At 42.8% G+C, this 72089-nt stretch overlaps 1 protein-coding gene across 1 annotated transcript; it reads right to left on the bottom strand.

Moving 5' to 3' along the window:
- Window positions 1-30325: 30325 nt before the first annotated feature.
- Window positions 30326-70591, bottom strand: GPAT3 (glycerol-3-phosphate acyltransferase 3). Its single transcript, XM_060686983.2, has 12 exons — window positions 69915-70591; window positions 56501-56567; window positions 52347-52617; window positions 47167-47241; window positions 45982-46071; window positions 44755-44848; window positions 39043-39158; window positions 36830-36885; window positions 36111-36196; window positions 34289-34417; window positions 33752-33831; window positions 30326-31664 (listed from the first exon to the last, which is right to left on the bottom strand). The coding sequence occupies exons 1-12, from the start codon at window positions 70056-70058 to the stop codon at window positions 31544-31546; spliced, it is 1329 nt and encodes a 442-aa protein (XP_060542966.1). The 5' UTR covers window positions 70059-70591; the 3' UTR covers window positions 30326-31543.
- Window positions 70592-72089: the final 1498 nt, after the last annotated feature.

Below are 72089 nucleotides of genomic sequence, written 5' to 3'. Positions count from 1 at the left end.
TTTAATGACTGTTCGGAGTTACAACAGCACTGGAAAAAAAAGTGACTTTCACACTTACGACTGTCGCAGCATCCCCACAATCAAAATTCAGACATTTGGCAACAGGCATATATTTATGACGGTTGCAGTGTCCCAGGGGGGTCATGTGAAATCAACTTTTGCAGCCTTCTAACAAGCAAAGTCAATGGGGAAGCTGGATTCACTCAACAACTGTGTTGCTAACTTAACGACCTCAGTGATTCACTTAGCAACAATGCAAGAAATGCCATAAAATGGGGCTTAAAAGAACAGAACAGAATAACAGAGTTGGAAGGGACCTTGAAGATCATCTAGCCCAAGCCGCCCGCCCCGCCCCCACCGAAGCAGGAGATCCTATACCATTTCTGACAGATGGCAGCCTAGTCTCTTCTTGAAACCCTCCAGTGATGAAGCTCCCACAAGCTCCGAAGGCAACCTCTGTTCCATTGGTTGATTGCTCACTCTGTCAGAAAATTTCTCCTTATTTCTAGGTTTCTATGCCAGAAAATGGGACAAAACTGACTTAACAACTGTCTTGCTCTTAGGCTCTTCCCGGCCACCCCTGCCTAAGTCCACCTCCATTTTGGCACTATTTTGTCTCAAATGTGATTGTAAGAGCCTTGGTAGTACAGGGGTTTAAGGCACCCTGTTATTAAGCTGGTTATTAAGACCAGCTGCCTGCAATTACTGCAGGGTTCGAATCTTGCCAGGCTCAAGGTTGACTCAGCCTTCCATCCTTTCTAAGGTAGGTAAATTGAGGACCCAGTTGTGGGGGCAATAAGCTGACTTTGTATAAATATACAAAAGGATGAAGGCTATTGCTGAGCACATTGTAAGCCGCCCTGAGTCTTCGGAGAAGGGCGGCATATAAATCAAATTAAAAAAAAAAAAAGTTGAGGACGACCTTATCTGAAGATTTGGGTATGGTTCTTGCAATGCCATCATGCTAATGTTGCTCAGGAATAGCCCTACATATGGAATAAGTGGCACAGCGGAGTAAGAGCCGAGGTGGCATAGTGGTTAGAATGCAGTACTGCAGGCTAATTCTGCTGCCTGCCGGCTGACTGCAATTTGGCAGGTCGAATCTCCCCAGGCTCAAGGTTGACTCAGCCTTCCATCCTTCCGAGGTGGATAAAATGAGGCCTCAAATTGTTGGGGGCAATAGACTGACTCTGTAAACAGCTTAGAGAGGGCTGTAAAAGCACTATGAAACGGTATATAATTCTAAGTGCTATTACTATAAGTAAAAGGAATAGCAGTGCATATAAAGCTTCCCCCAAACAGAAAATTTGCAGAGATAAAATGTTCTCTTGCAACTGGACTCAGAAGTCTCAGGGTGATTATGTGTGAGTCCATCCCTGAAGCATTCACTTATCACGGAGAATATTTCCACATTTAAAGCTAGATTACCGTTCTGCACGAAGGAAACCAGCACCAGAAAGAAGGATTCTAAGCTAATCTTCTCTGAGATACTCAATTTATAAATATTATGTCATTTTTATATTGGCAAAGCTTTTCATATTTCAACCTTTTTCACAACTGCACATGTGCAGGCATTTGCAGAAATGTTTCTAGTTATAAATTGTAGATAGTGTGGGGCAGGGGGGAAATCCAGCAGGTTCTGACAGGTTCTGGAGAAACGGTAGCGGAAATTATGAGTAGTTTGGAGAACCGGCAAATACCACCTCTGGCTGGCCCCAGAGTGCGGTGGGAATGGAGATTTTGCAGTATCCTTCCCCTATCACGCCCACCAAGCCACGCCCACTAAGCCACACCTACAGACTACAGGTAGTAAAAAAAATTTGATTTCACCACTGGTGTGGAGGGGAAACAGCCCTGTACAAATGCAGATTTGCTATCTCATCTGCTTGTCTTGAACTAAAAGAACACACTAATAAGGAGGTGGGACAAAAGAATACAGGACCAGGGGTGAAATTCAGCAGGTTCTGACAAGTTCTGGAAAACCGGTAGCAGAAATTTTGAGTAGTTCAGAGAACCGGCAAATCCACCTCTGGCTGGTCCCAGAGTGGGGTGACAAGCCGGATTTCATCGCTGGTTTTAGTGCTTCCCTTCCCTTCCCATTTACTGGTCCATTCTAAAGTACAAGAAATAAATAAACAAATCCTAAACTCAGGAAGGAAAAGTATTTTGGAAAGGCTAAGTGACTAGGTAGGCTAATAATAATAATAATAATAATAATAATAATAATAATAATAATAATAATAATAATAATAATAATAATAATAATAATAATAATAATAATAATTTTATTTCTATACTGCTCAGGGCAATGTACAGCCTATTAAAAACACAAAACAACATCAGTTAAAATAGTTTAAAATTATTAAATAAATTCGGCTAAATTTTAAAACCCCAGAAATTTAAAACCCAATTTAAAATTGTTATGTTGATAGCCCAGCCTGGCGGAACAACAGGGTCTTGAGTGCGCAACGAAATACCCGGAGGTCGGAGATCTTACGTATTTCCGGGGGCAGTTCATTCCACAGGGCTGGGGCACCCACAGAGAAGGCCCTCCCCCTGGGTGTCGCCAGCCGACATAACTTGGCCGATGGCACCCTGAGGAGGCCCTCTCTGTGGGAGCGAACTGGCCGGTGAGAGGCTATTGGTGGCAGAAGTCGGTCTCGAAGGTACCTGGGTCCTATGCCATGGAGCGCTTTAAAGGTGGTGACCAGCACCTTGAATCGCACCCGGAAGACCACTGGGAGCCAGTGCAGCTCGCGCAGGAGGTGTGTCACATGGGCGCAACGAGTTGCGCCCATAACCACCCGCGCGGCCGCATTCTGGACCAGCTGGAGCCTCCGAGTGCTCTTCAAGGGGAGCCCCATGTAGAGAGACTTAGAGTAGTGTTTTTATGGGGTCTTAAGAAGAATGGCTCAAGGCAGTCCAGAAGCTGTTATGAGGATGAGGCATTAAGATATGACAACGCTCCTGGAAGCTATAATAAATGTGTTTTCCAGCTAAATGATCCAGTTATTAGCATATTTTTCTGCTGAACGTCTTCATGTGCTTATAAAATTATTGATTTTTCAGTAAAACATAGACACCTTTCTGCCTTTGAGAGTCCACTTCTTAAAAATTCTCTACAAGTAAGAAGATGGCACAAATTGCAAGGGCGCATTTCTGATCCTCGGGTCGACGGGCATCCTGCTGTTTTTGCTTGCTAAGGACTAAAGCAACTCTAACAGGATAGGTAAAGAACGTGGTTTCGTGCTGAAGGGACTGGCATCTAAATGTAATGCTAGAGAGCAGCTGCCAGTCTCTACAATGATCAGCTGGGTCAGGAGTGTCAAACGCGATTTCGTTGAGGGCCGTATCAGGGTTGTGTTTGACCTCGGTGGGCTGGGTGGGTGTGGCCAGCTCGACGTCATTCGTGTCGGGGGCGCCTGTGGCAGCCCAAGCGCTCTGCCAGAGAAAATGGAGCTCGGTCCTTCGCCGTTTCCAGGGCAACCCTGTGGGCCAGATCCAGTGTTAGGATTCAGCCGGTTCGTACCACTTCGGGAGAACCGGTTGTTAACTTTCTGGGCAGTTTGGCAAACTGGTTGTTGGAAGAAATCATTAGGGCAGAGAACCGGTTGTTAAATTACTTGAATCCCACCACTGGCCAGATCTAAACATCTCGCGGGCTGGATCCAGCCCGCAGGCCTTGAGTTTGACACCCCTGAGGTAGGTGGACAAATGGCTGCTTTCAGACAAGTGCCTATATTTGTGATTGGCACTGGCAGAAAAAGCCAGCAGTTGGCATAGGTAAGCAACTGCTTAAGATCCTAATACTTACCATTGGCATCTACATATTTTTTTTTTTAAACGACAAAAAGCAAAGCAAATCCAGTCCAGAATTCTGCAAATTGAAGCTTCCTGGCAACTAACCAGAATAATTGGCGGTCCTCGACTTACAACTTATGACTTACGACCAGTCGCTTAGTGATTGTTCAAAGTTCCAATGGACTCAAAAAAGGGGACTTAGTGCAACCTGGATATAAAGTTCCGATGGTCACCTCACCTGACCCTACTCCAGGCCCTCAGCAAAACAGCCAGATTTACCGCTATTTGCAGCATCCTGCAGTCACATGACCACTTTTTATAACAATTTTGTCAAAAAAAACCTTCCAGGAGTTGCTTTTGGGTTTGGGCAAAATCATGCCCATAGCAACCTATTGGTTCACTTGACAATCATGTTGTTCATTTTATGACTACCATGTTTGCTTAATGAGAGCACCTCAAAAAACTTCTAAAATTGGGTCAGTCACATGACCAACCTGTTTTACTATCATTGGTCCGCAGGGTCCATTACGGTTATAACATGAGGGCTACCTGTATTCTCTTCTCTCCTCCCTCTTGTTTCCTCTCCTCTCTTCTTTTCTCCTCTCCTCTCCCCTCTTCTCCTCTCCTCTCCTTTCTTCTCCTCTCCTCTCCTCCCTTCTCTCCTCTCCTCTCCTCTCCTCTCCTGTCCCCTCCCCACCCCTCCCCGCCGCTCCCCTCCCCTCTCCTCTCCTCTCCTCTCCTCTCTTCCCTTCCCTTCCCTTCCCTTCCCTTCCCTCCCCTCCCCTCCCCTCCCCTCCCCTTCCCTTCCCTCCCCTCCTCTCCTCTCCTCTCCCCTCTTCTTCTCTTCTCCCTTCCCCTTGCCTCTTATTCAAAATATTTCATGACAATAAATGTCATGGAAATGCAACTCTGCTTGAAAATAGAGTTTTGGGACTGAAAAGCTGCAACGGCTAGGACAGTTTTAATCCAACAGCTCATGTCAACAGGCTAAGTCCTGCTTGTCATTCATACACTTGACTGGCAGGCTTGCTTCATCAAACTATTATAGTGCCGAAGTAATGAGTACTGCCATCTGAGGGGGGAAGGGAGTCTCCCCAGTTTGGCAATGTCAGCCATTTCACTGTTACCTATCCTAATCATAGCAATTGTAACACAGCGACAGGCAGAGAGAGAGAGAGGGAGGGAGAGGAACAAGAAAATGAAGGCTGTATCTCCAGTAACAACACAACTTCATTTAACCTTAACAGACCAGGCCCCACTATCATTTCTTCCTGCCGCTTGGGTGTGATTATGGTGTCAGAACAGCTTCTCATTTGCAGTGTATGACAATTTCCTTGCATCTGGAAAGACACTGCCACAAGTCAATAGACTATAAATTGCCCTTTCAAATGGGATCACCTTCACTAAAGCTCGCCTGTCCTTCTCTGAAGATTTTCCATCTCTCCCTCTCTCTCCTTCTCTCTCTCTCTCCCTCCCTCCATCTCTCTCTCTCTCTCTCTCTTTCTCATATGTGCTCTTCTCCTTCTGCCTTTTCTTTCAATAATTTGTACACTTAGGCATTTTTCATCAATTTACTCTATATCTGTAACAGCTATAGCTGAAACCATCAGTCTGCATTGCTGTCATGCTATGGGAAGAGAAGAGAAGAGAAGAGAAGAGAAGAGAAGAGAAGAGAAGAGAAGAGAAGAGAAGAGAAGAGAAGAGAAGAGAAGAGAAGAGAAGAGAAGAGAAGAGAAGAGCAACAGCAATAGCACTTATATACCGTTTCACAGTGCTTTACAGCCCTCTCTAAGCAGTTTACAGAGTCAGCCTATTGCCCCCAACAATCTTGGTCCTCATTTTACCCACCTTGGAAGGAATGGGAGGCTGAGTCAACCTTGAGCCTAGTGAAATTTGAACTGCCAAATTTCAGGCAGCCGGCAGGCAGCAGAAGTAGCCTGCAGTACTGCATTCTAACCACTGTGCCACCATGGTGAATGGAATGGAATGGAATGGAATAGACTAGAATAGACTGGAAGGGAAGGGAAGGGAAGGGAAGGGAAGGGAAGGGAAGGGAAGGGAAGGGAAGGGAAGGGAAGGGAAGGGAAGGGAAGGGAGTGGAGTGGAGTGGAGTGGAGTGGAGTGGAGTGGAGTGGAGTGGAGTAGAGTAGAGTAGAGTAGAGTAGAGTAGAGTAGAGTAGAGTAGAACAGAACAGAACAGAACAGAACAGAACAGAATAGCTCTTAATAGTTCTTCAGCCGATGGTTTGGAGAAAGGTTGGCATTATTCTGTACCAAGAGATTTCACTTGGAACTGACTTTGCAGACAGAGTGTCTGCGTATATCAGAGTCCCCAAAACTTTCCAGCTCTGCAGACTGTCGGAGAAGCCGACAGGATGATTTCACACGAGCAGTAGGCATGTGCATCCAGTGCTCAGTGAAATGGAACATGCGTGCACCCACTCACCCTCTGCTCATGCAAGTGAGGATGTGGCATGCTTGCCCACCAATTCCGTGGTCCCGTTGCAAACAGTTCAAAGCCCGATATTTTCTTTGAAGATGTTTCACTTCTCATCCAAGAAGGATAAGTTTCTTGGATGAGAAGCGAAACATCTTCAAACTAAAAACGAGAAAGTCCAGTTGCCTCCTGAAAAATCACCTTTGGGACAACCATGACCTGGATGACTGAGAATCTCTACAGACTTTTAGCAATGAACACCCTTTGAATGGGTGGGAGCACTGGTGGGTTCCTCCCAGTTCGGTCCGGTTCGGCCGAGTCGGTAGCGGTGACGATATGACATCACCGAACTGGTTCTCCCCCCGCCTCCCCCTCCACCCACGTTATTCTTACCTTTTATTTGGTCCCACCCCCAATCTATTGCTGCCTCCTTAGTCCCAGCTGATGACTAGAGGGAAAAAAACTTTAAACTCTTGCCGTGGGGCTTCAAAGGGCCGTCCTACAGCTGATCAGTGTTAAAAACAAACAAATTAGTCGGGCCGTAAGTGCGAGGACTGGTCATAAGTGCGAGGACCTTCCAGAAATGACTCTGACCAGCTAGCCACGCCCACCTAGTCACATGACCTCCTAGCCACACCCACAAAATAAGCCACGCCCACAGAACCGGTAGTAAAAAAATTTAGAACCCACCCCTGGGTGGGAGTAGGAGTGGATTTCCAGAGAAAAAAATTGCAGACTACAGGAATCATTTGCACTACTCAGGTGACCCTGAGGACACAGATAAACCTCCAAGTGCTTCAACGACCCTCTAAAAGGATGCAAATGACCAGCTGTCTGCAAGGAACATAAATCCTTCCATTCCCCACCATCCTGTCAGAGCTGAAGAAGCTTCTTGGATGAGAAACGAAAGGTCTTCAAACTAAAAACGAGAAAGTCCAGTTGCCTCCTGAAAAAAACACCTTTGGGACAACCATGACCTGGAGGACTCGTGCTGGAGCCCATCCTCAGGCAACTTATCTCTAGCAAAAAACATTTTGTGTTTTTTGCAAAAAATATTGCACAAAAAAGGTAGCACCAGTGGTGGGATGCTGCCAGTTTAACAACTGGTTCAGTGAGAGTATGCTTCGTGATGAAAATGGAGCATTTAGAAGCTCATCTGCTCACCTTCCAAGTCAGCAACGGTAAGTAGAACAGCGAGAGGGTGGGGATCAGCTGTGCCGCATGATTGAGATGAGCTAGAAAGCAGGAAATAAAGGACAGGATAGGGCGGGTGGGCGGGGCCAACCGATCATCAGAGCTACCGGTTCACCCGAACCGGTCCGAACCAGCTGAATTTCACCTTTGGGTAGCACAGCATGTCAGGATCTGGTTGGAATGCAAAGTTGGGATGAAAGTCTTGTAAGTAAATAGTTTGATAAACAGTATGAGCATAGCAGGTGTTGTGGTCCGCCAGCAGCCTGCGGAGCTGGCAGCGGAATCGGACAGCGATGAGGCTGAGGAAGAACATGGGCCAGTCCTGGAGGCTGGGGAAGGCTCGGATGAGGGCTCTGCGTCAGAGGCACAGATGGGGCCAGGCCCATTGGGGAGTGATGTGCAGACTTCGGAGCCTCCAGAGACTGACAGTAGAGAGGCAGAGGAACAGGAGGAGCCTGTTCCTAGTGCACGTATGAGAAGAGCTGCCAGAAGGCAGGAGCAGCTAAAGCAGAGAGGACAACTCGGGAGTAGGGCCAACAGATGATTGGCCCCTCCCATAAGGCTTAAAAGACCAGCAACGGCTCTTGGGCTCTTTGTCAGAAAACAACCGTTGAGAGAATTGCTTCTCGTTTGGCTGTAGTTATTTCTTCTGTTCCTGAACTTTTGCCAAGAAAAGCCTTTGGCAGTTTGCCTAATTATCCCAAGGTCAGAGATAAACTAAAGATTGGTGTTTTGAGGACTTTGCTTTCATTTCATTTAGAATATGCAGAGAATGAGTTAATTCTCAGCTGTTTTAATAAAATCTGTTTGTTTTTTGGAACTGTTTTGCATTTTTATTTTTTTTTTGCTTTAATTTATATGCCGCCCTTCTCCGGAGACTCAGGGCGGCTTACAATGCGTTAAGCAATAGCCTTCATACTTTTGTATATTTATACAAAGTCAGCTTATTGCCCCCACAAACTGGGTCTTCATTTCACCTACCGTTGAAAGGATGGAAGGCTGAATCAACCTTGAGCCTGGTGAGATTTGAACTTGCAGTAATTGCAAGCAGCAGATGTTAATAACAGTGCTTTAGTCCACTGTACTACAGGCTCTTACAACTGTTTTGCATTTAATATCAACTACGTGGGTTCTGGGTCACAACAGCAGGAAGGAAGAATGACTTACATAGATATGTCAATAAAGTCCCTAGGAATTACACTTCATTCAAACGAGACTTTACTTGCATCAAAGGGTGGAAGATTTTCTCCCTCCCTCCCTCCCTCCCTCTCTCTCCCTCTCCCCCCCCCTCTCTCTCTCAAGTAGAGTGATTAATACATGAACTGGGTTGGCTACTCTTTCCTTCTCCTTTTTTCCTTTTTAATTCAAGAACATCATCATCCAAAGATGTTAAGGCACAGCTAAATGCTCGGGGAATGAATATTTTTTTTTAAAGTGTAATTTTAAGCTTGGCTAGTTTCCGCCTGCTATTTATTAATAGTAAAAGGTCACATTGGTTTTTACTCCAGGAAGCGTTAAAGAGAAGTCTTGAACAGACAAGCTCTTTAAATAAAATGGAGATGACCATCAAACAGGCCCTGCACTCGGCGTTGTGATTTTTCCCACAGTGAAATTTCATTGCGGGGTAAAGTTATTTGTTCGTTCATTCGTGAAATTTGTCGACAGCCGAAAGCAAAGGAGCTTTTAGGAGAGGAAGACTGGAGGACTATAGGAAGTCTTCGCTTCAAGACCTGAATTGGGACAGGAATTTCTGTTTCTAAGTGACAGGGTCCCAAAGGTGCTTTTTCAAGATGCAACTGGACTTTGTTTTTCCTTGAAGACATTTCACTTCTCAGCCAAGAAGCTTCTTCAGTTCTGAGTCAGAGTTGAATTAGCGCTCCATGGCATCGGGCCTAGCTATCTTCGAGACCGCCTGCTGCTACCGACGACCTCCCATCGTCCCGTGCGCTCCCACAGAGAGGGCCTCCTCAGGGTGCCATCAGCCAATCAATGTAGGCTGGTGACCCCCAGGGGGAGGGCCTTCTCTGTGGGGGCACCTACCCTCTGGAATCAGTTGCCCCCGGAGATAAGGAGAATCCATGACCTCAATGCCTTCCGTCGTTCCCTTAAAACCCACTTTTTCCAGCAAGCCGGGCTGGCTTAAGAAGAAATTTTAAATGTTTTAATTGGTTTGTATTTTTAATTTTGGGCCAAATTTATATATATTTTAATTGTTTTTTAATATTTGTATTTTATGTTTTTTAATTCTGGCTGTACACCGCCCTGAGTCCTCAGGGAGAAGGGCGGTATATAAATTTAAAATAAAAAAATAAAAAAATAAAAAAATTAGAACTAAAGAAGCTTCTTGGATGAGAAGTGAAACGCCTTCAAGGAAAGACAAAGTCCAGTTGCCTTTTGAAAAAACACAACACTTTGGGACAACCATGACCTGGATGATTGAGAATCGCCAAAGATATTAAGTGATAGGGTCATTAGGCAAAATATCATGTGACCACATAGCTTAGCAATGGCAGGTGCAGTAGTCCCTGTTGTGATCATTAGGCCAGGACTTCACCCTTCTCCTGCCATGGTCTGCTGGCCTCCACTTCAACGCATCCAAACCTACCTCTTCAATGATTGTTTCCTAGGCAGCATCTCTTCCCTTCTTCCTCAAGGTCATTGCCACATTGCATTACGGGTGGTCTCACTATTGAGCTGCCTCTGTAGTTTTTGACCGTGAGGGATGCAATATCCAGTTTGCTCCCTGTGTGTCTCACAGATCCAACAAAACCACCTCCAGGAATGCAGTTGCCCTGAAAACTTTGTAGTCACCTGAACAGAATCAGGATAGAACGGAACAGAACAGTACAGAACAGAACATATAATAGAGTAGGGTAGGAGTAGGAGAATGAATGGAGTGGAGTGGGGTAGAGTGGGGTAGGGTAGGAGAATGGAATGGGATGGGATGGGATGGGATGGGGTGGGATGGGATGGGATGGGATAGGATATAGGATATAGGATATAGGATATAGGATATAGGATATAGGATATAGGATATAGGATATAGGATATAGGATATAGGATATAGGATATAGGATATAGAATAGGGTAGAGTAGGGTAGGGTAGGGTAGAGTAGGGGAATGGAGTGGAGTGAAGTGAAGTAGAGTAGAGTAGGGTAGGGTAGGGTAGAGTGGGGTAGGGTAGGAGAATAGAATAGAATGGAATGGAATGGAATAGAATAGAATAGAATAGAATAGAATAGAATAGAATAGAATAGAATAGAATAGAATAGAGTAGAGTAGAGTAGAGTAGAGTAGAGTAGAGTAGAGTAGAGTAGAGTAGAGCAGAGCAGAGCAGAGCAGAGCAGAGCAGAATAGAGAATAGGGTAGGGTAGAGTAGAGTACGGTAGGGTAGGGTAGGAAAATGGAATGGAATGGAATGATAGGGCTGGAAGGGACCTTGGAAATCTTCTAGTCCAATCCCTTACCCACAGCAGGAGACCTTATATCATCCGGGACACTGCCAGGGGATACTAGAAAAAGGCCGAGAACCGTCTCTCCCCTCTAAATCAAAGAAATTCTTCTAAATTTCAGCAGGTCAATTCTTCTTTTGTTTCCTCCCCATTTCGTTCCCTACCCGGATGTAGGGCAGAGCAAGAAGGCCGCCCTTTCCTTATTAATGAGGCCGCACTGGGGTTTACTATCATTAGGGCACTGAGAAGGATGTCATTTATGGCAATTCCGGCACTTAATAGAAAAAAGGTCAAGGTGGGTCATTTTCAATTTCCACATGGCAGAGGGAGGAAAACTGGAAGCCATTCATTTGCACAAATTTGAATAATCCTTTCCCTTCCTGGGCTCATGATGCAGCTCTTCTTTCTTTTTTTTAACCTATGCTGATCTCTGCTAGGCTTTTGCAATTCTGAGAGTAGCTCCTTTGGAAAGCTCTGTTGAAGGCCGAGAGGGCCTAAAGATGCCAGGTGTGCCCAGATATTGTCTGTCTGCTCCCTACCTCCACCTCCACCTCCACCACCTTAGCTCTGCTTCTTCCTTCCTTCCTCCACCATTTTTCCTCTGCCCAGGGAACAGCCACTGCCTCTAGCGAGCTCTTAAACTTATCATAAATGTATCAAGATTGCTGTGGGCCATGAAACAGCTGTAGACAATTAATCTTTCCACAATTCTCCGGCATCAGAATTGCTCTCCGCGCAAAGTAACATCTGCCGTGCCGAAGCGATTATTCACGGGCAGCGGGTGACACCATAGTTTTATGCATAGAGGCATCAGTGGCAACGAAGCAAAATTTATAGTTTTCCCTGGTTCAGTAAGAATAACATTTCGGCTATATTAAAACATCATCCATCAGTATTGTCCCAAAGCATAGGGTCTCGTCTTCATCTGGAGAAATTAAAAAAGTATTTCTGGTAATGCTAAATTGTGTAAAGTCTGCGGTGACATTGCTTTTTGAATGTTTGTGTGTGTGAAGAGAAGGTGTCTGTGCACACGCATTCCTCTCTATGTGTGTGTATGTACGTTCAAAAGGATGAAACAAAGGTTATGCAGTGCAGTCAAGCCGAGGATTAAATGTTCTACCCAATAGTAATGATATCGGTCGGCGTCTTATTTATTCATAACCCTTGAATGCTTAATCAAAACTCTTTGAATCAAATATGGCAGCTAAAGAGGAAAAGTTATTTTACCGAGACAAAGCAATTCTTTTGGATTGAAAGAACCCGAGGAAAGGAGGGGGCGGGGGTGGGGAATCAGACGAGAGAAATCGTGAATCACTTTAGAACTCCGAAACGCAGTAAGGAAACACAAGGTCTCTAAAAGATGAAAAACTGGCTTCCCATGGAAGCATTCCAAATTTCTGTTGAAATATTTATTATTCAGGTAAAAGAAGTTTTAGTGAAAAAAGAAAAGAACCAGCCAACCCCTTTTTTAAAAAATAAAATAAAATCAGTGTTTATTTTTATCAAAAGAAAAAGTGGCTTACCGTATTTTTAAGGTATTAAGGGCCAAGGCAAGTTTTTTAATAATAAAATTATTATAAGTGATTAGTGATCCCTCCCCCACTAAACTGTTACATGGTGGGTGGGTATGTATGTACCAGGCTGTACACATTCAAGCAACCACATATAGATTTCTGTGCATGATCAGATTGATAAGTTTTATCTGTATTGACTGAAAATACTAATTATGAATCGTGAGATCTGATTATCAAACATAATTGCTGTACTTTTAAACTGGGAAGCTAAATGGAGCTATAGTTGTTCTGAAGTTGTAGAAGCCACTTTTCACTGTGCTTTGATATGTTAAGTCCGGAATTTAGAATGGCAGGTTTTCAAAGCACAAGTATCAATCGATGTCAAAGCTTCTTATATCTCATTTTTAAATATCCGTGTTTTAGAACTATATATTTAATGCATATCCAAGATATATAAAAGGTAAAGGAGTCCCTACGGATTTTATTCTGCTAGTTGTTGCTGGCTATAGAGCAGGGGTCTCCAACCTTGGCAACTTTAAGACTTGTGGACTTCAACTCCCAGAATTCCTCAGAAGATATTCCTCAGAATATCTTCGAGACCGCCTTCTACCACATAGCTCCCAGCGACCGGTAAGATCCCACAGAGTTGGTCTCCTCCGGGTCCCGTCAGCTAAACAATGCCGGCTGGTGGGCCCGTGTGGGAGCCCTGTGGCACACGGCTCTGTGGCTGCCCCAGCTCTCTGGAACCAGTTACCTCCTGAGGTCCGGACCACCCCCACCCTATTGGCCTTCCGAAAAGGGGTGAAGACCTGGCTTTTCCGGCAGGCCTGGCGCCGTTGATCTCGCTGTTGCGATCTTGTGAGATCTGGCCATGAATGGTGTGAATGAGTTTTAATGTTTTAATGTTTAAATGTTTTATAATGGTTTTCTAAATGCATTGTAAACCGCCCTGAGTCTCTAAAGAAAGGTGGCATATAAATTGAAATTATTATTATTATTATTATTATTATTATTATTATTATTATTATTAGTTAATCTTTAGTGAGATTCACAGCCTATTATTAGCTCAGCAGCTCGAGTCCTAACCAAGGACCTAGGAACTGTTAAGGTATCGTCGGAGGATGCAAACTGTTCCGAGTAAGGTGTTTTTTTGTAGAGTCAAAATGTTCAAGTCCGGCAAATTTAGAATTTCTAAATAGCGGGGTAGCCCTTTGGGTATTGCTCCGAGGGCTCCAATTACAATCGGGACAACACACGATTTCTTTTTCCACAGTCGCTCAACTTCAATTTGCAAGTCCCGGTACTTTGTAATTTTTTCTTGCTGCCAAGATGAAACTCAAATACTTTGGCCACCTAATGAGAAGGAAGGGCTCACTGGAGAAGAGCCTAATGCTGGGAAAGATTGAGGGCAAAAGAAGAAGGGGATGGCAGAGAACGAGGTGGCTGGATGGAGTCACTGAAGCAGTCGGTATGAGCTTAAATGGTGTCCGGGGGATGGTAAAGGACAGGAAGGCCTGGAGGAACGTTGTCCATGGGGTCGCGATGGGTCGGACATGACTTCGCAACTAACAACAACAACCAGCAAATAAGAACTCGTAAAAATGGAGTGATTGCCTAACGTGGTGCAATGAGAAAGTTCAGTATGAGTCAGCAGTCCATATTCTTGTTTTCTCTTTCATCCGGTGTCTGCAGGTCCTGTGTTAGCTAATTTCAGAAAGCCATTCAGAAAAGGGCCATGAGCTAGTGTTCAAGCAATGTTATATTTATTCATAAATGTTCAGGGGCATCAAGCATCGTGCATACATACGTGTATGTAATGGGATTTCACTTTCTCCTCATCCTCCTTCTCTACATGCTACCACCCAAACAAGGATTCCTGCTTGAGCAGAAAACCTCCGAGGTTCCTTCCAACTCTGCTGTCTACCATCTTAAAAACTAGAACTCTTCCTCAAAGGTTTCCTCAACCTTCTAGACTTTTATTTTATTATTTTTTGTATTTATTTGTCAAACATGTACAAGATAGCAGGTATAGGTATAAACATAAACATAAACAAAGGAAGTAAGTACAGATAAATGGAGACAGTAAGACAGGGACAGAAGGCACGCTGGTGTGCTTATGCACGCCCCCTTTTACGGACCTCTTAAGAATGGGGTGAGGTCCACGGTAGACAGTTTGACGTTGAAGCTGTGAGGGTTTGAGGCAGTGATGAAATTCAATTTTTTTTACTACCAGTTCTGTGGGCGTGGCTTGGTGGGCGTGGTAGGGAAGGATACTGCAAAATCTCCACTCCCACCCCACTCTGGGGCCAGCCAGAGGTGGTATTTGCCAGTTCTCCAAACTACTCAAAATTTCCGCTACTGACTCTCCAAACTACTCAAAATTTCTGCTACCGGTTCTCCAAACTACTCAAAATTTCCACTACCGGTTCTTCAAACTACTCAAAATTTCCACTACCAGTTTGCCAAACTACTCAAAATTTCCGCTACTGGTTCTCCAAACTACTCAAAATTTCCACTACCAGTTCTCCAAACTACTCAAAATTTCCGCTACTGGTTTTCCAAACTACTCAAAATTTCTGCTACCGGTTCTCCAAACTACTCAAAATTTCCGCTACTGGTTCTCCAGAACCTGTCAGAACCTGCTGGATTTCACCCCTGGTTTGAGGCTGTAACAACGGAGTCGGATACAGCATTGCAGGCGTTGACCACTCTGTTGCTGAAGTTGTATTTTCTGCAATCGAGTTTGGAGCGGTTTACCTTGAGTTTGTATCTATTGTTTGCCCGTGTATTATTGTGGTTGAAGCTGAAGAAATCATTGACAGGTAAGATGTTGTAGCAGATAATTTTGTGTACTATGCTTAGATCATACCGCAGGCAGCGCAGGTTCAGATTGTCCATGCCCAGAATTTCAAGCCTGGTGGCATAAGGGATTCTATTGTGAGTTACTTGGGCACTTGGGAAGCCCCAATGACCTGGAAAGGGAAGAAAGAGTTTGTCTGGTGATCGATTCTGTTCCATTGATATCCCACCTTGTTAGATACAACCTATTAACTTATTTTTAGGAATATATACAGGTAGTCCTTGACGTATGACCACAACTAAGCTCACAAGTTACGTTATTAAGCAAGACAGTTGTTAAGTCAGTTTTGCTCCATTTTATGACCTTTACTGGCGTAATTGTTAAAAGAATCACTGCAGTTCTTAAGTTAGTAACATGGTTTTTAAGTGAATCCTGCTTCCCCATTGCCTTTGCTCCTCAGAAGGTTGCAAAAAGTGATCACATGACCCCAAATCACTGCAACCGTCATAAATAGATGCCAGTTGCCAAGCATCCAAATTTTGATGACGTGACCATGAAAACACTGCAACGGTCATGTGAAAAAATGCTAACTGTCGCTTTTTCCACCGCTGTTATAACTCTGACCGGTCACTAAATGAATGGTTGCAAGTCAAGGACTACCTGTGTAACTAAGAAATAGATGGGTGAAATTTCAGGTGCAGTGGACTTCGAGATCTGTTTTAGCATTGAAAAAAGCAAAGCGTAAATTACTAAAGACTGAACTCTTCCAGTGTTTTTTCCCCAGGACTTGTGAATTCAAGAGTTACGGTGCTAAAGTTTAATCAATTCTATAAAATGTTACTTAGAAAGTGCCATGTCTGAAGTACATCTCCCACATTAAAAGAACACTTTTCTTTCAGCTTGGCCAATATTATTGAAAGAGAAGCTGGAGGAGTTACTAATAGATAGTGTCTAGAATGAGGATGAGAGGGAAAAAAGGTAGCCAGGAAGAAATAGTGTGAAGAAATAGCGTAGAGAAGGAAAAATACAATTTGGCTTCAATCTGTCACAGTGTTTCTCAACCTTGGACTTCAACTCCCAGAATTCTCCCATTTATGATTATTAGCACAATATTGCTCATCTTGAATAGGTTCTGAGAAAAGAAGAATTAGGGGTGACGTGATAGCAGTATTCCAGTATTTGAGGGGCTGCCACAAAGAAGAGGGGGGTCAAATTATTCTCCAAAGCACCAGAGGGCAGGATAAGAAAGAATGGTTGGAAACTAATCAAAGAGAGAAGCAACCTGGAATTAAGGAGAAACTTCCTAACGGTGAGGACAATTAACCAGTAAAATGGCTTGCCTCCAGAAATCATGGGCGCTCCATCACTGGAGGTTTTTAAGAAGAGACTGGACAGTCACTTGTCTGAGATGGTATAGGTTCTCCTGCTTGAGCATGGGGCTGGACTAGAAGACCTCCAAGGTCCCTTCCAGCTCTATTCTATTCTATTCTATTCCATTCCATTCCATTCCATTCCATTCCATTCTATTCTATTCTATCCAATCCAATCCATTCCATTCCATTCCATTCTCCTACCCTGCCCTACTCTATTCTACTTTACTCCACTCCACTCCATTCCATTCCATTCTCCTACCCCACCCTATCCTAATCTACTCTACTCTACTCTACTCTACTCTAGTCTACTCTACTCTACTCAACTCCACTCCACTCCACTCCATTCCATTCTCCTACCCTACCCTACCCTACCCTACCCTACCCTACCCTACCCTACCCTCTATTCTATTCTATTCTATTCTATTCTATTCTATTCTATTCTATTCTATTCTATTCTATTCTATTCTATTCCATTCCATTCCATTCCATTCCATTCCATTACATTACATTACATTACATTACATTACATTACATTACATTACATTACATTACATTACATTACATTACATTACATTACATTCTCTTTTAGGTTTGCTAAACATGTTCTAAAATGAGTAGTTAGCCCCGAGAGACAGATAGAGTTGCAGGTATCATATTTTTCTTTTTCCAAAACAAATATTTCCAGAGTGAGAACAAAGAGGTAGCATGGTGGCAGGGATGCATATAGTATGGGATTATTAAAAAGAAATGCAAGCGATTCATATTCATTTAAGACAGGCTTGCGAAATAATTGTTATTAGCGGCAGTGTAACCACTAGAGCTTCCTGCAATAATGTTAACGAGGATCCAACTGTATGAATGAACATTTCAAGTTAATTCACAACCATGCAATTAATAAGCCCTGGAGGAGTCAATGGGACAAAGTGATGCTTTCAGCTCCCTCAGCTGAAATCAACAGGCTTCCCTTTGAGAGTTCCTATTCAAGGATTCTTGTGATCAGCGGTGGGTTTCACATTATGTTACTACCAGTGGTGGGTTCCAACCGGCATTACCACCGGTTCTCTTTGTGCACGCCCTTTGCAAGCGCGTTAGGTATCTGCCCAGCTGAAGTGCGGCAATCCACTCTGCCGCACCTATCAGCTGGGCTAAAAAAGAAGAAATAAAGGTAGGAATAATGCGGGAGCAGGTGGGAGGGCCCAGCTCCCAAACAAAGAGAACCGGTTCGGTGACGTCACATCATCACCGCTACCGGCTTGGCTGAACCAGGCCGAACCGGGAGCAACCCACCACTGGTTACTACCGGTTTGCTCACATGCACGCCTTCCATGCATGCACCCAGCTTCAAAAACTTGCCTAAATAGGACAGCATAGAGCCAGGGGTGGGAGGGTGCGATTTCCACTACCAGTTTGGGCGAACCTGCCTGAACCGGCTGAATACCACCTCTTCTTGTGATCCTTATGATCAAAAAACTGTAGGTGGTTTTATCTAGGGACAGAGATCTTTTCTGCTTGGTTGTAACAGATCATTGTTTTATTGCATCCAATGTGGTTGTAATCAAAACTCAAAGAGAGTCTGGACTGCCTTTTACTCTAAGAGATTGCAATTTTCAATTTATGGGGCAATCTGTTCTACATGTAGCATGTATGTGTCCATAACCACCATCTTCTATACTTTTCATCCATCCTCATCTCAATTCAAAGCTTACATCAGTTTAACCACTCCGCAGCTTCTGATTAAGTGAACTGTAGCGTCAGCATTCCAAGTAATGCACCCATAGAAACAAACTCCGAGGCACTCGAGTTCCTCAAAGAACAGTTTATTGGATACATCATTTTGGCACAAATTGGTGAAAGCCGACTCTGAGGTTTCCCATGGCTCTCACCTAATTAAAAGTAAACGTTTTCCCCTTCTCCCCGAGTCACTGGTCACGCTGTCCAATCCAGGTGCTGGCTGGTTGCTGGGTTACCAGCTCCTCCTCTGGCCAGCCAGTTGTGAGAATGTCCTTGGTTCCCATAGGAAAACTTTATTGTTTTGGCTACAAACCCCATCTAACATTTCCCACTGCTGTGTGGCAACCCTGAATCCTCCAAGATGGCTTCGGCCAGGCTCACTTCAGGGTTGACTCATGTAGCTCACCAAGTCTGATGCCTTTCAATAACATTCATTAATCTAGAAAGGTGCTGCCAGATTTCTGATTATTACTTCTGACATGGAAAATTCTAAGCTAGGAGCTACTAAGTTATACTCTAGTTTTAAAAAAATGTCCAAGTAGCTTTTTTGGTTGAAGAACGTCTTTATGTCAAGTTCGGGCTCTTCTGATATTAGAGCCATTGGTGGCACAGTGGTTAGAATGCAGTGCTGCAGACTTACTCACTGCCCACTGCCAGGAGTTTGATCTTGACCAGCTCAAGGTTGACTCAGCCTTCCATCCTTCCGAGGTGAGTAGGACCCAGATTGTTGGGGGGCAATATGATAAACACAGATAAACCTCCAAGTGGCCGCAACGACTCTCTAAGAGAATGCAAATGTCCAGCTGTCTAAAAGGAATTTAAGTCCTTCCATTCCCCATCTTTCAGTCAGAGCTGAAGAAGCTTCTTGGATGAGAAGCAAAATGTCTTCAAAGAAAAACAAAATCCAATTGTCTCTCAAAAAAACACCCTTGGGACAAAAGATGATAGAGAATTTCCACAGACATTCCTAGTTGTGACCCTAAGTTGAAGATTATCTATTTAGCCCTTTGGGAAATTGTTGAATAACCTTCTTCATAAGGTTTTCTTTGTTTTGTGTTTTTTCTTTATTTCCTTAAAAAAGAATTTGAAGTTGTGTATTTTAACTTCTTTTGGATAAAATAAAAATAGACTAAAAGAAAATATTTTTTATGTGCATATGCCATGTCTCAAAGGATAGTTTTATTGATTAGAGGGTTGTTAAGACCACTAACTTATGTCTGCTACCCATCCTTTTTCTTGTTATCACAAAATGGTCATACCTTGAAGTACCATCTTTCAAACAAGGAAAGTAAAGATGAAGAAGATCTTTGAATCTGACGGAAGAAAAACCCAGTCCGGTTCCAAGCTGGGAGAAAAATGCTGGAAATAAAATGGAGGCTGGCTACAAGGAAAGAAGGTCTCCGTTTATTTGGTTTTCCTGAAACTTCAGTGACAGCAGCATGTTTCTGGGGTGGTTGACAAAATGGCTAAGTGAATGGATGGATTTTTATAGGGTTCTGGGGTTTGGTGATTGAGATGCTCCAGGGGAGTTGTGCAATGTAGTGAGCCTTGTGTCTTTTGCTATTCTAATGGTGGTGGGTAAATCCTGTTATGTCCTAAAGATCATGTCCTGTCCTTGGAATTTGAGTGAGGGAATGTAAATTCTTAATCCTATCAGCTTCAGCCTTCTGTGGAAGCTATGGCTGAAAGTGTTTTATTTATGAATAGATTGGCCCAGTCTTTCTTAATAGGTACAAACTGTCCATCTCTAAAGACTTCAGGCTTCTGCCTGAGGTTATGGCAGGAGGAACTGGGGCTGCTTTCTGCCTTTGTTAAGAGTTTTCTCCATTTCTCCTTTGGGGAAATATAATAATCTGCCTCTTTTAATATCCCCCAAAATATTTCATTCTCTAGGAGGAGGAGGGTGGGCTCTCCACAAATCAAAATTTGAGACTTCCTTCCACAAATTGGACTTGTTACCCAATTGGGCTTGTGTGTGTATCAACAGATGCACAATAAATATTATGTACATTGAAACATTGAGTTGTATATGTATTCACCTTTCTTCAGTTCTACTGTAAGACCATTCACATCAACAGTATGTGCTTAGGTTTGCCTTCTATTTGGGGTGCATCTGAAGGTGGATTTCATAGGCACAATCAGCAACAGTAGTTAGGTATCTCGATACCCCCCTTACATTCTACCCATTAAATCTACCCCCAATACTGCATCCAGTTTTGGACACCACAATGTAAGAAAGATGTACAGAGAGTACAGAAAGAGTACAGAGAAGAGCAACAAAGGGGATTGGGGACTGCAGGCTAAAACATATGAAGAACAGTTGAGGAATTGGGTATGTCTAGTTTAATGAAAAGAAGGACTAGGAGTGACATCAGGGGTGGGTTCTAAAAATTTTTACTACCGGTTCTGTGGACGTGGCTTATTTTGTGGGCGTGGCTTGATGGTCATGTGACAATTCTTTAGGATTTAGCAGAGGTACTGGTCTACCAGGCTTTTAACTGCTTGCAAAGCTGTACCGATCTACCCATTTATTTTTTGCAGGCGCTGGTCTACCCATTTATTTTTGCAGGCACTGATCTACTCATGTATTTTTGCAGGCACTGATCTACTCATGTATTTTTGCAGGCACTGGTCTACTCATTTGTTTTCTTTTAACACTGATCAGCTATAGGGCGGCTCTTTGAAGCCCCGCGGCAAGAGTTTAAACAGTTTTTTTCCCTCTAGCTGGGACTCAGGAGGCAGCAATAGATTGGGGGTGGGGCCAAATAAAAGGTAAGAATAATGCGGGAGGTGGGTGGGGGGCGCGGGGGAGGTGGGAGGGCAGAACCGGTTCGGTGATGTCATATCGTCACCGCTACCGGCTCGGGAGAACCGGGCCGAACCGGGAGGAACCCACCACTGAGTGACATGATAGCAGTCTTCTGATATCTCAGGGGCTGCCCCAAAGAAGAGGGAGTCAAGCTATTCTCCAAAGCACCTGAAGGCAGGACAAGAAGCAACAGATGGAAACTAAGCAAGGAGAGAAGCAACTTAGAACTAAGGAGAAATTTCCTGACAGTTGGAACAATTAATCAGTGGAACAACTTGCCTCCAGAAATTGTGAATGCTCCAACACTGGAAGTTTTTAAGAAGAGATTAGACAACCCTTTGTCTGAAATGGTATCGGATTTCCTACCTGAACAGGGGGTTGGACTAAAAGACGTCCAACTCTGTTATTCGGTTACATATAAAAGCTAAGTAAACATAATACCCACTTATAAGTAGTAGAATTTTTCCCACAGTTTTTTTCACTCCGTTTTCAAAATAGATGGAAACTTTTATTACAGACTTTTAATTTTAACTTCCCCTGCACATCTGTTCCTATTAAGACGTTCCTTATTTGTCCTTTGCTGTTGGTTTATGTGGATTACAGAGGCAGCATGCTAATGCATTTTGATAAGATTTGAGTAAACAAAGCATCTCTATCTGACAGAAGACATTAGAGGGGAAAAAAACTTCAGACTGTGTTTAGACCCGGACATGTATTGTTAAATGTGACATGCTCAATTTATCATTAGTTATGAAGTGAAAACGGATGAATACACATTCAATTTAGTTCAGCTGCTTTCTTCATTTATCACACTCTTTCATCATCCATCATTCCTCTCTCACCCTTTTGATTTCAACAAATAACACACTTTCATAAGTTTAATCTAATTAATCATAATTGTAAGGTAATGTTCCCTTAATGAACCAGACATGGGGCTTTATAAAGTTTACTGCAAATTTTAATAAAATCAGCTCGAGATAGAATCTGCAAATGATTGTATTTTCACCCAAACCACCATTCCTCACCGTCCTTTTCTGTTATTGGTTCAAGCTGATAATAGTAATGATGAATCAATCTCTCGAGTGAACAAGGGTTTCAGCATATTGGAAAGTGTTCATCATTTTATGAGACAAGATATATTTTTAAGGACAAGTTAATTGAAGCAGAAGCGGCGAAGATGATCTATCCAATGGATTTTTCACATTAGCACTGTGAAAAAAACAAAACTTTCCTCTATCTGAGGAAGCCATCATAGCTATGGAGGCCTGAGGAAAGGTTGGGGACTGGGTGGGGAAGAATGCAACTATTGAAAAAAGAAGGGTTGTAATACTCGCTTATTAATTTCTCATTCAATGAAATGAAAGGTTTAATCTCCTGATCTCTTAGGACTTTGATCCTGAAAAGCTGAATATTTTAAAGTAGGATAGTGAAAGTCAATGGATGTTTCTTCATTTCCTATGAGATTAAAACATTTTAACAGAATAACAGACATGGAAGGGACCTTGGAGGACTTCTAGTCCAATGTTCTCCTCAAGCAGGAGATCCTATACCCATGATGGCGAACCTATGGCACATGTGACACAGATGGCACACAGAGCCCTCTCTGCAGGCACGTCAGCCATCGCCCCAGGCCCAGCTCCACCACGCATGCACGCACGCTTCCCTCCGGCCAGCTGGTTGTTGGGTCTCTGCCACACAGTGGGGCACATGCATGGGATGCGCACCCACAGGCATGGTGGGGGGGTGGGATGCATGCATGGGGGGTGCAGGTTGGTGCAGGAGGCTTTCCAGGACCAAAAGAGCCTTGGTGGTGCAGCGGACTAAGTGCTGTTATGTAGCACTTAGCTGCCAGCTGCCTGAAATTAGTGCGAGTTCAAATCTCACCAGGCTCAAGGTTGACTCAGCCTTCCATCCTTCCGAGATAGGTAAATTGAGGACCCGGATTGTGGGGGCAATAAGCTGACTTTATAGAAACACCGCTTATGGGGGGGCCAAAAGCCCTACTAAGCAGGTATATACAAAAGAATGAAGGCTATTGCTATAAGTGCATTGTAAACCGCCCTGAGTCTTCGGAGGAGGGCGGCATATAAATTGAACTAATAAATAAATAAAACAGGGAACTTGGGGCCTCACACGGCGCCCCCGCAACCCGTTTTGTTTTCCAGGTTGGTGCAGGAAGCTTTCCAGAGCCAAAACAGGGCGCAGGGGGTGCATGCATGGGGGGCTGGGGCTCATGAGTGGGGGATATGCGTGCATGCGTGGGGGCACTCACATTGCATTTTGGGGGTTCTGGCACGTGCGTGTGCATTCATGCATGTATGCGCTTTGGGTTAACCATCGCTGTCCTATACCATTTCAGACAAGTGACTATCCAGTCTCTTCTTAAAAACCTCCAGTGAGAGATCTAAGAAAAAAATACCAATTTTTGATGAGACAGTTGATTAAAAAAGGAGTGAGTTTTAGATGGTTGATACCAGAAGGAATCTTGGTGAGCTTACAAGAACAAAGGCACAGTAGAAAAGGCGGAGCTATTTTATTGGCAATATATAGAACAACAAGAAGAAGTGAAAGTGAGAGAAGAAGAAGGGGCAAGCTGTTGGGAAATTTCCCCTTAATTCCAGGTAGCTTCTCTCCTTGATTAGTTTCCATCCATTGCTTCTTGTCTTGCTTTGGAAAATAGGTTGACCCCTATGGCAGCATCTCAAATATTGGAACACTGCTATCATGCCTCCCCTTGTCCTTCTTTTCACTAGACTAGACATACCCAATTCCTGCAACTGTTCGTCATATGTTTTAGCTCCTAGTCATCTTTTCTGCACCCTTTCCAGAGTCTCCCCATCTTTTTTATAATCCGGTGATCAAAACTGGATGCAGTATTCTAATGTGGACTAACTAAAGCTTCATCAGGATAACTTCATCAGGATGTGATATAAAACAGTTGACTGGGCAACTTTATGGCCTGGTTAGGGAAATATGGAGAATAAATTTGACCTCATTATCTCGTGTCTCCAAATTCTTACCCCTTTTGTTCAGTTGCTAAGTCATGTCTGACTCTTCGCGACCTCATGGACCATAGCACGCCTCTCCTGTCTGCCACTGTCTCCAGGAATTTACCCAAATTCATGTACATTGCGTTGATGGCCCTATCTAACCATCTGATCCTCTGCCATCTCCTCCTCCTTTTGCCTTCCATCTTTCCCAACATCAGGATCTTTTCCAAAGAGTCCTCTTTTCTCAATTAGAAGAGCCTGTAGTACAGTGGACTAAAGCACTGTTATTAACATCTGCTGCTTGCAATTACTGCAAGTTCAAATCTCACCAGGCTCAAGGTTGACTCAGCCTTCCATCCTTTCAAAGATAGGTGAAATGAGGACCCAGATTGTGGGGGCAATAAGCTGACTTTGTATAAATATACAAGAGTATGAAGGCTATAGCTTAACGCATTGTAAACCGCCCTGAGTCTCCGGAGAAGGGCGGCATATAAATTAAAGCAAAAAAATAAATAAAAAAAAAATTGATGGTCAAAGGATTTGAGCTTCAGCTTCAGGATCTGTCCTTCCAAAGAGCAGACAGGGTTTATCTCCTTTATCTTACCCCAAGTGTCGAACTCGCATTATCACATTGTCGTCACGTGACATATCGCGACTTTACCCCCCTTCACTAAACCAGGGGTGGGCGTGGCCAGCACATGACGCATCCAGCCCGCGAGCTGCGAGTTTGATACCTATGTCTTTGTTTACTTTAATTTTGCTTTTCTGGTTACTTCAGTAATTTGCCCCTGACTTTATGCTGGGGGCAATCTTGTCAGTGACATTGTGCTGCTCAATTTGTCCTAAACTTCTCCTTGTCATCCTTGGGCACAACAGAAGAGATCCTTCAAATTCTCTGAAGCTGTTATTTTCTTTGGGATGTTCATGGTTTTGGCTCTGTAATTATGGAAGTATCATCCCAAAAATGCTCAAATGATAGCTGTTAAGCATTTGTCTAGTCTTGGGAAGAAACTTTTTAGCGGAAAGGCCTGTACTTTTAATTATTGGTTTCGATGAGAGAGTCCTGCACTGGATAGAATGAAATTACAGGTAGTCCTCGACTTACAACAGTTCATTTAGTGACCGTTCAAAGTTACAACAGCATTGAAAAACCTGACTTATGACCGTTTTTCACTTTTACGACCATTGCAGCATTTCCATGGTCATGTGATCAAAATTCAGACGCTTGGCAACTGACTCATATTTATGACGGTTGCAGTGTCCCGGGATCATGTGATCCCTTTTGCGACCTTCTGACAAGCAAAGTCAATGGGGAAGCCAGATTCACTTAACAACCATGTTACTAACTGAACAACTGCAGTGATTCACTTAACCACTGTGACAAGAAAGGTCTCAACATGGCACAAAATTCACTTAACAAATGTTTTACTTAGCAACAGACATTTGGGGCTTAATTGTGGTCCTAAGTTGAGGACTACCTGTCGTCCTAAGGGGCCAGGGAGGAATTGAAAACTATGCTACTGCTTAGGATAGTACATTGCATACTAATTGGAAAATATCAATAAATAAAGGTTTTTATTTACTTATTAAATTTCTATGCCTCCCATTTCACTATCGAGTGATTCTGGGTGGCGTACACATTTAATAAATAAATGAACATCTTTACTTTTTTTCCCCCAATCATTCTGTGTTGTATGATCCTAGCATACTATCCCAAACAGTAGCACAAAGATGATCTATAAACATATTCTTACAAATAGTGTACAAATTGTCCGAGAACTTCCCCTGGTTCAGAAAGTTAGGGAAATTGAATGGAAGTGGATAGTTCAAACATAAGCAGTATATTATGGTAAAGAAAAAAAATACATCAAGATTTTAAATAGAGAAAGGTTTCACTTGCTATTCCATCAACCTTCTCTTAAAGCCAGCAGATGTACACTCTAAAGCTCATCCCATGGGACGGTGGGGTGATGACATCAGCTTGGTTGCTGCTGATTGCTGAATACAAGCATAATTAATTTTTTTTTCCCTCCTCCAACAGAGCCCTGTTGGATCTTACCACAAATCAATTGGCTCTCCTAGCCAAAAACGCACCGACTCTATTTTTTAGCTCAATGAAAACAAAATCAATGCTGGCCAATTATGGCCCATCTCATTAGAGTATGCAAATGCTGTGCAATACAAATCTAATGCTTCCCTCAACCTTCCCTTTCCCGCTTCATCCCAATGTTGTGTTTCAGCAGCAGTAGGAAAGGAAATGAGACGTGGCAAGGCTGCCCTCTGGCTGTGGTGGCTAATAAGAGTGCATGCTACCAAGTTTCCCCCCTGCTGGATTCCAAAGAAATGACAATAAGGTGTTCCAGAAAGAGTTGATTGACAAGCAAAGTTTGCTTTGCATTCTGTCCCTGAGTAATCAGGTACCTTTTGAGCCCAGTTGGGATCGTGTGTTTCCTCCTCTATGCCAGTATCCTTCTACTGCCACGCACAAGTGTATCAAAAGCACATTTCTGCTATTCTATAAGTCCGTGATGGCGAACCTATAGCATGCGTGCCACAGGGGGCACACGGAGCCATATCGGTGGGCATGCGAGCTCAGCTGCGGCGCACATGTGCGTGCTGGCCAGCTGATTTTTGGGCCTTCTAGGCCACCAGGAAGAAGGGAAACAGGCTGTTTCCTGCCTCCGGAGGGCCTGGGGGGGGGAAGGCCCGTTTTTTGCTCTCCCCAGGCTCCAAAACCTTTCTAGAAGCCTGGGGAAGGCGAAAGTGGCCTTCCCTACCCTACTGGAGGCCCTCTGGAGACCGGAAACGGCCTGTTTCCCAACTTCCAGTGGCACTGGAAGTCGGAACTCTAGGAGCCTGGGGAGAGCAAAAAGCGGGCCTACCAGGCCCACCGTGACATCGCGTGCCAAAAGCGGGGGAACGCGGCAGGGTCGTGCACATATGCGCGGGGGGGCAGGCGCAATGGGTGTGGGCACACATGCGACCCACCTGTGCTCCCTCCGCTTTTGGCAAGCGATGGCAAAAATGTTAGCCATCACTGCTACAGGTAGTCCTTGATTTACGACTGTAGTTGACGCCCAATTTTCCATTGCTAATCCAGACAATTGTGTTTTGCTCCATTTTTCGACCTTTCTTGCCACAGTTAAGGGAATCGATGCAATTGTTAGGGGAATCATGCAGTCATTGAACAAATTTGGCTTTCCCCCATTGATCCCATGAGCCGGGATAGTGCAACTGTCATAAACATATGCCAGTTGCCAAGCTTCCTAATTTTCATCCTGTGTTCATGGCTAGCTGCAATGGTTCTAAAGTGTGGAAACTGGTCGTTAAATCCCTTTTTTCCGTGTCATTTTAACTTTGAATGGTCACTAAACAAATCGATGTAAGTTGAGGACTAATTGTATATTACCCAGGATATTTAATTAGAGACTATCTTGCAAATCAACACATTACTGTCTATGTCCTCCAAACAGGAAGTTGTTTTGATCCAGCTCCCCCAACCGTCTGACGTGAACTCAAAATATTCCTTTATTAGGAATACTGGCAGCCCTGGCAAAAAGTTTCTCTCGCAAGCTAACAAGTCCAGCCGGCCGGAAGATGAATAGTTGTCTGCCATACCTATTCATCTCCACCCCCTGCTTTTTATCCCGAGTTAGGGTGGGGCTTTGCTAGCAGTGGTGGCTCTTCCGTCCCAAGGATCAGCCCACGGATTTCCACTGCTCTCCTCTCCTCTGCCTTCTGCGCATCCACCATCAGGCACTGGACCCAGCTGTTCCGCCTCTTCTTCATCAGCCACCTCCAGACCTGGCGGCTGTTGACTCTCCATCTGAGGGCTGACGGATGGCTCAGGCTCCGCCTCTCTCTCTCTCTCTCTGCCAGCTCCTTTCCCTCTTCCCCCTCGGAGATCCCAGGTTGCCCTGATGCTGATGCTGACCCTGACTCCCACACCTCCTCCTCCTCCTCCGATTTGGCTGGTGAAGGGACCGGCGACCGACAGGCCACAACAGAAGTACATACAATTAGTGATATACACTTACTATGCAGGTTTGCATGTATGTGTGTCTTTGAGTCACTGTTGACTCTTGCTAAGTGCCTGGCCAGTTGCCAAGTGCTGAAAATGTGGTTTCATGTCCACAGGCGGGTCAGCCATTAGAACTGGGCTGAAAGTACCTTGTGGGGTGGTTCGTCCTAACTTCAAACATCACAAGTCAAGGACTTACGATTCTCTATTACTGAAATCATAGCTTTCAAACTGCTTGAATGGAAGAGGGGATTGTGACCCAACTATCCAGCTGTGTATTGCTTAGTACCTGAAGAAGCAAATCAGAGAAAGTAGTAGTTGTCCATAAAATGCCATTATTTTGTCATTATGCTGCTCATCTTCATTCAACTTGACAATCACCTTAAGTATGTGCATGGTCATTTTTGGACTGGGCCATGAATAAAATCAGGTTGCAACATCACCATCTAGTGGATTTATTCATTTTCATGTCGTGCTGTGAGATTTCTACTTAATGCATTTGGTCACATGCTTTACGAAGCAACCGACATCTTAAAATGGTCACAGTTCTTTTGCTCAGTAACACAATTTCAATGCCAAATTGGAGCATACATTTGACACACGTATGTGTTCAAAATTTGATCATGTAACTGCAGCAAGATTAGCGTATGCGCAGGAGTGGAAAAATCAATACTTACCAGGGTGGATAAAAATCAATGATTTTTTTTTAAAAAATCAAAAAAATCAGATTGATTTTTATCGAATTTATTTTAATAAAAAACTTTTGAGGTAAAAATCTATCGTAAGATAGTTTTCTATTTAAGATACATAAATAATTTAGTTTATTCAGCATGAAATGGAGCTTAGTTATGTAGCAGGAGGCTGTATATTCTGCAACACTGGGACTATCGGTGAGTCAACAGTGGGTCAAAGGAATAGCAGATATGACAGTTGCTCTTTAAAAATTATGATTTAAATCGAGTTGATTTAAATCAAGCCTTTTTACTAGTGATTTAAATCATGATTTAAATTGTGATTTATATCAACTCGATTTAAATCAAATTCACCCTGATACTTACCGATGGATTTGAAAATAATATATAAAATTAATGAGTGTGCGGAATCAGATAGATTAACTAGATTGATCAATGGTAAAAAAGATTCAGAATTTTATTAACAGTTGGAAATTATGGTACAATTGGGTCCAGAAAAGGTGGGATAGAATAGATATATGATGATGTATATATATGATGGCAAGTATGTATGTATAAAGGAATGACTTTATATTTATGGACAATGTACTCACATTACACTATGGTGGCAGGATTGTATATTTCATTTGTGTATTGGTGCATAGAATATATTAATAAAAATTATTTTTAAAACAATTTGATCATGTGACCATGGGGGAATGCTGCAGCGGTCATAAGTGTGAAAAATGGCCGTAAGTCATTTGTTCAGTGCCATTGTAATTTCAAACTTCACATGAAAGGTTGTTGAGGACTACCTGCATGAAACCATGTAGGTATTAATTCCTATCTTTGCAAATACTGCATACGTTTGTCAAATGTTAAACACATCCTATTGGAGAATTGTGCGCCAAATGTGTAGCAATTTTGAAAGAACTCAAAAGTTTGATGAATGAAGCTTGGTCTTTTCCAACAAGAAGGAACAAAAGATTCATAGATTCTACTGGGTCCAATAATTATGTTTCAACCAGCAAATCAGGTACCAACAATTTTAACTGACGGTAGCATCCATAGAAAGCAGAGATAATTGGTTAAAAGTTAGAAAGATGTCTCAAGCAATAGAGCTGCCTTCCCCACCTTCACAATAACCGTAGCAGAAGGTTGACTTCACGCAGTGCTCATCCCAGTCAGCTGTTCCAGATGCTGACACTGCTGAAGGCTAAAGGAGTTGGCTATATTTAACCTGGAAAAGAGCCAATCTGAGGTTGATGCCCATCTTTAAACATTAGATGAGCTGCTGCACAGGTGCCGCTTTGCCAGTTTGGTTTCTGGACAGAACCCAACCACTGAGTCATACAACTAACTGTTGAAAAGAGTCCTCCAGAGCACTCACTCCATAGTAAGCATAAATGTTTTGGAACTGCAGATCCGTTAGGCGGCTAGGAACTGGAAAATCATTGAATTTCCCAGTTCGGTTTCTATCCAGCAGTCTCCTGATATACAGATAAAGCAGAAGCAAACACATGCCACTCAACTACCCAAAAAGTGGTTTATTTATCAAAAATCAAAACAGTTAATTGGCAAAATGGGGCAAAAGGCAGGGAAAAAGAAGGCAGAAATAACAGATAGAAGATTAAAAAAAGATAGAAGACAATCACAACAATCTACATTATGGTATCTATATAGACCAAAGAGCACAGAACTTTTCAGAGCCGTTAGAAACAACAACATGGACCATACAAAGGGAGTGGCTTTTGATTATTTGAAATGTAAATTGTTTACAGATAGTGCCATTTCATCTGGTTTTTGACACCTACGGATACCACTGGTGGTAAGTCATCAGTCCCCACCACCACACACACTAACTTTTTGTACAAACAAATAAGATCAATCCTAGGGGAAGAAAAAGTTACTGCTAGTTAGAAATATAGAATTTATTTCAATGTACAGTAAGGCAATAAGTCATATTTCTCATACAGTAAGTGACAAATATACATAAAGGCTGCCAACACAGTCCAGGAAAGAAAAGCATTGTATTCAATATTTCTTTTGACAGATATTGCATGTATGTAGGTATATTCTATCCATCTTTTAATATTTTACTATCCAGGGAGCAGACAGATCTGCAGCCTGGAGCTTGTAAGCCCCCTTTTTCTCTTTAGGCAAGATGAAAAGCAAAGAATTGTTCAGTTTTAGAAGCATCTTTTGAAAAACAGCTACGGGGAGGGAATTATAAGGTTCTCACTGCAACTCCTAAGGGGCCCCTTAATTATTCCTACGATTTATTCCTTCCCACCAATATTTCATTAACAATACCAGCAACAAAAACACAACTCAGGAAAACGACTTCAGAAATGTTGGACCATCTATTCAAACAAACACACAACAGCCCAGTGTAGCCAGGGAGGACTATTTGTTCAAACATTCTCTAATCACTTAAAAGATAGAGCCATTATTTGTACAATTAAATAACTTGATTTTTAACATTGTTACATACATTCCCCTCGGGCAAGAATTGCACCCATTTTAGCTACTGGGATTTTTTGATTCTGCTTCAAAAGCTGGGTTTCCAGACACTAAGAGTGGAATTCACTGGTGAGCATCAGAAAAGCAAAAAAAATGCTTGGAGTTTTTTTCTTTCTTTTTTTTTGAATTGCCCACACTTGAAGTTTTCTTATTTATTTACTACATGGGGGTAAAAAATCCACCCTTTCTGACAGCGAACAAGTAAAAGACACATCTGCTGAGAGAGTTCAGCCCGAGTTGTTTGTGCCATTTGACGGTGCTCCGTTTCCTATTATCACCTTGCTGTAATTTTTCTGTTCCTCTTCCTTAAAAGTTTCCTTCACTTTGGCTCTTTTCAATCCTCCGTCCCTTAAAAGAACAAAAGGGAAAAGCAATGAAATACAGTTAACTACTTAATACAATACGCTAATAAGGAGGTTCGGTTGGTGTCACAACTCTATGAAGAAGGGAAGTCTAGCTAAGATGCTGATCATCCATCTCTAGGTTGGTCACCTCTGTACGAGTCTGCTGCTATTTTTTTTTTTTTTTATGCCAGGCTATCCCTGAGAAGTGTTCAGTAATTGCAATTATTGCAAAAAAAAAAAAAAAAAAGGCTTTCTAGTATGTTTTGGCTACTGAAATTAGTGGCATACTGACGATAAATAGATGGATGAAAGACAGTTGGATGATAAATAGATGGACGATAGGCAGATGAATAGATATATGGATGACAGCCAATGTCAACTTGAAAAGCTTTCAAGTTGCCATAAGCAGGAGGGAGGGAGGGAGAACTAATAGAGCTGACTGATTTCCCTAACTGAAGCTACATTCCATACATGCTTTCTTTCCGCAATCAGAAGAAGGGTGTTGGATTTCACAGCCAGCCAAAGTGGTTAATTGGAGAATGTGATTTATGACATGGCCAGGGAAGAAGGGAGAGACAGGGTCATAGGGGAACGTAAATCTACGTGGGATTAGTTCTAACTGCATCCGAATATTGCCGAAATGGTGCTCCTAACAAATGACTGTATTTCTTTTGAAGTTTGGCTCATGGCTCATGAATTAATTAGGGCATCTTTCGGAAACTTCACAGCCAGATGAATAGATGGATGAATGGATGGATGAATGGATGGATGGATGGACGGACGGACGGACAGACAGACAGACAGATTGACTATATAGACAGATGTATGGATGGGAGAGGCAGACAGACATGAATTTGTCCCATTTTACGACCTTTCTTGATACAGTTGTTAAGTTAGTAACATGGTTGTTAAGTGAATCTGGCTTCCCCAATGACTTTGTTTATCGCAAGGTCATAAGAAGGGATCATAGGATCCCAGGGCACGTGGGATCAAGTGACCTAATTTTGCTCAGATGACCATAGGGAAGTTGCAGCGGTCATAAGTATGAAAAAAATGATCATAAGTCAGTTTATTCAGTGCTGTTGTTAACTTTGAATGGTAACTAAGCAAATGGTTGTAAATTGAGGACTACCTGTACAGTAAAGTCCAGCTTTACTAGACCATACAGTCAGAGGAGCTGTCTGGTTTTCCCCAAAATCCAGTAAATATGGAATTACTTCGTTTACATCAATATGACATCATTATTGAAACTTTAGGAGCCGTGGTGGAGCAGGGGTTAGAATGCATTATTGCAGGCTGACTCTGCCCATTGCCAACGGTTCAATCCTGACTGGCTCAAGGTTGACTCAGCCTTGCATCCTTCAGAGGTTGGTAAAATGAGGACCCAGATTGTTGGAGGCACTATGCTGATTCTGTAAACCGCTTAGAGAGGATCTAAGTGCTATTGCAATCATTTGTATAATAATGCAATTGCCTAATATGGTAATTTTCACTTACAAATCTTAAATGCCTTCTTCAGACTGCAAGTCTGTTATTCTGAATAAAAATGCTCTGCTTTATACCTAAAATTCACTAAATGTGAATGTTAAGTCAAGGTTCCTTATAAAGAGAATGACACAGAAAATACAGTGTTTCTTAACTGTTTTTAAATCTCATTCAAATCTCTAGATTAATGTCCTTCCATCTGTAAGCAATCTTGAATTTAAGACCTCTCATTTTACATTCTCCAAAGCATCACTGGATTGTTCCACTGAACTCAAAAATGGTCAATTTATGATACATAAATATTGCTTGCTGGGTTAAAGTAAAGTTGGGTATGTACTGTATATCTTATGCATCTGCGTTTCTAAATTTCTAACGCTCATAATTGTAACCAAACCCACAAATGATTGGAGGGCAGAGGGAGATTTGCATGAAAAGTTTCATCCCATCCTTCTACTGGTGTAATTATCATCACTGTCCCAAGATCAAAAATGTTTTTTTAAACGATAAAATTGATCCACAAAAGGCTGTTCAAACCAGGATAAGGGAGTCGCTCCTTCTCTAAAACTTCTTTGCTTTCCATTAAAACAGCAAAATCTTTTTCCTTACCAAGCTAATTCAGTAAGGCCTCCTTGGAGAGCAATAGCAGATTTCACCCGGTTGGCAAATTCAACAGCATCTTCTCCTTCCTGTATATAAACGAACAGAAGAAGATATAATCCCATCATCGATACGATAGCCAAAAGGTAATTCCGTAGCCAAGAGGAATTAGAGCTCCGAAAGCAGAGAAGTTCCTGGATGGGTCAGTCTCAGAAGTTGTGGTGACTCTCAAACAGAGTCAAATCAGGGAGCTCTGGTGGCTCAGCAGACTAAAGCACTGTTATTAACATCCACTTACATCTGCTGCCTGCAATTACTGCAAGTTCAAATCTCTCCAAGGCTCAAGGTTGACTCAGCCTTCCATCCTTTCAAAGGTAGGTGAAATGAGGACCCAGATTATGGGGGCAATAAACTGACTTTGTATAAGTATACAAAAGTATGAAGGCTATTGCTTAACGCATTGTAAGCCTCCCTGAGTCTCCGGAGAAGGGCGGCATATAAATTAAATTAAATTAAAAAAAAACAAAAAACAGAAATGGGACATACCTTTCTTGTCACGGGTGGCAGGTACCACACCTGGCACACAATGGCCCAGCTAGTCATGATTCGCAGGAGGTAACTCACAATGTTATACTTGCTGCTGTTCCAGAAGGCATCACCAAACCGTGGGTCATACTGCAAGAGAAAGGAGAGCTCGAAGGGTCATCCGTATACTCAACGCCATCATACAAGAAGCTGTTTCAGAACATGTCCACCAACACATGACAACTACCACGGAAACTTCCGAACTCTGTGCTTGAGAAATGAACAAAAAGCTGAGGGGTCTTTGGTGCTCTGTGAGCTTGGTTGATTTCTGGCAAACGTTTCATTACCCAAACTAGTAACATCATCAGTTCTAGCAAAAGAAAGGGGTTTGCTCTCATTTTCTATTCTAGTGGCTTGCTCTGTCAGTGTTGCGTGGGAGTGGTCTTGGAGGTACTAATATTAGCATGTTTGGCAGTTCCTTGAACCTCCAAGACCACTTCTTGTGGCCCGTCAGCGGCCTCTGCAGATTGTAGCTGATTCTGACAGCAAGGAGGCTGGTGTGGTGTTGTTACAGCAGTCTGTGCAGCTGGTACCCGAGCCAGACAATGAGGAGGCTGGAGAAGATGTAGTGCCAGAGGCAGGGATTCAGCCAGGGCCTTCAGAACCTCCAGAAGCTCCTTTAAGTGAGGACGAAGAGGAGGAGCCTCTTCTCGATGAACGGGCGCGCAGAGCAGCCAAAAGGCAGGAGTGGTTCCTCAGGAGGAGGTCTCCCTCGAGAGTAAGGCTTGGGGCTAATTGGCCACTCCCTTAGCCTATTTAAGGAGGAACGCCGACTGAAGCAATTTGTAGGGAACAACTTTAATTCACTCTACTTTGGAAATTGCTTCTGGGCTTTCTGCCAACTTTAGTAAGATTGTGATTACTTTATCTTTGGTTTCTTGTAGGCTGTTAAGAAAGTTTATTAACAGCCTTTGTTTTGAAAAAGACTGAGTTGTTTTAGTAAATTAAGTGTTGTACAAACTTTGTGTGTGCTGTGTTCTTTGGGATCCGTAGCTGGGGCAGAACACCACTCCCATAGAACAGTGATGGTGAACCTTTTCGGCACCCAGTGCTGAAGCGGCACCAGAGCGCCAGAAACATGAAGACCAAGTGGCCGGTGCACATGACTGTTTTTTGGCCATTTTTGGCCATTTTTTGGGCCATTTTCAGGCCGTTTTTCAGCCATTTTTTGGGCAGAAAACTGCCCAAAAAAATGGTCCGGAAAATGGCCTGGTTTTGGCCATTTTTCGGCCCATTTTCAGGTCGTTTTCCAGCGCTCCGGCACCCATGAAGATCAGCTGGCGGGCGTGCATGCCTGTCTTTTGGCCATGCGCGCTGGAAATCAGAAGAGCAACTGGCGACAGCACGCATGCCCAGAGAGAGGGCTCTATGTGGCACTTCTGGCACACACATGCCATAGGTTCACCATCACGGCCATAGAATATAAATGAGATCGATTTGACCCGTAACAAGCCTTGCATTCCTGGTACGATAGGTAGATGTAACAGGAGAGAGGCAGGCTTTTTTTAAAAAAAAAACACAAAAAAAACCATGCAGGCAGGTAGACCAGACGAAGAAATGAACTCCACAGAAAGACTAAATCTATTGAGATTGGATACAATAACAGAACAATAGAATAACAGTCTGATTGTGTGCAGTACCTCTTTCCCCTCCTTACATTTCAATGAATTAGGGAGTTACCGTCTAAGCCACTTCCAAACTTTATCTGGACTTTATGAAAATGTTTTATCCCTCAGCCTGCATATTTCCATCAAGGTACCTTTTCCTTATTCTCTTCACATACCTTGATTGCTACAGGATAGATGGTGGCACCTATTTCAAAGCTCCCCTTTTTGAACATCATAACTGAAGTGTTGTTTATGCAGGTGCCTGGGAAAAAAAGAGAGAGAGAGAAAGAGAGAGATAAACAGGTGCTTCCTTTCAAAATATATGTAAATAATTAATAGCATGATCTGAGACCCAGTTTCTCTCAAGATTCTGCATCATGCAGAAAGGAGTTCAAACAAACACAAAATTCAGTTTTCCTCTAGACCACTACTATGTGGAGGAGAAAGAGGGAGGGAGGGAGGAAGGCAGGCAGGAAGGAAGTTGCATGCATTTGTATCCCACTCCTTTACTTAGTTTGAAATTCTCCATGCCTTTACATGAACTTCTAAACTGAATTCGTGCTAACCTGCCAACATCCAGTCAAGGGACAGCAACCACAAGATCAAATATACTACTACTAGGATGCTGAATTAATTCCTCATAGTTGATATCAGTTTTTGTCCCCTTGTGTGAAAAGCGGACAGATAAACAAATGTTTTAATTTTAATTCATTTGATATCCTTGCCTCTAAAAAGCTGCAAATGTTCCCCCTCCCTCAATCTTTTGTTTCCTCAAAGCACGAGCGATCGGTGTGTGTACGAAGGGGGAGAAAAAACCATTCACCCAGACTTGATTATAAACAACCACCCAGAAACAAGTGGAGGAGAAATGTACATTCTGGTGTTTGGATTTTACCTTCTGGAAAAATAAGAATGGGCAATTTGTCCTTGTTAGAAATGTGTTCCCTTAGTCTAAAAAAAAAATAAGCGAGAAATATGTTAGAGAATACAGAAGAGATTTTCATAATTGACTCAACTTACAATATAAGAGGATTCATTCAGGTTTTAAAGGAGGCGACAATAAAAGTTTTAGTGATAGGAGGAGATGCCCAGCCAAAATGAAGCCACCAAAGGTTCATTTTTTAGGACAAAGCCAAAGTCAGACTGCTGTGAACATGCCACGGTCTTCAATCTAGTACTCGTCTGGTTTTAAACCACATATCCCATCAAGCTGGCTGTGCTGATGGGAACTGTAGTCTAAAACCTCCTGACCATGCTTACAAGCAGAGGTGGGCTTCAAAAATTTTAACAAGGGGTTCTCTGCCTGGTTGCTGGGTGGGCGTGGCCATTGTGGGCGTGGCCTAGTCGGCCTCCTGCACCATGGGCAAAAACGGCCTCCCCAGGCTCCGGAGGCCCTCTGGAGGCTAGAAATGGGCCTGTTCTTCCCAAATTTCTGGTAGGCCTGTTTTTCGCCTTCCCCAAGCCTCCATGCGCGCCCTGCATTTACCTGCATCCAAAACGGGCCGCGTGGGGATTCCTGGGAGGGGTGGGGTGGGCAGGGCCAGCCAGGATGAGAATTGTTAGGATATGGTTTGAGCCTAACAAGTTGTCCAGGCAATATATGTGTACTGTAACTTTAATATGAAAATGTATTATGTGACTTTAAAGTTTTCTTGCTGATTCATTGTAATGCTGAGTCATGCTGTAATTACATAATCACAGGTTGTAAGCAAGGTACTGTAACGTATTCAGTTTGATGATATGCTGAAGATGATGTGATATGCTACCAGAGTATGATATGCTGCCATAGTGAGGAGTTGGTATCATTCTGTTAATCATCGTTGGATGGATCTGCTACCATCGTGGTTTGTGAACCAGAGTGAGTTTGTTATTCTAACCAACTACTGTTTGTGTGGTAAGAAGATTTTGTATCACTGGACTGATTTAACTGGCAAAGACTTGGATTGATTTAAAGACTATGAGATTGTTTTTTTCACTATTAAGTAAGCTTTTGATAAACCAGTTTGCACATCTCTTATTCATTGCTCTCAGCAATGTTTCCCTGTGCTCTTTACTCTGCTGGTTGGTAACACAACACCAATATCCTTAACAAGAATAATGGTAGCAATTACAATATTAGAGGCAAAGAGATGAGGCTGCTATTTGGCCATGAAACAGGATGAGAAATCAGAATAACAAGAATTGAAAGGGACCTTCTGAAGGCAAGTCATTCCACTGATTAATTATTCTCACTTTCAGGAAATTTCTCCTTATTTCAAGATTGGATCTCTCTTTGATTAGTTTCCATCTTGTTGTTCTGCCTTCAGGTGCTTTGGAGAATAGTTTGACTCCCTCTTCTCTGTGGCAGCCCCTTAGATATTGGGAGACTGTATCATGGCACGCCTAGACCTTCTTTTCATTAAACTAGACCCAGTTCCTATACCCAAATAAACCAAGACTTACACCCAATCATTCTTCATATGTTTTAGCCTCCATTCCCCTACCGTGTTTCCCTGAAAATAAGACCTGGTCTTATATTTTTTTTGAATTCTGAAATAAGCGCTTGGCCTTATTGCCATGCGCTCAAAAGCCCGATTGGACTTATTATCAGGGAATGTCTTATTTTGGGGAAAACAGGGTATTCCATTCATTTTGTTAGCATTTCAAAAAGGGCAGTCTCACATGTCCTTCGTAATCTTACATTGGGTTTCCTGAGAACATTTTTTAAGATTGACTAATTGGGAGGGGGAGAGAGAAACAATGTGGTGGCTTAGTGGCTAAGACGCTGAGCTTGTCGATCGAAAGGTCGGCAGTTCAGCAGTTCGAATCCCTAGTGCCCCATAACGGGGTGAGCTCCCATTATTGTCCCAGCTTCTGCCAACCTAGCAGTTTGAAAGCACATAAAAAATGCAAGTAGAAAAATAGGGACCACCTTTGGTGGGAAGGGAATAGCGTTCCGTGTGCCTTTGGCGTTTAGTCATGGCGGTCACATGACCACGGAGACGTCTTCGGACAGCGCTGGCTCTGAAATGGAGATGAGCACCGCCCCCTAGAGTCAGAAACGACTAGCACATATGTGCGAGGGGAACCTTTACCTTTAATTGGGGGGGAAGGAGGGAGGACTCTTACCTTTTTGTCACCAGATGGCGATCTTTCATTTCCGAACGCTCAAACCAGACGTGAGGAGAGGCCTTAACTGTGGCTCTTTGAATGACACCCATCAAACCCCCATGAGCCTGTCCAACCTGGAAATTCATCCATGCCAAACAAAAACAAAAAGGAACAAATACATTTAAAAAGGCAATTAAATAGCACAAGTTTCTTCAACAGCTGCATTACAGGTAGTCTTCAACTTACAAGCATTCATTTAGTCACCGTTCAAAGTTAGAACACTGAAAAAAGTGACTTATGATCATTTTTCATACTTAGAACCATTGCAGCCTCGCCATGGTCACATGATCAAATTTGGACACTTGGCAACTGGCATGTATTCCTGACAGTTGCAATGTCCCGGAATCATGAGATCACTTTTTGTGACCGCCTCAAAAGCAAATTCAATGGGGAAACCAGATTCACTTAACAATTGTATTATTAACTGCAGTGATTCACTTAGGAACCCTTGGCTACAAAGGTCATAAAATGGAGCAAAACTCACTTTAACAACTATCTTGCTTAGCAATAGAAATGTTGACCTCAGTCATTTGTGGTCATAAGTTGAGAACTGCCTGTATATACTTGGAAGGCAGCCAATTTGGAGAAAGTCAAAATATTTGAAGCTGCCTCATCTGGGAACTGGAGACTACGCACAGGATCATTGTTGTGAAAAAAATAGGGGGCAGGAAGATTAAGTTTTCATCACCTTGAGTTGAAGTGTATGTGTTTGTTCATTTAATGACCATTTCAAGTTACAATGGCACTGAAAAAAGTTATTTACGACCTGGTCAGTGGTGAGTTGCCCCTGGTTCGGACTGGTTCTATAGAACCGGTAGTAAAACCGGAGGGAGGCTCCACCCACCGACCCCGACATCATCAGAACGTTTCTGCGCATGCGGCCCCATTGCGAACCGGTAGTAGAGGTAAGTAGAACCCACCCCTGAACCTGGTCCTCGCACATACAACCATTATAACATTCCCCACAGTCACATGATCAAAATTCAAGCACTTGTCAACCGGCATGTTGGGTTTTTTTTGACCGTTGCAAGCATCCTGAGATCACACAATTGTATTTGTGACCGAACCATACCACCTCCTCCAGCCAGTTCCTAACAAGCATAGTCAATGGGGAAAGCTGGATTCGTTGTACAACTGCAGGAATTGATTTAACAACCGTAGCAAAATAAGTCATAACTTCAGGCACAATTCAATAATTGCCTTACGGTAGCAATGGAGATTCTGGTCCCAATTCAATTCAATTCAAACCTTTATTGTCAATGCACAACATGTATACAATGAGATTGGATGAGCCTCCCTTAGTGCACCCAGTGGTGAAATCTGAACTGGTTTGGTACTGGTTCACTGGTTGCGCGCTGCACGCCAAGCGCACACATGTGCAGTGTGCACCAATTGTGTGCTGCGTGCACATGTGCATTAAGTGCCAAAAGGAGGCTTGGGAAGGTAAGTAGAACAGCTGGGGGGGAATCAGCTGTGGTGCGCGAGCTTGGGAACCTTTTTAAAAAAAAAATGTTTAAGCATTTTTAACTACCGGTTCCGGAGGAGGTAAAAAAGGTTCCCAAGCTCGCATGCCACAGCTGTGATTGTTGGAACCTTTTCTTTACCTTTTAAAAGCATTTTTTACTACTGGTTCTCCGGTAGTAAAAGTAAAGTAAAAAAAAAAAGTTCCGAAGATCAGCTGAGCGACATGCGATCGTCGGAACTTTTTTTTTTTTTTTTTTTACTTTTTAAGCATTTTTATAATTTAATTTGCTTTAAAAAAATTTTTAAAAAAGTTCCGACGATCGCATGTCGCTCAGCTGATCTTCGGAACTTTTTCTTTACTTTTTTTTACTACCGGTTCAGCGAACCAGTAGCATTTTTTTACTACTGATTTGGGCAAACTGGCCCAAACCAGTAGCATTTCACCCCTGGTGCAGCCCCCACAAACACAAAATACATCTCAATGACTCCTAAGTGAAAGAAGAAGAAAAACCCTAGCCCAATCGATCATACTAACAAGACACACAATCCTTTATACATATATGTGCATAACATAACATTGTATTATACTAGCTGAATACCTGTGCTCCGCTATGAAACTATGTTATCGGGCTTGATAAATCGACACTTACAGTTTGAAAAGTAATGAGTAGTTACCATAGGCCTCTCCTCTCCCCTTATCTCCCTCAGGCTAGCCCCACAGGATCCTCCCCTCTCCTATCCCCTTCTCTCCCTCAGCCTTGCCCCACAGAAGCCTCCCCTATCCTATCCCCTTCTCTCCCTCAGCCTTGCCCCAAAGAAGCCTCCCCTATCCTATCCCCTTCTCTCCCTCAGCCTTGCCCCACAGAAGCCTCCCCTCTCCTATCCCCTTCTCTCCCTCAGCCTTGCCCCACAGAAGCCTCCCCTATCCTATCCCCTTCTCTCCCTCAGCCTTGCCCCACAGGATCCTCCCCTCTCCTATCCCCTTCTCTCCCTCAGCCTTGCCCCACAGAAGCCTCCCTTCTCCTATCCCCTTCTCTCCCTCAGCCTTGCCCCACAGGATCCTCCCCTCTCCTATCCCCTTCTCTCCCTCAGCCTTGCCCCACAGAAGCCTCCCCTATCCTATCCCCTTCTCTCCCTCAGCCTTGCCCCACAGGATCCTCCCCTCTCCTATCCCCTTCTCTCCCTCAGCCTTGCCCCACAGGATCCTCCCCTCTCCTATCCCCTTCTCTCCCTCAGCCTTGCCCCACAGAAGCCTCCCCTCTCCTATCCCCTTCTCTCCCTCAGCCTTGCCCACAGAAGCCTCCCCTATCCTATCCCGTTCTCTCCCTCAGTCTTGCCCCACAGAAGCCTCCCTTCTCCTATCCCCTTCTCTCCCTCAGCCTTGCCCCACAGAAGCCTCCCCTCTCCTATCCCCTTCTCTCCCTCAGCCTTGCCCCACAGAAGCCTCCCCTCTCCTATCCCCTTCTCTCCCTCAGCCTTGCCCCACAAAAGCCTCCCCTATCCTCTCCCCTTCTCTCCCTCAGCCTTGCCCCACAGAAACCTCCCCATCCTATCCCCTTCTCTCCCTCAGCCTTGCCCCACAGGATCCTCCCCTCTCCTATCCCCTTCTCTCCCTCAGCCTTGCCCCACAGAAGCCTCCCCTAACCTATCCCCTTCTCTCCCTCAGCCTTGCCCTACAGAAGCCTCCCCTCTCCTATCCCCTTCTCTCCCTCAGCCTTGCCCCACAGAAGCCTCCCCTATCCTATCCCCTTCTCTCCCTCAGCCTTGCCCCACAGAAGCCTCCCCTCTCCTATCCCCTTCTCTCCCTCAGCCTTGCCCCACAGAAGCCTCCCCTATCCTATCCCCTTCTCTCCCTCAGTCTTGCCCCACAGAAGCCTCCCTTCTCCTATCCCCTTCTCTCCCTCAGCCTTGCCCCACAGAAGCCTCCCCTCTCCTATCCCCTTCTCTCCCTCAGCCTTGCCCCACAGAAGCCTCCCCTATCCTCTCCCCTTCTCTCCCTCAGCCTTGCCCCACAGAAACCTCCCCATCCTATCCCCTTCTCTCCCTCAGCCTTGCCCCACAGGATCCTCCCCTCTCCTATCCCCTTCTCTCCCTCAGCCTTGCCCCACAGAAGCCTCCCCTATCCTCTCCCCTTCTCTCCCTCAGCCTTGCCCCACAGAAACCTCCCCATCCTATCCCCTTCTCTCCCTAAGCCTTGCCCCACAGAAGCCTCCCCTCTCCTATCCCCTTCTCTCCCTCAGCCTTGCCCCACAGAAGCCTCCCCTATCCTATCCCCTTCTCTCCCTCAGCCTTGCCCCACAGAAGCCTCCCCTATCCTATCCCCTTCTCTCCCTCAGCCTTGCCCCACAGGATCCTCCCCTCTCCTATCCCCTTCTCTCCCTCAGCCTTGCCCCACAGAAGCCTCCCCTATCCTATCCCCTTCTCTCCCTCAGCCTTGCCCCACAGAAGCCTCCCTTCTCCTATCCCCTTCTCTCCCTCAGCCTTGCCCCACAGAAGCCTCCCCTATCCTATCCCCTTCTCTCCCTCAGCCTTGCCCTACAGAAGCCTCCCCTCTCCTATCCCCTTCTCTCCCTCAGCCTTGCCCCACAGGATCCTCCCCTCTCCTCTCCCCTTATCTCCCTCAGGCTAGCCCCACAGAAGCCTCCCCTCTCCTATCCCCTTCTCTCCCTCAGCCTTGCCCCACAGAAGCCTCCCCTCTCCTATCCCCTTCTCTCCCTCAGCCTTGCCCCACAGAAGCCTCCCCTATCCTCTCCCCTTCTCTCCCTCAGCCTTGCCCCACAGAAACCTCCCCATCCTATCCCCTTCTCTCCCTCAGCCTTGCCCCACAGAAGCCTCCCCTCTCCTATCCCCTTCTCTCCCTCAGCCTTGCCCCACAGAAGCCTCCCCTCTCCTATCCCCTTCTCTCCCTCAGCCTTGCCCCACAGAAACCTCCCCATCCTATCCCCTTCTCTCCCTCAGCCTTGCCCCACAGAAGCCTCCCCTATCCTATCCCCTTCTCTCCAGAGTTATTTTCAGGTTGGGAGGGGGAGTAGAAAGTCTAACTAATTAGCATCAGAGCTAAGTGTTAATAATAATATAAGAAATACTAATGCTCTGATGGTCATTTTGAAAAATCCTTTCTTAGTGAGCACCTAGAAGCAAAGAGGAACATATGTGGCAAATTTCAAGTTTGTAGGCTTTACGGTTCTGGAGATTTCGTGATTATGACATGAGTGGTTTTCGCTTTTATATATATAGATTACACCAGTGTAGACGTATTGCACATTGTGCTGGCCCTGCAAGTCTATCATACTAAGTAGTTATGGTGTTACATTGCATTCAGAAGTCTGACAGCCCACGGATAGAAGCTATTTTTCAGCCTGTTCGTTCTACTGGCTAGGTTTCTATATCTCCTGCCTAATGGTAGGAGAGTAAAGAAGTGCTGACCAGGGTGTGAATCGTCCCTAAGGACTTTCCTCACCCTGATAAGACATCGAGTCCTAGTGATTTCATCTAGTGAGGTCAGGGGACAGCCCATGATAATTTTGTGCTGTTCTCATCACCCTTTGTAATGTCTTTCTATCTATTTACAGTAATTGTGGTCATAAATCGAGGATCACCTGTATTACTTTGCTTGGCAACAATCATTTTTTTCTGGCTATGCTGCACATGTGTGGTTTTTCAAAAAGGTGGGGTTGAAATTCAGAAAGGTAATTGGGATTCTCCTCACACGGGTGTCCCAAAATTTCTCAAACTCACTGTATCTACCCAAGACAAGAGCAATTAAAAGGAACACATAGAACTCAATTAATTAATCACTTTCAATGATAGAATCCCTAGAATTTGCCTATAGTGCTTTAAGAGCGAATTAAATTCTACACTCTTACAAACGATGCTACCACTTTGATTTCTTTTGTATAAAATATTAAACTGTAATCTATTAAGGGAAGTTTGAACGATTTGCAAAGCATGCTGGCAGTTGCTAAATAAAATTAAATAAAGAGTCAACTATTTCTACCCAAATTGGCCAGCAAGTAGAAACACAAGAGTGGTATATTTTATATCATTGCTACATTTCCTTTACATAATTTCTCTTTTCCCCTCAATTTTCCCCTCAATTCAGGGTAAGAAATTCTGCACAAATTCTTGGAAACCAGGAAATGATTAAGAGATGTCGATGTCCTATTAAGTTTGCAGTGACAAAATCCTCAAGATATTGTGACATACCATTGCGTAACAGCCATCATTTGTCAAGATTATAACATCTATCGGAGATGTGTGATTGGCTACACATATTCCACCCTTCTGGGGTCGGTTCTCCCTGCAATGACAGGATGTGTGATTCGCAACATTGTCGTAAAACAGCCATCCCATAATTCCTCTACATTTGAGGATTCCACTGCTGATGCTTGTTTAAAAGAAAAAAGCATGCGCGAACCCTCAAAATGCAATGCGAGTGCCCCCCCCCCGATGCATGCACCCCACGCCCACTCCCCGCGCCCCATTTTGGCTTCCAGGTTGGTTCAGGAGGCCTTCCAGGCCCAAAACAGCGGGGCCGTGTGCACAAACCCCCAAAATGCAATGCGAGCACCCCCACGCATGCACCCACGCATGCACAGTGGAGCTGGACTGGGGCGACGGCTGGCGTACCCGCAGAGAGGGCTCTGCCTGCCACCTGTGGCACACGTGCCATAGGTTCACCATCACGGTCATAGGGGAAGGAAAAAGGATTTAATTGTTAAGATTTATTTTATCGCACCTTTATTACTTTATAAGTAACTCAAGGCAGCGACCATATATAGTATTCCTTCCTCTTCCCCACAACAGCCACCCTGTGAGGTGAACTGGACTAAGAAGGCGACAGGCCCACAGTCACCCAGATGGTTTTCACGCCTAGAACTCACAATCTCCTTCCGATTGGTCCGAACTCACCCAGCTGCTGCACTTTCATGCCTAATATGTGGGACTAGAACTCCAAGTCTCCTGGTGATTGCCCACAGTCACCCAGCCAGCTCTCATGCCTAAGGCAGGACTACAACTCCCGGTCTCCTGGTAATTGCCCACAGTCACCCAGCCAACTCTCATGCCTAAGGCAGGACTACAACTCCCGGTCTCCTGGTAATTGCCCACAGTCACCCAGCCAGCTCTCATGCCTAAGGCAGGACTACAACTCCCGGTCTCCTGGTAATTGCCCACAGTCACCCAGCCAGCTCTCATGCCTAAGGCAGGACTACAACTCCCGGTCTCCTGGTAATTGCCCACAGTCACCCAGCCAACTCTCATGCCTAAGGCGGGACTAGAACTCCCGGTCTCGTGATTTCTAGGCCAGCACCTTAACTAGGATCCCTCGGCTATACTAATTCAATCCAATTTGCATAATCTGTTGGTTGGGTTTAATTGAACAACAGAGCAAGAGAGCTTAGTGAATTACAGCGCCCACATGCTTCCACTCACCTGTTGTGATAACGAATGCTTCCTGAGAGTGCCCTGACAAGGATTCGGCAGCAGGTGAGATGGACAAGATCACTCAGCCAGTCTTTGGTTCTGCAAAACAGAACATCGAGCAGAACAAGTTTAGAAATCTCTTCATCAGCAGATTTTCCAAACCACAAATTAAGTTTACCACCTAAATAACAAGGGAGGAACCCAGATGTATCTACTATTGGATTAGAAGGACAGCCCAGGCCTGAAAGAATCCTAAAACAGGGGGGAGGAGTGTCCAACGTAGCAACTTTTAAGACCTGTGAAATTGGATTCTCCAGCCAGCCAACGATGAAAGAAATGAAATCAAATAATACAGATAAGTCCTCCTTAACAAGAGTAATTTGGATCAGAAATTCCATCACTAAACAATACGGTCATAAGGTTGTCATTACAGATAATCTCGACTTACAATAGCAGTAGCACTTAAGACTTATATACTTGCCTTGTGGTGTTTTATAGCCCTCTCTAAGCGGTTTATAGAGTCAGCCTATTGCCCCCAACAATCTGGGTCCTCATTTGACCCACCTCAGAAGGATGGAAGGCTGAGTCAACCTTGAGCCTGGTGAGATTCGACCTGCCAAATTGCAGGCAGCCAGCAGTCAGCAGAAGTAGCCTGCAGTACTGCACTCTAACCACTGCACCATCGCGGCTCATACCACCATTTGTTCAGTGACCATTCAAAGTTACAAGGACTCTAAAAAGGTGACTTACAATCAGTCCGCACATGACTGTTGCAGAATTCCTATGGTCACGTGATCAGAATTTGGGTGCTTGGCAATCGGCGTGCATTTACGATGGTTGCAGTGGCCTGAGGTCATGTGATTTTCATTTGCAACCTTCCCTGCGTGCTTCCAAACAAGGAAAGTCAATGAGGGAGGTAAAAATTTGCTTAACCACCACGAGAATCACCTAATAATTGCAGTAATTTGCTTAAAGTAATTAACCGCCCTGAGTCTCCGGAGAGGGGCAGCATATAAATTTAATAAATAAATAAATAAATAAAAACCTGGCAAAAAAAGGCTGTAAAATCAGGTGCAATTCACTTAACAACCACTTTGCTTAGCATCAGAACATTCCAGTCGTAAGTCGAGGACTACCTGTATTTATATTCCAGGAGTGCTGTTTGTTTCATGAACAAAAAGCAAGCCCACTTACTGTCCATTTGGCAGCTGTCCTACCAAGGTAGTCCCCACAATCATGGACATGATCCCAATGGCTGCCAAGGTAATTCTGGGGGAAAAAAACAGAAGATAATGAAAAGTCCAAATGAGATCAGTGCATTTTATGTTCTGGCGTACCTTCTCTAGTAACCTTTTTTTAAAGCAATTTCCTGATCTCTTGTTTATTATATATAACATAATAATATATAAATATATTACATTAATAGGTTTACTGCATCAGTGAGGTTGGATGGAACTGAGAGGGAACTGAGATAAGTTACATCAGGAATTTTGGAGGTCCCCTATTCAGCTATCCAGGGATAGCTGAACAACTTCATCAAGAAGACTGGTAAAAACATTTAAAATGAAGCTTTGTGAACATAGCTGGTCACCAACCAACATAGATGGTTTGTCTTTCATTTATTTTCTCTTTTTCCTTTTCTTTTGGTACCTTTGAGCCAACCTTGGCAATATTTTTCAGAAATGATTTGCTGTTGTGTTCTTCCCAGGGCTGAGGGAGAGTGACTGGCTCAAGGTCAACCAGCTGGCTTTGTGCATAAGGCAGAACTCGAACCCTCGGTCTCCCGGTTTGTAGCCTGATGCCTTAACCACGACATCAAACTATATCTTGTCTTTCTATGCATGCCAGGTTACAATGCAATTATTCAGAGAGATTAATCCAAAAGCCCAGCAAGCAATTAGCAGCATCCTATGGAAATTAGGGCAATGCCAAATTAGACAACACCTACAAAACATTTTTTACATTCTTTAATTTTAATTAGGCTCATTAGCATCCTATTTTTAATGACTTGTTATTCTGGATACAATTTTGCCTGCTTTGATCTACTTGCAGAGTAGAGGCTGCTTAGCCAGTCAAATGGATACACTGAAAAGGGTGGGGTTTTTTTTCCTAATTCAGAAAGCCCTGAAATTAAGAATAATCATCTAAATCACAGAGTTTCAAAGGGAGGGGGGGCTTTTGGGAGCCCTAGAGGCCATTTTTTTCTTTGGATCTTCAGGGCTGCCATCCTGGGCTTCCCCAGGAGATGTTCAAGCAGTCTGCAAAGTCAAATAAAGTTCTTTAAAATTTCTCAGTTTGAATTTCTAGTACAGAAAGTATCAATGGATATGATCCAGACTGGGGCCCTCAATCATTCTTAAGAATGTAAAGCCTTGGCAACTTAAAAGATTTGTGGAGTTGAACTCCCAAAATTGACTGGGGAATTCTAGGAGTTAAAAATCCATAGGTCTTAAAAGTTGCCAAGGTTGGACACGCACTCAGCGCCCTCCCCCCCATTTAAAGGGTCCTGTGGTCAAAATCTTTGACATTCAGTAATCTAAATCAATGACTGTTTTTGCTTTAAGCTTATTCTGCCCCATTTGGAGACAGCCAGTTTATTATTACAAGCACACTTTTCAATACCTGACAAGCCATTATAAAAAATTAGAAATCGTTAACACAAAGGCTTTCTTTCTCATGATTCTCAATGAGAATTATGCAATCTGAACTTTTATGTTATAACCACAATGTTTGCATTTTGCAAATACAGAGAGAGCCAGGCTCCCCAAATGGCAAGATGCTGACGCAAATACTAACAACTGTGCCGATGCATGCAATGCAATCAGGAGTGGCATATCTATAAAACTGTCAGCCGTGACATAAACACACCAGCAGAAGTTTTAACTATTTCTCTAAAGGCATTCAAGGTGTGTTCTTTGAATGTGTCACCTTGTAGAGGAGATGAGCAGAATAGTAATTTAATAAATAATAATAAAATAATAATGTGTTCAATAGAGATGGAAGCTGGCTAAATTAGGAAAGGATGATCTATAAAGGAAGAATCATGAAATGAGCATGAAATGCTAGAAAATATAGGTAGTCCTTGACTTAAAACAGTTCATTTAGTGATCATTCAAAGTTATGGTACAACGCCACTAAAAATGTGACTTATGACCTTTTTTTTTACACTTATGAACATTGCAGTATCCCCATGGACACTTGATCAAAATTCAAACGCTTGGCAAGTGACTCACATTTATGACGGTTGCAATGTCCCAGGGTCATGTGATTCTTTTGCGACCTTCTGACAAGCAAAGTCAATGGGGAAGCCAGATTCACTTAACAACCATCTTATTAACTTAACAACTGCAGTGATTCACTTAACAACTGTGGCAAGAAAGGTTGTAAAACGGGACAAACCTCACTTAGCAAATGTCTCACTTAGCGACATAAACTTTGGGCTCAATTGTGGTTGTAAATCGAGGACTACCTGTACTCAGTACTAGGTAACAGCATGCTATTATATATACTGTAAATATGCAGCAAACCCAATTTACTCACACTGATGTTGCCAGTGTGATATCTAAGCTGTGAAATATTTGACATGGACATTTTACCTGCGGTTTTATATTGCTTGTAAGCTACCATGAGGCTTTCAGACTTGACAGTATGCCAATTTAAACAACAACAGTAAAAACAGTCTTTCTGATAGTTCACTTCAACAAGATATGATATAGAAACTGCCTTTGGTGGATTTAAAAATTATATTTGATCAGTTCACAGAACTTCAAATATTAGAAAACATGAATGTGTACGAGTTACAAGACACACACCCCAAATACGGCTCACTTCTGACATATATACATGTTGGCCAGTGATGGGTTTCAAAATTTTTTACTACCGGTTCTGTGGGTGTGGCGGTGGGCGTGGCTTGGTGGGCGTGGCAGGGGAAGGTTACTGCAAAATCCCCATTTCCTCCCAATCAGCTGGGACTTGGGAGGCAGAGTATAGATGGGGGCGGGGCCAGTCAGAATTTTTACTACCGGTTCTCCGAACTACTCAAAATTTCCACTACCGGTTCTCCAGAACTGGTCAGAACCTGCTGAAACCCACTTCTGATGTTGGCTAATATCAGCATTCCTTCACCCATTAGAAGTCAAACAAGCTTAGAGAAAAAAGCAAATCACATCCATCTGGATCACATAAAACTATGGATCTATGATAAGAAAAGCACAGTGTCAAGGCTCATGTTGTAGTAAACTAGGAGTCTCCAAGCTTGGCAACTTTAAGATTTGTGGACTTCAAGTCCCATAATTCCTCAGCCAACCGTGCTTAAGTTGCCAAGTTTGGAGACCCAGTAATAAACCATTCCTGGTAGGGATATACAGGTAGTCCTCGATTTACAATCACAATTAAGCCCAACATTGTTGTTGCTAAGCAACATTTTACGACTTTTCTTGCCACAGTTGTTAAGTGAATCACTGCAGTTATTAAATCAATAATCTGGCTTCTCCATTGACTTTTCTTGTCAGAAGGTCGCAAAAGGTGGTTACGACATGATCCCGGGACACTGCAACCGTCATAAATACGAGTCTGTTGCCAAGCGTCTGAATTTTCATCACTTGACCATGGGAATGGCTGCAGTGGTCATTAAGTGTGAAAAATGGTCGGAAATCACCTTTTTTCCAATGCTGTTGTAATTTCGAACGGTCACTGTGACCTGTTGCAAATCAAGGACTACATGTATAAAATGCAACTATTGAGAGGTGTCAAACTCGATTTCATTGAGGGCTGCATCAGGGTTGTATTTGACCTCAGGGGGCTGGGGTGGGCGTGGCCAGGGTGGGCGTGGCCAGCTTGACGTCACTCGTGTCAGGAGCGTCTGTGGTGGCCCGAATATTCTGCCAGTGAAAACGGGCTCCTGAGCTCCGTTTTTGGCTGCGACCCTCTGCAAGTGAAAATGTAGCTTGGGAGGGCCATTTGTGGCCCTCCTCAGCTCCATTTTCCCTGGCAGAAGCACAGCGGGCCAGTCCTTTGCTGTTTCCAGGGTGGCCCTGCGGGCCAGATCTAATCACCTCGCGGATCAGATCTGGGCCCCGGGCCTTGAGTTTGATCTAAGGAATGTGGAATGCCCCTTTTAACATCAGACCAGGATGTTTCAGTCATTTTGTAGGTGGTCCTACATTAAATGTGCCAAATCAGGAAATAATTTGTGGGCTACATCCAGAGCATCAAAACCCTGCAACATTTGGTTTCTGGGGTCATATATTTTGGCAAGTCTTGAAACGGAACGTATGTTTTATGTGCAAAAGATCTCAGGCATATTCTCTATGAAATTATCGATATCTACCTTCAGACCAGGAGGAGAATGTCACTTTAAAAGGAGACCAACATTTAAAAGGAAACCATCCATAAAAAGCCACAAAGATGTCACCTATATCATAACATCATCACGCAAATGAGTATACAGGTAAGTTCTCGACCTGCAACCCCAAATGAGAACAGAATTTTCACTGTAAGTCATAGTGGTTGTACGTCGAGTCATCACATGACCGGATCCAATTTAACAACAGTCCGAAGTCAAGTCATGCAGTTGTTATAAATGCAAACCCAGCTTAACCAATAGTGTTTGGGTTTGTTTGTTTTTTTGCTGGAAACTGGCAAAAAATGTCACAAAATGTGATCTCTGTGGGATGATGCAACTGGTTAATCGCTAAACTAACCAAATTGCGATCAACTGACAGTGGAGGCAGTGCTATGGTCGTTAAGTTCGAATTTGGGTCATAACTTACTTTTTCATAGGCTGTTAATTCGAACTATTGTTAAGTGAATGGTCTTAAACCGAGGACAACCTGTAATGTTGCATTTTGCATCCACTGTATCTCGATTGATGTCATTTGCATGACAGCACAATGAGGCATGAATGCTTGCCCTTCCCCTGACTCCTCCTGCAGACGCTGAAGGACCAACAGTCCAATTTGTCTAAAACTATTCCCTACAATATAGGGGACGCGGTGGCTCAATGGCTAAGATGCTGAGCTTGTCGATCAAGAAAGGTTGGCAGTTCAGCGGTTCGAATCCCTAGCGCCGCAAAACGGAATGAGCTCCCGTTATTTGTCCCAGCTTCTGCCAACCTAGCAGTTCGAAAGAATGTAAAAATGCAAGTAGAAAAATAGGGACCACCTTTGGTGGGAAGGTAACAGTGTTCCGTGTGCCTTTGGCGTTTAGTCATGTCGGCCACATGATCACGGAAACGTCTTCGGACAGCGCTGGCTCTTCGGCTTTGAAACGGAAATGAGCACCGCCCCCTAGAGTCGGAACGACTAGCACCTATGTGCAAGAGGAACCTTTACCTTTACCTTATTCTCTAAAATGGCACCAACAGCTCAACTTACCGAAGAGGAAGCAATAAACAGTAACGCATAAAGACTCCAATAACCCACACAATCGTCAGTCGTAAACTGATGTAATGGAAGTTGACATTGGTCCTAGTGAGGAGGTTCCAGGAAACCAGCTCTTCCGATGTGAATCTTTGGGTGACTTCATCTTCTACAATGGCTTCGAAGCCCTTCTTAGAAAAATAAAAGACATCGGAGAGCTCAAAGTCTCTGCAGCCATTGCCAGCCATCTCCTTCTCCATGGTGGTTTCCTCTCTCTGTATGATAACTTCAGAATAAGAAGGAAAAGAGAAGAACACAGCTGAGTGAGGAAAGACAAAGCCAGAACAATTCATAATGCATGTCCAGGGAACGACTGGTGTCACTTTCAATGATGCAGAAAGTCCTCGACTTAGGACCACAATTGAGCCCCAAATTTATGTGGAGACATTTGTTAAGCGAGTTTTGCCCCCTTTTACGACTTTTCCTGACAGAGTTGCTAAGTGAATCATTGCAGTTATTAAGTTAGTCACACGGTTGTTAAGTGAATCTGGTCTACCCGTTGGCTTTACTTGTCAGACAGTCGCAAAAGGGGATCACGTGATCCCAGGATACTGCAATCACCATAAATATGAGTCAGTTGCCCGATGTCTGAATTTTGATCATGTGACCATGGGGATACTGTCATGGTCATAAAGTGTGAAAAATGGTCATGTGTCACTTTTTTTCAGTGATGTTGTGACTTTGAACGGTCACTAAATGGTGTTGTAAGTCGAGGACTACCTGTACTCTTAACAGAAGACAAATCCCAGTGAATACACAGAAGAGGCTGTTGAGGTGGCCTCAAAGAACAGTTGCTATTGATAGGGGAAGCCTCTGACATCTGGTTTGAGTTGACTCAACATTGTTAAATTATGTAAACCAGGTTCTTGAGATAATATTCTAAAGAAGACGAGTGACACGGCTGGAGGATGAGTCACTACCCCAGAGGTCACACAATTCACAATGAGAAGTGGGACAGGTTGTAGACAAAGATACCAGGAAAGTATCAATTACCTTACTCACTGCCTATGTTTAGACCTGGGAGAGGGAGATAAGAAAGAAAAATACCACCAAAACAAAGTGTAAACTAATAGCTGATCTATGGACAACCTTCTCAACACCTAGATTTGGCTGTCCTGAAAAGCTCCCAGATTCTTAGCAATTTGTGGTTTATTTATTTATTTATTTTTCTTTTTTTTCTTTTTTTATTTTTATATGCCGCCCTTCTCCGGAGACTCAGGGCAGCTTACAATGCATTAAGCAATAGCCTTCATACTTTTGTATATTTTATACAAAGTCAGCTTATTGCCCCCACAAACCGGGTCCTCATTTTACCCACCTTAGAAAGGATGGAAGGCTGAGTCGACCTTGAGCCTGGTGAGAATTGAACTCTCAGTAATTGCAGGAGCTGAATGTTAAATGCTGCCTTAGTAGGAGGCATTAGCCTCCTACGCCACTCAGGATCCTGGTTTACAGGTAGCCTCCGACTTACGACCAGAACTGGGCTCAAAATTTCCACTGCTAAGCGAAACAGTCGTTAAGTTAGTTTTGCCCCATTTTACAATCTTTCTTCCCACAGTTTTTAAGTGAATCACTGCAGTTGTTATGTTAGTAACAACTAATGGCTTCCCTATTGACTTTGCTTGTCAGAAGGTTGCAAAGGAGATCACATGACTCCAGGACACTGCGACCGTCATAAATACGAGTCCGTTGCCAAGTGTCCGTATTTTGAACACAAGACTATGGGGATGCTGCAATGGTTGTAAGCGTGAAAGCTGTTGTAACTTCAAATGGTCGCTAAAGGAACTGTTGTAAGTCAAGGAGTACCTGTACTACTTTTTCATTGCCAGGGGTGTGCTGGCTTTTTGCCTCCTGCATTAAGCTAGCCAAGCTGGAAATAATGTTTCTCGATTTGCATGAATTTCAAGCAACATCTCCAATCCCATAAGTTCCTGTAAGAGCATAATTACTTTCCTAATTTCAACTATGGCCTACTTCTTAGTCACACATGACATATCTAAAATGCTGTGCAGACCGACAAACCCTTATTTCAACATCTAGATAAAAAGAAGCTATGTTAGGCAATTATATATAGGGACAAAGTGATAAATAATAAATATACTGATTATTAACAAAGAAATACTGGAGTAGGATTCACATATTAACACTGAAGATTCTTAAATATAAAGATAAAACCAGAAGCTTTTCTTTTAGCCCTAATGGACAAAAAAAAAAAAAAAACTTGAAAAATGTTGAACTTTGAACATATAGACTGACATCAGGAAGAATGCTTTTATGCACAAAAAGATGCTTTAATTAAAATTTAAAAAATTTATTTTTTATTTAAAAATTTAATTAAAAGATGCTTTAAATTCCACAATAGATGATTGGCTGCAAAAGCTGATGGAATGAGTTGAGATGGGTAAATTAAGGGCTTTAATTAAAGAAAAGAATACAACTAATTTTGTTTCTACTTGGAAATTGCTTCTTGAGGTGGGAAAAAAATGAAACTTTGACTTTGGGTTTTGCTGATTAAATAGGTTTATTGTTCTAGAAATGGCTAATATATATTACTTTATAAAAGTAAAAAAGTTGAGACTGTAATGTTATTTTATCTATTGCTCTAAAAAGAATCCAAACTCAATGCTTTTCTTTCTCCGCTTTTACCCTATACTTTTTCCTTTTCTCTTTTTCATCCCCTATTATCTTCATTTTTCTGTTTTATATTTCGATCAAATTTTGAGGAAGAATATATAATAATCTGTGTTTCTCTTAATTTCTTTAAATTGCTCTCATCATCTCAACAACTTATAACAATGCATTCTGCCTCTTTTATTCCTACAACAATCGTATGAGATAAATTAATCCAAAACCAAGAAAAATGATTTTGCTAAGTAATTAAATCCAAGTTTGGCTAATCCTACTAAAAACGGGGTGAGCTCCCATTACTTCTGCCAAGCTAGCAATTCGAAAGCACGTAAAAAATGCAAGTAGAAAAACAGGGACCACCTTTGGTGGGAAGGTAATAGCGCTCCATGCACCTTTGGCGTTTAGTCATGCCGGCCACATGACCACGGAGACATCTTCGGACAGCACTGGCTCTTCAGCTTTGAAACAGAGATGAGCATCACCCCCTAGAATCAGGAACAACTAGCACATATGTGCGAGGGGAAACTTTTACCTTTTATATTTGGAAAGATGAGCTACCTACTTTGATGGAAAGCCCTAGTAATAGTATCCTTATTCAGATCATAAGGCACATGTCTACATCAGACCAGAATTAATTGTGGTGTGCAGTGTGAATGTTAAGTGCTATAACTGCAAAATTGGAAACTTTTGGATCCAACTGATAGGGAGTTCATTATCAGATTCAGCCAACATTTCTTCCTATAAAAATTTTTTTAACCATCTTTTTACATCTAGGGAATACAGATCCAATTTATCTATACATACAAGAATCTGTTTGATGTCTATACAGCAGAAGAAAAATTCTTCTAGATCACCAGATTTGGTTAATTGGGACTAGGTAAATGTCAGATATTGTTAAAAAATCATGCAGACCAGTGGTGGGTTGCTCCCGGTTCTGTCCGGTTCTTGCAAACCGGTAGTAACAGTGGCGGGAAGCTCCGCCCACCCAGGCAGACCTCATCATAGACTATCTGCGCATGTGCAAGTAAGTAGAACCCACCCCTGATGCAGACCCCAAGCCCCTGTTGGCAATTGTGGCCAAGAGAGCTATTAAATATTTTGCAGATTAAATAGAGATGACATCTTTTGTAGTTTGATAGAACTGAAGGTGGACAATATATAGCACCAAGGTCCCTGTTTACCGAACATTTAGCAGTACAGGATAAATTAGTGTTTCTTAACTTTGGCCATTGGAAAAAGATGTGTGGACTTCAACTCCCAGAATTCCTGGGAGCTAGGTGGCTGAGGAATTCTGGGAGTTGAAGTCCACACATCGTCCAGTAGCCAAGGTTGACAAACACCACTCTAAAGCATTTCTCAGATCTTTATTTCTCTGAGCTACAAAAAAAATACTATGTTAACCAACATTCAGGACAATTCCTTCAGATTATTATTATGATGATACCGTGATCTATAATTTAAAACTGTAATAAGCAACTTACCACTTGAACTATAGGATAATAGTTTCTGTTCTCTTCGGATTCCCTTCTGAATTCGCAGTGTGGCCCACTATTTGGAAAAAGGGGGAAATCAGAGAAGACCAGTTTTTAAAGAAGTCTACATGCACCCCTGCATTTTTTCCCCCTTTCATTTACTCTTTGAACACTTCTATTTTTTTAAAAAACTGATTTAGACAGTTTTTGGGGCCAATTATCTGCCCTGAAGATTGCAGCCATTTTCATTTTTAAAATATTTCTATTTTAAAATATGGGTAGCCCCTCCAATTGCAACCACAATTGAGCCCAAAATTTCCACTACTAAGCAAAACAGTTGTTAAGTGAATTGTGCACCATTTTACAACCTTTCTTGCCACAGTTGTTAAGTGAATCACTTCAGGTGTTAAATTAGTAACATGATTGTTAAGGCTAGAAAAAACAGGAGTCTATTTCATATCAGGGAATCCCAAACTTTTTGCTTGGGGCACATCTGGAACGTGACAATCTGTTCTGGGAGCTCTGGCAAATCAGATACTACAGTCTTCACTCATTCAGAAAGCAGCTGCTGTAGGGAAATTTAACTTGTTACAATTGTACCTGAATGCTATCAGCCACCTGAGCTATTCTTGTTTCTGGCCAGACAGTCCAACAAAGCATTGGACTGCAGCCACTCATGAAGCTGATGGACTTCAAAAGCATTCCAGGATGCTAGAGGCTGTTTTGCAGCATGCCATCTCCCTACTTTTTAAATAGAAACATGTTAATGGAAAAAATATCAGGTAAGGCAAATATTGCCTAGGAAAGTGTCTACAGTACCAGCTAGGCAACCTTAGTACCATCCAGACAACCTCAGCACAGGTAGCATGACAGCATTGCCAAGAATTATGTCTTCTTGCTTTAAAAAAGCACAATGTAAGGAATTTAGAATAGAATAGAATAGAATAGAATAGAATAGAATAGAATAGAATAGAATAGAATAGAATAGAATAGAATAGAATAACAGAGTTGGAAGGGACCTCAGAGGTCTTCTAGTCCAACCCCCTGCCCAGGCAGGAAACCCTACACCACTTCAGACAAATGGTTATCCAACATCTTCTTAAAAATTTCCAGTGTTGGAGCATTTACAACTTCTGCAAGCAAGTTAGTCTCTGATGACACTAGACTCTCATATACATTTAATAAATAAATATCAGCCTGTCGATGTTAACAGTACAGGTAGTTTTGAATTACAACCATTCGAAGTTAACAGTGGCACTGACAAAGTGACTTATGACTGTTTTTCACACTTAGAACAGTTACATCTTCGCGATCATGTGATCAAAAATTTAGATGTCTGCCAACTGGCATGTATTTATAACTATTGCAGTATCCCGGGGTCACATTTTGAGACCTTGTCAGCCAACTTCTGATAAGTAAAGTCAATGGAGAAGCCAGATTCACTCAACAACCCGGTTGTTATTAAATTAACAACCGCAGGGATTCACATAACAACTGTAGCAAGAAAGGTCATAAAATGGAGCAAAACTCACTTAACAACTGTCTCACTTAGCAACATTAATTTTGGGGTCAACTGTGATCATAAATTGAGGACTACCTGTACCAAGAGCTGCAACTCTTAAGCTCCATTGAGTTTAATTAAACACACAGCCCAGCTCACAGCAGCTTATTGAGTGAATTATGACTAAGCAATAAATTGAACCAGATTATTAAACATTTGGCAGGAGAGGCACTGTGCAATTAATACAACTCCTTGTATCAGGGGTGGGCAACTCCTTGTATGGGTGGCTCAGGAATTCTGGGAGTTGAAGTCCACAGGTTGTAAAGTTGCCAGAGTTACCCACCCTGGCCCTGTATTATTCTTCCGAGTTATTATCAGTGTCATGTCTCCAGCATAGAGTTTGTGTAGCTATATACTGTTGTTGTTCTCTGGCATATGTTGAGTTGAGCCCCATATAGTGACCAGGGACAATCTTTCATTGTTTAGAATAGGGGTCTCCAACCTTGGCAACTTTAAGACTTGTCCACAAGTCTTAAAGTTGCCAAGGTTGGAGACCCCTAGTTTAGAACATTGGCTTTGGTAGCATTTTTGAAGCCAGACTCCATTTTGTAACATTCTGAGCTAACAGAAACATCTAGAACAAGGGCGTCAAACTCAAGGCCCGGGGGCTGGATCCAGCCTGCGGGGTGATTAGATCTGGCCCGCAGGGCCGCTCTAGAAACAACTAAGGACCGGCCAGCGGTACCTCTGCCAGCAAAAACAGAGCTGGGGAGGGCCGCGGACGGCCCTCCTGAGCTCAATTTTCACTGGCAGATGGCTGCAGGAAGTCATCGCAGCCAAAAACAGAGTTCGGGAGCCCATTTTCGCTCGCAGAGCGCTCAGGCTACACCACAGGCACCCCTGACACAAGTGACATCGAGCTGGCCATACCCACCCTGGCCGCGCCCAACAGCCCACCCCGGCCTCCTGATGCGGCCCTCAAGGAAATCGAGTTTGACACCCCTGATCTAGAAGAATCCAGCTTAGTCTGTGACACATGTTCTTCTGAAGACAAAATCTATATCCCATACATGGCATCGCTGTTTCACCTCATCCTGTTCTTTAATAAAGTATCAAGATCTACATTTACAGTCTGGCTTTTTGCAGGATATAGGAGGGTTTAGCTGCATGTCGAGCTACACACAGGATAGCATGTAATGAGGGCAGAACAATCAGGTCCATTCTCTTAATTCTTTTTAGCCCAAGTCAAGCCGCACAACAATATCTGCACTGATTAGTTGTCAGTGGATCAACTGGTGAATTATTCATATACCATTTGCTGTCTCGTTAAACAAGACTTGGGGAGCCAGGGAAGGAATCCAGAAGGTCCATTCATTGAATGATAATCTCGCCACTGATTCTCATTTTAAAGCTCTTTCTTTAAAAAAAATAAATGTCATGAGTTTGAAAAATGTCACTTTTTCAGGGCTCTCGAAACTCCGAATGGTCACCAAATGAATGGTTATAAATCAAAGATGACCTGAATAGATAGAAAAACAAACACACCCAAATAACTCCATCTGTCTTACCTAAGGCTTGGAAAACCAATCATATCTTCAAAGGCTTTAGATAGATTAGAACAGCAACACAATGAGAGTAACCAAGATTTAATCATGAATTCAAGCCCATACATATCTCGGTTAAGCCTGGCTACTAGGTATCTGTTCATGCACTGCAATAATGCCAGAAAACATGGCTGGATTTGCATACCTCATCAACTATAGCTTTAACCATAGTTAAACCAAATGCCGCACTACAGCTAATATGACTTAGTGTCATGTACTGTACTGAAAACCAGGGTGGATAAAAATCAATGATTTTTTTTAAAAAATCAAAAAAATCGGATTTTTTTTATTTAAATTGGATTTTTTTTATTTTTAGCAAATTTATTTTAATAAAAAACTTTTGAGGTAAAAATCTATCATAAGATAGTTTTCTATTTAAAATACATAAATAATTTAGTTTATTCAGCATGAAATGGAGCTTAGTTATGTAGCATGAGGCTGTATATTCTGCAACACTGGGACTATCGGTGAGTCAACAGTGGGTCAAAGGAGTAGCAGAGATGACAGTTGCTCTTTAAAAATTATGATTTAAATCGAGTTGGTTTAAATCAAGCCTTTTTACTAGTGATTTAAATCATGATTTAAATTGTGATTTAAATCAACTTGATTTAAATCAAATCCACCCTGCTGAAAACTACAAATCCAAGAATTTCCACATAGCAAAGTAGGGGTAAAAGTTGAAACCCAACATAACCAAAGTCGCATAGGAAAAAACTCTATGCTATGGTGGTTCACACTACACACAAAGCCACAATCAAAAGCAACTCCTTTTTTGGCTTAAAGGAATGTCTTATTCCAGACTTTCTGCCAGATCAGGGGGTCAGCAACCTGCGGCTTCAGAGCCACATGTGGCTCTTTGGGCCCTCTGCTGTGGCTCCCTGTCAGGTGATCCTACCACTAGCTGGCCCTGCCCCTCGCCCTCCTCTCCCCATCACTCCTCTCCTGGCCTGAGAAGGTAAGGGCGATAGTGGGGGATGGAGAAGCAGCCAGGGGAGAGACAGAGAGATACAGAGAGAGGGGGAGAGAGTGGAGGGAGAGAGGAAGGGAGGGGGAGAGAGAGATATATCAAGATGATTTTATGGTTCCTGGTGTTTTTTAACAACTGGTTCTCTGCCCTAATGACCGGCTGGGTAGGCATGGCTAGGGGCGGTCTCATGTGACTGGTGGAAGTGAGTGACATCGAGTTGGCCACGCCCACCCAGGTTTTGTGGCTCCCGGTGTTTTCTTTTCTGTGGGAAACGGGTCCAAATGGCTCTTTGAGTATTTAAGGTTGCAGACCCCTGTTGCTAGATCCACGTTTCTCAACCTGGCTCTGAAATTCTGGGACGTAATGTCTGTAATTTCTAAAGTTGCAAAGTTTGAGAAACATTGTCCTAGAATATTATTCCAACCAACAGCCTTCTGAAACAGAAATGGAATAAAAAAAAAAATCTCCTTTTTGTAATTATAAAATTAAAGCATCTACAATCCGACAAAGAAATTAATATACAAGGAGTTATTGAATGCACAGGGAAATTTAAAATCTAAACAGGAATTGAATTCTCTAGGACTACAAGTGGACTGGTGGACCTACTTACAGATTCAATCTAAATTTAAGAAAGATAGAGATGGGAAAGGCATACATGTGGATCTACAAAAATTAGACAAAATTTTGATGGGACAAGAAAAAGGCATGATTGCAAAAAGTTATAAATTATTAATAAGATTGGAGATAGGTGAGGAGATAATCAAAGATTCAATGATCGCTTGGGGGAAAAATTTCGGTTACTCGATTCACTTAGACAAATGGCAAGGGATTTGGTGTGAGAATATAATGTCAGTAGTATCCACGGCATATAAAGAGAATATCTATAAGATGATATACAGGTGGCACCTTTCCCCCGATAGATTGGCTAAAATGTTCACTGGACAATCGGCGGAATGTTGGAAATGTGGGCAGGAAAGAGGCAGCTATTATCATCAATGGTGGACATGCCCGGAAGCAGTTAAGATCTGGGGAAAAATAAAAAAATGGCTTAATGAGATTGCAAACCAAAAAATTGATTGGGCACCAGAGATGTGCTTGCTCGGCTCCAGACCGGATAATATAAAAAAAGACTTATGGTACCTAGGCCTACACATCATCACAGCGGCGAGATTGATATACGCACAATTTTGGAAAAATAAAAATATCCCATCGGAGGAAGCAATTATAAAAAAGATTTTGGACTGTGCGGAAGCAGATAAATTGACTAAAAAATTAAAAGATAAAGATCTAACTCAAACATGTTTATCCTGGGAAAAATTATATATTTGGTTAGCGAAGAGAAAGATACAACCCAACTGAAAAGAGGAAAAGTATTTATTGAGAAACCTATATTATACTAACAAAGTGAGGTCGGATAGACCTAATTGATGTATAAAGAGATATAAGTCATTCTATCTCCCTCGGAATATAACGTACTTGCAGATATGTTTGTTATTTGTTATGTTGTCTTGTATGTTATTTATATGGTGTGTTGTTATTTTTTTGTGTGTGTTTTTCAATGGAAAATGTAAATAAAGATTATTTTTAAAAATAAAATAAAATAAAATTAAAGCATCAACTTAAGAACAAAGCAAAGCACAAGAACATGTATTACATAGAAAGCCAGAATTGTTCAAGAAATTAAAGAATCCAAAGTCAACATGAAATCCTTACCTTTGTTAGGCCCATATAAGATTACAAAATAATATGCCTGCCATCTCCAGTTTTTTAACAGGTATATTTAACAAGTCAAATGAAAAGGGGCAAGAAGGGGGAACAAGAAGACTACAGGTAGTTCTCAACTTACACCCACAATTGAGCTGAACATTTCTGTTGCTAAGTGAGACAGTTGTTAAGTGAGGTTTGCCCCACTGTACAACCTTTCTTGCCACAGTTGTTAAGTGAATTACTGCAGTTATTTAGTAACAGCTTTGTATAGAACATCGCCACTTAGGGGGGGCCGAAAGCCCTAATAAGCAGGTATGTACATAAAAAGTATGCAGGCTATTGCTATAATGCATTGTAGGCCGCCCTGAGTCTACAGAGAAGGGCGGCATATAAATTGGATAAATAAATAAATAAATAAATAAATAAATAAATAAATAAATAAATAAATAATCACGGTTCTTAAGCGAATCCGGCTTCCCATTGACTTTGCTTGTGAGGAGGTCACAATTGTGATCACATGACCCCAGGACACTGTAACCGTCATAGATATGAGTCAGTTGGTAAGCATCTGAATTTTGTTCACGTGACCATGGGGATGCTGTGTGAAAAACGGTCATAAGTCACTTGTTTCAGTGCCACTGTAACTTCAAACGGACATTAAGTGAACTGTTGTAAGTCAAGGACTACCTGTCATTCCCATATCATGGAGTCTTGTTTAGCAACTGCCTCCTTTAGCAACTGTTTGCCAAACAGTTTGCTAAATTTTTATAATAATAAAAACTCAATCAAATGAGGTTTATTCTTAGCTAGGTCACACTGACCGGTCATACTGTACATTTCTGTAATTTAAAATCTGGGGTTTTTTGCTGCAATTTTGTTGCTTATTTAAATCTAGTAATTATTTAAAAAAAAATATATGGATGCAGGTCTCTGCACTTACTTTGATTACAGCCATTCGTTTAGCAATCATTTGAAGGTAACAGAGCAGCATGGGGGGAAAATGATTTTTGGCCAATTTTTGCACTTACAATTGTTGCAGCGTCCCCACTGTCATGTGATCAAAAGTTGGTGCTTGGCAAACGACACATATTTACAATGACTGCAGCATCCCTGGATCACCATTACGACATTCCCAGTCAGCTTCCAACAAGCCAAGTCAATGGGGGCACCTGGATACCACCTGATTCACTTTAAAAACTGTGGCATCTAACAACTGACTCATTTAACAACTGACTCACTTAGCAATGGCAATTCTGGTCCAAATTGTGCTCATAAGTGAAGGGCTACCTGTATTGTAGCATGTTTTTTTCTTTCTAAAACTGATTGTCAATTAAATTGCTACTGAAAAGCTACTACTGGAGGCATTTCAAAATAGGAAATGACTGTGGTTCATCATTCCATTCATTTGCATGTATTTGCTAAACTGGGGCGTTGTTATTTTATAGCAAACAGGGAACAACCCAGGTGAGCTGTATTTACATTTCGAAAATCACTTTATGCCTAAACAGGAAAACAAGTTTAATGAACCACAAGAACAACATACATTAGAAAGTTGAGACCTGACTTTCATTATGGAAAACTTTAGAAACCCTGGAAAAAAACGAGAGGATTAAAAAAAAAAAAAATCAGCCCTGCCAATAAAGCAGCAAAAATGTGAGATGCGCTTTTTGAAGAAGAATTTAAAGAAGAAACGGTAATAAAACACTGAACAATTTGTAGACTGATGGAAAATGAGAAACAAATTCCAATTGATGTAAAAAAACATTGGAAATTAAAGGAATTGTGGAGATGACAATCGAAGTGGAAATGCAAATGATAATCATCCAAGGGATGGAAAATGGCCTGGATAAAACTGATTTATCATTGGATTTAGAAAAGGTTTCTAAAGCCTTAAAAGAAATATTTGACGTGGTATAAACTACAGGTTGCCCTCGACTTACGACCACAATTGATCCCAAAATTTGTTATTAAGCAAGACAGTGAATTTTGCCCCATTTTACTATCTTTTTTGCAACAGTTGTTAAGTGAATCACTGCAGTTAAGTTAGTAACACAGCTATTAAATGAATCTAGATTCCCCTTTGACTTTGCTTGTCAGAAGATGGCAAAAAGTGATCCATGACCCCGGGACAGTGCAATGGTCATAAATATGAACCAGTTGCCAAGCATCCAAATTTTGACAATATGGCCATGGGGATGCTGCAATGATTGTAAATATGAAAAACGGTCATAAGTCACTTTTCTCAGTGTTGCTGTAACTTCAAGCGGTCACCAAACGAATGGTTGTAAGTCGAGGACTTCTTGTAAATCTAAATGGAGATTCAATTCTACAACAGCACCTGGATGATTTAACTATCAAAACTATCAGAAGGAAAAAGAGGAATATAAAATTGACTTTGAAATAAGTTTAATATAAGAAATACTTCTACAAAATTCTGGAAACCTTCCACAAACTTTTTGTTGATACTCGTATAGAAACAATAATTTGTGAAATGGGTGCTGTATTTATGAGAGGAAGTACATTATGCTTATACAGTAATTTTGTAGGGTGTGTGGGTATTTAATTTGCCTGCACCTGTTGCAAAGATAATTTGTGAGTCTCTTCTTTAAACATTTTTTCTAACTTTTATTTTTTGCGCTTTATATATTTTTTTCCTTTCTACTTTCTTTTCTCTTTCTGATTTCAGTTTACATGATCTTTTTATATTATTAAGCTCTCTGAAAAAAGAGATTCCAAAAACAAAGAAATTGCTACTACACAGACATGAGCTTACAGTTTCTAGGCATGAATTTTGTTTGACTCATATTATAAAGGATGCAAAATTTTGGGTGTCAACCACAGGAAGGAGAGAAGGCTAACTGGGAAGCTTACACCACAAGCATTCTTCAGCTAGTAGAGCATGAGAAAGCAGGACAATTTTCTAGTGTTACGAAACGAGACTAAAAGTAATAGCGTACACAGTTCCTTGACCCATTTCACTGGAAGTCGAATTAGTGGCAGGGGACAAAAAGGAAGATATAAGACAGAGTTTCTTAAAATTCCCCAAGCCCAACTCAGAAAAACCAGCATGTGTTAAAAAAAAAAAAAAGATATCAAAATCCCATCAAATAATTTGAGAAATAATCCCATTTCATGGCCCAGTATACGAATAGGATGGCTGTTAAAAAGATATTTTAAATTTAATAGCTGGAACAGTGGGGGTTGTACAGTGCGCCAGAACACACCATTGTAGCTGATTGGTTGGAGAGTGCTGGCTCCTGCTATCTGCACTGTGATTGGTTGCTGGAGGTGTGGAGGGGGAGGTTCCCTTTTTTCCCGCCTTTTTCTTCTGTGTGCCCTGTGTGCCATTTCACTTGATGATTTACCTCATGGTGTAATGATGTACCTATCTTGTTTACTGCAAATGTAGATCTAAATATATTCATTTACATAAAAACTGCAAGTTTGTGTCAGCCGTTCTGAATTCATTTGGATACCTGCTGTGCAATACTATATACCCTGACAATGGCAATTGGCCACACCTGCCATCTGCATTGGATGGATGGGGCCACAATACTGACAGGGGAAGTCCTAACTGACCAGAAGACTTGGATGGATTAGGAGCAGCAGGAGAGACAACTGACATGTGCCCCATGGCTGACACCTGACCAGCCACATGGTCCAACGACCATCTCAAGTGGTCCCCTTGATGAAGGATGCGCAGTTGTGTTCATTTCACATATGCCTATATTGTACCACCATAATAGAAATTTTTAAAAATAAAATACAGGTAGTCCTCAATTTACAACCATTCATTTAGTGACTGAAGTTACAACGGCACTGAAAAATGTGTCTTATGACCAGCTTTCATACTCATGACTGTTGCAGCATCCCTGTGGTCATGTGATCAAAATTCGGGCGCTTGGCAACTGGCATGTATTTATGACAGTTTCATTATCCCGAAGTCATGTGATCACTATTGGTAACCTTCCCAGCTGTCTTCCAACAAGCCAAATCAATGGGGGTGGGAGGTGGGGAGGGAAGCCAGATTCACTTAACAACTGCAAAATTCAGTTAAGAACTACAGTGATTCGCTTTTGCCAATTGTGGCAAAAATGAGGCACAATTCACTTCTGCTTAGCAACAGAAATTCTGGCTCCATCGTGGTCATAAATTGAGGACTACCTGTATTCTAAAACTGAACCAATTTTAATTTTTAACGCAGTCAATATCAATCACTATAAACTCTCAAATAAAAGCTCTTTGGGAATCCTCCATAATCCTCAAAATTGGAAAGGGTTCCCTAGAGGGAAAAAAAAGTTTAAGGAACACTGCAGCAAGAGAAGTAGCTATTTTCATTAAATATATAAACACAAAAGAGGTATTCCCTGCGAAGGAAATTCAATTTTCTCCAGATATTCTACCTTTCTATTTGGAGAATAGGTCACCCTGGGAGTTATTCTATTCCATCAAAACAAGACATCTGGAAATTAAACAATGGAACAATTCCGTTTTCCAACAGATTTTATTTATTTTGAGAAGACTTTGTATTTTATAAAGGTTGAGGCTGTAGCCAGCCTTGAATTTCAAAGAGAAGGCTGTGAATCAAAAACGATATCAGATTTAATAGGAAAGCAAATGTGTGTTATCTTTCCAATTTTAATCAGAGGTTTTTCTCATTTGTAAGACCGCAGGAAAAGGACTAAGTATATTGTTATTCCCAGATGAAATAGATTCTTGCATCAGTATCTGAATATATTACATAACAGCAACCCAAGTATCTGTATGAAAGTCAAAGGTAATATATTTTGCAAGGCAAGAATGAAACAAAGGTCAAAATATATTGGCTAAATTTAATCCCCTTTCCTTTCAGACCTGTACAGTACCTGGACCTTACAGAAGATCCCAGGTACTGTACAGCATTTATTAGTCAGAATTGGTACTACCAAATTCCTGGGGTTTTTTTATTTATTTTTTTTTACTAGGAACAAGGTGAACTCTTTATCATACCTGGATTTTGAAACAGAAGCCCTTCAAGCACTCTAAAAATATTCAAGAAAATCAACCAAGAAAAAACTGCTTATCCAATATACAAATCACCATTCATAAGTCACCCATTGAAAGGAAGTGTTCCCATCAATGCAGATGGCATGGTCTCTCTTGAATAAAACATAGTTGACACCATCACCCAAAACTTTCTTAGGATGAGAAGAAATCTGAATTTCATTACAAATAAATTCAGAAGTAGATGATGTGGTCTCTTGCGAATAAAACATAGTAGACACCATCAGTGCAGACTTTCTGACTGTGAGAAGACATTCATTACAAATAAATTTAGAAGTAAATATAATCAGTCTAGTTATTATAAAGTATATGGATTCTAAACTAAGACTCTAAACTTGATGCCAAAATGTCAAACCATGAAATCAACTGGTATGTCCCACAGAAACCTTCCACCATGGGGGGTGGGAGCAGGTGGAGGGGGGAATGGCTGAAGGGTCAGATCATGTTGCTGGTTTTTGTAGGCGTGCCCAATTGACATCGGGATAGCTTCCACAATATATTGTATAGTGGCCAAGATAACCCTGGTATGATGTATAACTATTTTTTCTACATTGCATTGCATTTTTTCTACAAAAGCATTCTACAGTGCTTTTCAAACAAGGTTTCTGTCATTCTTGTCGATTCTTTACTGCATTTTGATGAACTCTTGTAAACTATGAATTGCCCCATTAACTGCAGCAGGGGAAAATTATATCTATTTTTCTGCATTAATCTCAGAGTTGCCCTCATGCCCTAGGCATTTCCGGAGTGGAGTATCGAAACATACTGTAGTAGGGGCTGCCCTTGAAGCGTGTCTGGAAGCTTTAACTCTCGTGCAAAGTGAAACAGGGGTTGTGTGTGTTCCTAGCAACAAAATGCTACTTGACACTTCTGTTCTGCAAGCTGTATTGGTTCTGAGTTTGCTTCTGGGTTCAATTCAAGATGCTGGTTTTCATTTTTAGAGTCCCAAATGGCATGGGGTCAGGTTATTTGAAGGACCATCTCTCTCCTTGGTTACATCTACCTATCCATCAGGTCTAGCAAGGAACAGCATGTTATGGGTCCAATCTGCTAAAGACTCTATCTGAAGGGATGCAGGAAATTGACTTTTTCTGCACTAGACTTGCCCTGTAGAACACCAATGCCCCTCAACTCAACTGAGGTGAGATTAGCCTGATCCTATTACTTCCAGAAATCAATCAATCAATAATCAATTTATCCCTCTCTCCCCCTCCCTCCTCTCTCTCTCTCTATACATGCATACATACATATATATTCAGCAGGTGAGAATCCCATGGTAATAAGGAGCCCACAAAGTGGTTGTATTGGGAGATTTTGGTGCATTCTCATGATGAGATTTATATTTTATATTGTTTTAATGGTTACTTAAGATTTGTTTTGTTTGCTTTATTGTACGCCACCCATAGTCCCATCAGCCAGGTAGGCAACGATATAAATTTAATAAACAAACTATACTATAGTGAAGGTCACCTGCATCCTTCTAACCAATGCACATTTCCAATTGGATACTTGTCCTTTAAATAGAAATTTTATTTTTGATCCCAAGAGAGGCTCTGCCACAGCAGATAGGTTGCCAATCTTTACAGGAGGCAGACAACTTCACCAAGGTTATTCATGCAGCACTGATCTACAATGCCAATTTCAAATGTGTGGGATAAGATACTACTGTGCTTGTTTGCACCTGTGTGGTGCAGTGGATTCACCATGCATTTCCCAGCAGGGTTTTTCTTAAAGCAGTGGATTGCCATACTTAACTTTTCAAAGAGGAAAAACAACAACAACAATTCTGCACCTGGTTTTTAACTCCTGGACAACCGCCCAAAGCAAAGCAGCAAATATTTCAGCAGGTCATAAATTAAAAAAAAAAAAATAAATAGCCTAGGTCCCTTAAAATGCACTAAACCAGCTAGCCCAGATGAAATGCGTCTGAGATGTGCAAGGCAGCCTTGCCCTGGCACAACCCAAGCTCTTTGGCAGGCCGTCTTGTTTTAAAAGCGCCCATTCCACCCCAGCTTCTTCCATTCTTCCACCTGGCCAAACCGCTTCCCCGGGAAAGCTTTGGCCTAATAAATATAATCCCTGGAGAGCGGATTGCGTACTGAAGGGTGGATTTTTTTAACAGTCCTTTTAAGTCCTCTGGGGAGTAATGCAAAGACTGCGGTTCGTCCCAAGCTGGCTTGCAAGTCAAAACAACCTCGCTCCCGCAATTCCTCTCCCTTACGCGGAGGGCTCCATTCTCGGAATCTCAACCCGGACGCGATCCCCTCCCCTGGCCAGGCCCAGGACCCACTTAAAGTGAGTGGGGGAAGGTGGTGGGGGGGGGGGGGTCGTGGATCTCGCCTCCCTCCGCCGCTTAAGAGATCGCTGAATCATGCGGGAAAGGTCCGCTTATGGCGAGCTTTGCAAGTGCCGCTAAAGCGTACCTTTGGCCAACCTTTCCTTCCACGCTCCCGGACGACACTCCCCATCATCCCCTGCCGATTGGGCGTCGTCGCCCGGCTTATCATGAAATCGAGGCGCGGGGTGGGGAGGGAAAGAGAGATAAGCTGCGCCTTGCGCCGACCTTCTCGCGCACCCCTCCGGGGAAGCCCTCCGACTCACCTCGAGGATCTTGACCAGCACCTGGAGGTAGAGCTCCGAGATGCCCAGCGACAAGCCGAAGACGGACGGCAGCACGATGAGCAGGAACGCCAGGGCGAACCAGAAGCTCAGGAGCTGCAAGAAGGCGCCCAGCACCGCCTCCATGCTGGGGACGAGGGCCTGCGAGGCGCCACCAGCAAGCCAAGCGCCGGCGTCCCCGGCTCTCTCGTTCGCTCGCCGGCCTGCACAGGGACACCCCCCTCCAGGCGCGCTGGTTCAGTGGCAGCGCCTCTTCCGAGCTGCCTCCTTTTTCCTGGCCTCCCGCAGCTCCACCCACTTAACTCCTTCGGCAACGCCGGGCCGCCTCGGGCGCTGCCTGCAGCCGGGGACTGCGCAGGGTGGCTCTGGCGGGGAGCCACGACTGGCGCGATAGGACTCAAGGGCGACCCGGAGACGGACAGGCAGGCAGGCAGGCAGGCAGCTGGCTCCCCAACGGAACTCGGCCTCTCTCTCCTCTCCTGCATCTGCCGGCGAAGCCGCGCGTAAAGGGTTGCCTCCAGCGCGCATCGCGGGTGCGCCGCCGGCGCCGCCTTTTCCATTGTTCGCTCACGGCTGCATTGTGCGCTCGGCTCGACGGGAACGAACGCGGGGAGAAACGGATCAGCCCGCATAGATGGACGTGGGGAGGGAGGAGTCCTGGGCGGCGGAGCTATTCTGGAACTGTGCGTCTTGGTTACTCCAGCCGAGTTCCATGTTTGCAGGACTGAACCTGGAATTCGCACAGGTTCTGGGCTATAAAAATCACATTTTATAGGATGGGAGTAGAAGATGGGAGCAAGGTGGAGGAAGAAACTTGATTCCCATCTAGTCCTCATCCAGCTGTTTACAGGGGGTCCCTCGTGGTGTCTCCGAGCTTGTTTTGGTGCACACATTTCATTACCCAAACTAGGTAACATCATCAGTTTGGGTCATTGAAATATCTGCAAGAAAATAATTAAGCTCAGAGAGGACCTCTCATTTCAACCCTGAGCTACAAATATTCTCCTTTATTGCGGTGTTTACAGCCCAGATGTGCCAGCTCTCTAGCCAAGGGCTGGAGGCAACTCCAAAAATTAGATTACCCATCATTACACTGTGGATAAGCATGTGCTGTAAACACAGCTGTAGTGGAATTTATGAGCATTCCCAATCACCTGATTTTGAGGCAGAGCCTAAGTATTTCATGCACTGAGAATTAGTGGCTCATACATTTAAATAAGTACTGAAAGTAATACTTTTAGGTATGCTGCAAAGTGCAATACTTTATGAGCAAATATAGTGTCATCCAGCCAAAGCCACCAAGACTTCAGAATTAGGTTTTGTGTGTCATACGTTTGATGCAAAGTTGCAATTTGTGTGATGACAGAGGCTTAAGTAAACCTAAATGGATTTAGTCCTCCTTAATTCAAATTGCCTTTTGTGTATATTGCTAGTGGGAAATTTTAGCCCTTGCTCTACTTTCCTTACAAATGTTTTCAGAAAAGAAACCATGATCATCTGCTTGTGGCACCCAGTCATATGAATAAGTTATATTAAGTCTAATACCAAAGTATAATGATCATAAAAAGTGGCACCATAAATGTACATCTGTACATCTGGCTGAGCAGAAACCTTTTACAATGTCATGCTGAAAGCTGATAGAACTACTAAAAATGACACAGGTTCACAACTGTTAAGTAATAGGCAAACCTAGGAAGCCACGTGGATTACAGGTAGCCCTCAACACAATCTGAAGGCTCTGGTGGACTGGTGCAATAAAAGTAACCTGGTTCTAAATGGTAATAAAACAAAGGAGATCATTACAGATTTTAGAAAGAGCCGGCATAGTCATACTCCACTCAGTATCAATGCAGCTTTAGAGGTGGTCAACACTATTAAGTATCTGGGGGTGCAGATAACTAACAATCTGAACTGGTCTCACCACATGTCATCCTTAGTGGAGCGTGCAATCCAGCGTCTGCATTTCCTGTGTTGGATGAGGAGAGCACATCTTTTGCCTTCTTTCCTGGCCACTTTTTACAGAGGCACGATTGAGAGCGTTTTAACAAACTGCATCGCTGTTCGGTTTGGTGGCAGCAGTGCCTCAGATAGAAAGTCCATACAGAGAGTGGTAAGGACAGCAGAGATTATAGGAAGCTCGCTTCCTGTTATTTAGGA

Source organism: Pantherophis guttatus, chromosome 8 (assembly GCF_059756535.1).
Source record: "Pantherophis guttatus breed Tessera chromosome 8, ASM5975653v1, whole genome shotgun sequence".
Taxonomy (NCBI): Eukaryota; Metazoa; Chordata; class Lepidosauria; order Squamata; family Colubridae; genus Pantherophis; species Pantherophis guttatus.
This window is presented reverse-complemented; position numbering and strand designations above follow the sequence as displayed.

Excerpts from the sequence above, each read along its gene's own strand:
- GPAT3 (XM_060686983.2), bottom strand. The coding sequence starts at position 70,058 with ATGGAGGCGGTGCTGGGCGCCTTCTTGCAGCTCCTGAGCTTCTGGTTC. Across the intron at positions 36,197-36,829 it reads CATTCTTATTTTTCCAGAAG|GCACCTGCATAAACAACACT; the intron begins GTAAAATCCAAA and ends TTTTTTTCCCAG. Across the intron at positions 34,418-36,110 it reads TCTATCCTGTAGCAATCAAG|TATGACCCACGGTTTGGTGA; the intron begins GTATGTGAAGAG and ends TTTCTCTTGCAG.